Source organism: Homalodisca vitripennis, chromosome 6 (genome assembly GCF_021130785.1).
Source record: "Homalodisca vitripennis isolate AUS2020 chromosome 6, UT_GWSS_2.1, whole genome shotgun sequence".
Taxonomy (NCBI): domain Eukaryota; kingdom Metazoa; phylum Arthropoda; class Insecta; order Hemiptera; family Cicadellidae; genus Homalodisca; species Homalodisca vitripennis.
The window spans coordinates 140,974,520-141,035,467 of record NC_060212.1 but is presented as its reverse complement, the minus strand read 5'-3'; the positions used below and the strand labels follow the sequence as shown (position 1 = coordinate 141,035,467).

At 33.8% G+C, this 60,948-nt stretch overlaps 1 protein-coding gene across 1 annotated transcript; it reads right to left on the bottom strand.

The window, feature by feature from the left end:
* Nucleotides 1-877: 877 nt before the first annotated feature.
* On the bottom strand, nt 878-15,560 carry LOC124365275 ((3R)-3-hydroxyacyl-CoA dehydrogenase-like). The gene is made up of 6 exons (XM_046821237.1): nt 15,476-15,560; nt 9,888-10,004; nt 7,675-7,865; nt 5,577-5,755; nt 3,135-3,253; nt 878-1,074 (listed from the first exon to the last, which is right to left on the bottom strand). Exons 1-6 carry the CDS (start codon nt 15,516-15,518, stop codon nt 986-988), a joined length of 738 nt encoding a protein of 245 aa, XP_046677193.1. The 5' UTR covers nt 15,519-15,560; the 3' UTR covers nt 878-985.
* Between the last annotated feature and the right edge of the window lie 45,388 nt (nt 15,561-60,948).

The following is a 60,948-nucleotide window of genomic DNA, read 5'->3' as shown; positions in this document are numbered from 1 at the left end:
ATATAAAATTTGATCGAGGCAATATGGCAAGCTAAACTGTGACATAGTAGGTAAGTAAATTTAAATGGTCTTAATTAGGCACTATTTAACCGAAGTAGGCATCTCGGTCCTACTTAAGTATATATATATATATATATATATATATATATATATATATATATATATATATATATATATATATATGTGTATATTTCTTCTTCGTCAGAACAACAAGGCAAACTCTAATATAGTACTGCAAATATCTTAGACCTTAGAAATTATTATTATTATCTTAGACCTGAAATATATGACAAGGACTGGAAATATACGCTTTTTGATCGAAGTAAGTTTCCGAGACTTGTGTGATCTGAGATTTGTGTTTTCTTGATCGGGATGACAAGGCAGATTCAGCTGTGACGTTATGTACATAATTAATTAGAACCAGAAATGCTCATACACGTACCAAACATGATATAATAATTAAGTTAAAATCTGATACTATTTACCACGAACTTAAATAATATTTACCTGATGTATGCCTACTTACTACGTTTTTATAGGACTCCCATCATATTACACCATAATTGATTAAAGGACTTTGGTTCTAATATTGCGTGCGAAGCCACGGGTAACAGCTAGTATATATATATATATATATATATATATATATATATATATATATATATATATATATATAATATATTTGTTTCTTAAAATTCTTCAACGTCTTCAAAAATAGTGTAAAGTAGTATTAGCGTTTAGTGTTTGTTATATATATATATATTTATCAAACACTTTTCGAGGTTACATCTCTAATAAAGTAGTATTAGCTTTCATTTTATACAATAAAAATTATTTTGTAGTTTTCTGGGTTTTGAAGTCGGTCTATCCTAATTTTAAAATTATATTATTTTAAATAGAGTTGTACATATTATTTTTCGTATCGGTTTACATTTTTGTTAGTATGAAATTTAATTTTTATTAATAGTAAAGCGTAGCTTGGGTGTCATAGAACTCCTCCAGAAATGGAATAATCAGCTCCGCTTATATAAGAGGCTCGTTCTGATGCAAGAAATACAATTACTTCTGCTATCTCTGCAAACAAACACAATATTATTTAAAAATTGGGCCATAATCAAATTGACAGTAATAACTGAATAGATATAAACTATCTGTGCATACGGTCTATGAACTACCTGCTATAAATTGGGTTTCACTTCAGCAGGAAAGTCGGAACAAATCAATTTCGTACTCTACTCGCAATAATAACTTTCATTCCGTTAAGTGTGGCACATTATAAAAAGGGGTACGAAAAAGTGAGGTGTGAGGGTGGTTTGTTACAAACTGATATTACATCCGTGCACTAGTTAGAACAAGAATTTGTGGAATTGAAAAGTAAAGTTGTCATTTACCGCCATAAGGAATTAGAATAAGAGGGTGAGCGTGAAGTAAAGTAAGGTTTAGATGTGTTCGTTCGTACTTCAATAGGAAGCTTCAAGCCATAGACAGTGGGAGAAAAGTGAGGTTATATGAATATTTGAGCTAAATAATATAAATTACCAAGCACTATTGAATAAGTTTATCCATTCAAGAAAATCCATCGCAGTAAAATCAAAATCAAGCTGTGACGACGCCATCAAGAGCCTAAATTCTGTACATGGCCGACTTTTGACTAGTAAAACAATTAACGTCATCTACTGCGTACATATGCATTGTTTTTAAAACTAATATGCTGATAGTTGCCTATGAGGTATTAGAGGGTGGAGCCACACTCTCTTAGGGCCCACTCTCTCTTGACGTTGAAATTACCAGTTGTGTTTCCGGTTTTTAAAAACGAAGAAACAATGACCAATTAAATATTATACAAAGAAAAGTGTTATTCCAATTTAAAATAATGTATTCGCCTTTTGAAAGCCTGTCACATATCATACAAACATTGTTTTCGAAAACTTGTCTTCTAAATTGCTTTACCTATATTATAATGAATGTATTTAAAAATTTTAGAAAAATTTGGCAAATAGAGGTATATTTTGACTACCGACAAAATAATCGCCTGTCCAAAGTCTATAGTTACACGGTAGGGTAGATTGCGTGTTTTCTGAAACAAAAATAATACAATTACTTTGATATAATGTATGTATACAAAAACAGTAGTTAGAATTATTCAAAATACACATTTCTTATTATTAAAATTAACTAATGCAAGAACGTAAGAGACACAAGGAGCACGTAACAAAAGCAAAAGGAATTATAGACAGAAATCTTCGAGAATCACTGTAAAGAAAAAGACTAACATGTTTATTTACGATTCTGCTTATTTTCCTGGATTTCTCAATAAGAAAGTTATGAATGCAGAAGAAATTAACCTAAAAGCTTTCTTAATTTGAACAATATTTGAAGTAAAAATATAGATTTATCAATAATAAACAACAGAAGATTACGTAAAATTTTTAACATCATACCAGTTTTTTTTCATCCTTTAAAAAAGAGTAAGATGTAAATGAATATATAAGAAGCGCTCAGCGTATTCTGTCAATGCTGTGTATCGTGTTGGAAACAAACACCTGCCTAGCCCCTTCACAGCTTTAATTGATGCTGCAATCCCACCCTTTCCTCTTCAAAAGTTGTCTTATCAGGTCTGGAAAAAATTCCGAATAGCAATCTGGTGTACTGAAAAAACCGAGTTGAATCTTTTTTCAAACTAGAAAAAGATTATGATATTCATCAAACCGAATTGTAAGTCTGTTTGTAAAGTAAACACCGTACATTTTAGGTCTGTACAGTTTATCTAAAAAGTCTTTTCAATATGCTATTTTCACTTTCTGGAGACTCCATTTTGACGATTGTCTAAAAACAAAATACCCGCTTGTTCGTAGCCACTACCGCTCTGCCAATTTACTGTTTCAACCGTTTACTTTTCGTATCGTAGCCGTACTTCAGGGTGTGTAGATCAACGGTTTTATCACAACATGAACTAGCATAGCAACGTGAAATTTTATTTCTTAAAAAGTGATGTTATAACTGAAAACCACCCCTTGGCTCATTCAGCTTAGGGGTAAAAATAGGTACTGAATCGAGATAAAGAGAGTCTAGCAGCACTCTCTATCGACTTATACACTATCTACTTACTAAAATATAGTTTAAAAGCGGAATACCTTGAGGTTGTCCAATGCGTTTCATGGGACTTAGTTTGGCAAATGTAGCCCTAAAAGCCTCGGGCGGCATTGCGGTATCCACAACCCCAGGTTGGACGCTGTTGACTCTTATATTACGACTGAAAATATATATGTATGTATATATATATATATGTATATATATATATATATATATATATATATATATGTATGAGTCACTAGTAATATATATAAGACTACAATTTTTCTTTCACATTTAAGAAATATATATTATATTAATGTAATGAAAGTAACTAAAACCCTTTTAAAAATCTTTTTATTACATACACGTGTTTCGGTTTTTAACCATCATCAGTGTACATTAATCTCTAAATAAACAAATAAATAATAAAAAATTAGATATACACATGTGGACCTTTTAAACATATGTTAAATTTAAATGACACAGTTGTAGTTTTCTTATTAGTAATCTGTATTTAATATTTTAATTTTTTCAAAAATTGGATTTTTCAGATTACTATTTAAAATGTTATGAGGATCTTTATTATAATTTAGATAAATATGTAATTCTTCTTTTGTGTTTAATTTCTCTCCTTTCCTTTCGATATCTAAAATTTCCATGTTCTTTTCAATATTTGTGTAGTTATGGTCAGTCTCCAATAAGTGTTCAGCAAAATTGGATTTTATTTTAGACATGTTATTTTTTTTTTCAAAGCTTGTATGTGTTCTTTAAACCTTTTATTAAAATTTCTTCCAGTTTCCCAACTCAATAAGTGGAGTTAATAACATAACATATATGATATTATATATATATATATATATATATATATATATATATATATATAATATATATATATATATGTTAGTTTGCTTATTTAAACGCATACGTGACAGATACGGCCAAATACAAAATAATTGAATCGGAAAAAAGTAAGCGCTCTGTGGTGTAATGGTAGCACATTCACCCGGCAAGTGAGAGATTCCGGGTTCGACTCCCGGCGGAGCAAGTACTTTTTGTGATTCAATGTTTATTGAAATTAAATAAGGCTATTGCCATTTATACAATTTAACGTAAATAAAAAAGTCGTTTGACAGGTGTTTGGTCTTCCGATCATATGTTAGTTTGCTTATTTAAACGCATACGTGACAGATACGGCCAAATACAAAATAATTGAATCGGAAAAAGTAAGCGCTCTGTGGTGTAATGGTAGCACATTCACCCGGCAAGTGAGAGATCCGGGTTCGACTCCCGGCGGAGCAAGTACTTTTTGTGATTCAATGTTTATTGAAATTAAATAAGGCTATTGCCATTTATACAATTTAAACGTAAATAAAAAAGTCGTTTGACAGGTGTTTGGTCTTCCGATCATATGTTAGTTTGCTTATTTAAACGCATACGTGACAGATACGGCCAAATACAAAATAATTGAATCGGAAAAAAGTAAGCGCTCTGTGGTGTAATGGTAGCACATTCACCCGGCAAGTGAGAGATCCGGGTTCGACTCCCGGCGGAGGAAGTACTTTTTGTGATTCAATGTTTATTGAAATTAAATAAGGCTATTGCCATTTATACAATTTAACGTAAATATATATATATATATATATATATATATATATATATATATATATATATATATATATATATATATAATTATTCCCCTACATCTCATTTAATATAATAAAACCAACGAAATTTTTATATTTTTATTTCACAATATCTGGTTTAACCGATTGCATTAACAGCTGTCGCTGTATGAACGGGCAATGAGGGGTCGTGTCCAGGTTAGGTTATTCTGGTCGATTATTGTGTTGGAGGATGTTGAGGAGGAGGGCTATTGTTAGTATCGGCTTTTATTTAGTATTCGTATCAAAAAAATATTTTCCCCTCTGAACGATGTAAGTTTTGTATTATAATCACAAGTTATAATTATTTAATATATACATGTGTCTTTCTCTCGGTGACATATAGTCATTAAGCTCGAAATAGCTATATATAATAAGTTGTTAGGTTATATCTTTAGTATTAAATATTTCAATGTAGTCTAATAATTGTTAGAAAAGTGTTCTTACAGCTTAAGCAACCCAACACTGTGCCACCAATAATACTATTTAATTGCGTACAGTATGATAATATTTGGTCATCTGTAACCTTACAAATTAACAAGACATCGATGATAAGTTCTCATGCAGCGCAAAAATCAACATTTTTCATTATATGACTACCCCCCAAAGGACATTGGTTTGTTTAATTCCGTTCAAAGGTTAGAAGGGGAGGGGGTGGCACTTTTGGAACACCCGGGTATATAATATGTGTATATGATAAGTCAATAAGACTTACGGGTTGAGGCAGAAATCTTATCTTTAACCTTTAAGACAGAAACGTAATATAAAAACTGCTAAGGAGTATTAACCTTTAGGAACTATTTTGCATACTCGTAATATTGATACCAGAAAATAACTTACTGTCCCAATTCCCTGTTTATACATTTTGTAATTGCATCTACCCCTCCTTTGCTGGAAATGTAGGCACTCAATCCTACTGATCCGTAGTGTACACTCAAACTGGATATGTTCACCACAGACCCTGCCATATTGGCGGTTACCAGCTCTCTGCACACTGCCTGACTCGTGAAGAATGTTCCCTGTAAAAGTGGACGATTCCTTAAGAGTTGCTCTGTTACCAACATGGGTATTGAGGAAGAAAATATCTACGTTGAGTCAGTTAACAATTGTATAACGATATTGTAGCTAAACGATGACTGCCGCAAGGAAATTGAAATTGGGAAAAATATAATCTGTAAATTTAAAATTTTGAATGAAAATTATTTTTTTCCATTGACAAGAATGAGCTCTAATATGTTACGGAAAAATCTTACTATGTGTGATGCAAATAAGTTAATTGTTCTATTTAAATAAAACCTAGTGAAAACGTTTTATACTATATGAGTTCGTTGTTAATACCCTTTCTGTATGATATTTCAAAGTTGTATTGCTGAATTTCAAGAAACCAACGGCCAAGCCGTCTCAATGGTTCTTTAATTCATAGTAGTCAGCGTAACGCTTGATGATCCGTGAAGGCTTTAAAATGGTAGCCTTCTAGGGTGATTCACAAGGGCGCCGGGTTTAAGCGGATGGTAACATTTCGTTTATCGGTTGCAACAGTATGTCCTCTTTTGTCCTTGCATTCCGTGTCCAACCAGATGTGTAATTGTTTGCAACGAGTGTTAATCGCAAAAACATTTCATCAGATTGGAGAAAGTAATGGTGTTATATCAGTTAAGTGACTTCGCGTTACTATCGGGCATAATCACGAATGAATCAACAGTTTGCAACAGGTTCAAAAGACGACCTTAAAATTTCTGAACGTAATTTTTCCTGCCAAAACTAAGAAGAAAATTGCGTTGGTTTGTGACAGTGTGGCTGTTAGCCCAGAGGAATCAATACGTCACCGTTTTTATAAATTGAGTTCAAAATTTTCTTTTGTACGGAGAATCGTTCGGTACGTTCTCAAATATGAACCCTATAAAATTCAAGAGATGACAGTCGAGCTGAATGGGCAAGGGGAAAACGGCAGGAGGATGACAGCTTCTCAAACAAATTCATCTTCATTGATGAAGTTCACTTCTACTGAAATGGATTAAATGGATAAGCAGAACTGCCGTATCTGGAGTTCAGGAAACCCTCGCGTGATTAAAGAAAAGGAAATATATGCACGGTAAGTGACTGTTTGGTGCGGCTTTGGTCGGGTAGCGTCATCGACCCTTATTTTTTGAAGATCAAGAAATACAGGCCGTAAAGATAGTAAATCGATACGGATACCGTGCGATGGTTAGGGAGTCTTTGCAACATTATTTGGATAGAATGAACATTGAAAAGTTGTGGTTTCAGCCACCTAGAACCGTCCCTTGAAAAATTGTGTTGCTCCTTGAACAGTTCCGGATTGCGTCATTTCTAGGAACTCTAACCATCAATGCCCATCTAAGTAGTGTAACTTTGTGACGCTTTGTGACTATTATCTTTGGGTTATCTGAAGTCATTGGTGTATGCCAAAAGACACTGAAACATCATTGATTTGAAGGGAAAATTAGGCGTGTTGTCAGTGAAATGGAAGTGGAAACTTGTCGTGGAGTAATAGTGAATTTTATGGACAGAGATGTTGCGTGCCAGCTCAGAAGATGAGGTCACATGCACGAGCTCGAATTGTTCATTAACACTAATAACAGAAAAAATGTACTCTAAAACAATTGGTCACTGCTAAAGATCATACTTTTTCTAACTATTATGTATGATAATGTACAGACAATTCAAATTCCGATAAAATACGAAATTCTAACTAGAGGAAAGTTTTAGTAGTAGTTTTGATAACTGATGAGGCTGCGTTGAAGTTAATTTGTATCATTCTAAATATAAAAGTATTATAGAACCATTAAAGTATACAGTAGGGGGATATAAGGAGTTGTCTCCTTTCGATTGTATAGTTGCAGTAGTCAATAATAACTTAAATGAAATATTATTTTATCTCTTATAACAGATACATAATCATATGAATGTTATATTGTACCTTGAGATTGACGTCCAAATCCCTTTGGAAAGATTCCGGAGTTAAATCAAACAGATATTCTCTCCCACCAATACCAGCGCAGTTCACCAGAATATCGGGAGGCCTTCCAAATGTCTCCTTGATGGTTTTAACGAGTTCCGCTGCTGAATCAAACTTTGTCACGTCATACCAGAGGGCAATGTGATCTGTTCCTATCAAAACATTCAAATAAATGTGATTCTTAGTTGTCGTGATGCATGAGACTAATATTTTCTGTTATATATTTGTCTAATTAAGTTTAGTCAAATCGATCAACACAAATGATAACTTCTAGAGCAAATATACAATTTAATTTATTGATAATACAATAAATATGTATTTAACAAGAACAGATTTGTAAACATATTCATTAAATGGCTACAACATAACTATTCATATTTATTTAACGTCTCGTCTATAAAAATAACCACCAGTGTAGTACCCTCTCTGGCAGCACCATGTCTCCCTGCATATACCATGAATTAGTCCCATCCAACAGTACTTAATACTATCTGTAACCCACCCTCCAACTGTGGGACTGTCTTCGGAGCTCCTGCCTCGTCTACACAAGCGACCACCACAGTGGCGCCTTCCCTGGCCGGCACTTTACATGTTTCCCTTCCTATACCACTGTTGGCTCCTACCTAACAGTAATTATTACTGTCTGTAACTTACCTTCCAACTGTGTGACTGTCTCCTGAGCTCCTGCCTCGTCTACACAAGCGATCACCACAGTGGCGCCTTCCCTGGCCGGCACTTTACATGTTTCCCTTCCTATACCACTGTTGGCTCCTACCTAACAGTAATTATTACTGTCTGTAACTTACCTTCCAACTGTGTGACTGTCTCCTGAGCTCCTGCCTCGTCTACACAAGTGACCACGACAGTGGCGCCTTCCCTGGCCGGCACTTTACATGTTTCCCTTCCTATACCACTGTTGGCTCCTACCTAACAGTAATTATTACTGTCTGTAACTTACCTTCCAACTGTGTGACTGTCTCCTGAGCTCCTGCCTCGTCTACACAAGCGACCACCACAGTGGCGCCTTCCCTGGCCGGCACTTTACATGTTTCCCTTCCTATACCACTGTTGGATCCTACCTAACAGTAATTATTACTGTCTGTAACTTACCTTCCAACTGTGTGACTGTCTCCTGAGCTCCTGCCTCGTCTACACATGTGACCACCACAGTGGCGCCTTCCCTGGCCGGCACTTTACATGTTTCCCTTCCTATACCACTGTTGGCTCCTACCTAACAGTAATTATTACTGTCTGTAACTTACCTTCCAACTGTGTGACTGTCTCCTGAGCTCCTGCCTCGTCTACACATGTGACCACCACAGTGGCGCCTTCCCTGGCCAGCACTTTACATGTTTCCCTTCCTATACCACTGTTGGCTCCTACCTAACAGTAATTATTACTGTCTGTAACTTACCTTCCAACTGTGTGACTGTCTCCTGAGCTCCTGCCTCGTCTACACATGTGACCACCACAGTGGCGCCTTCCCTGGCCGGCACTTTACATGTTTCCCTTCCTATACCACTGTTGGCTCCTACCTAACAGTAATTATTACTGTCTGTAACTTACCTTCCAACTGTGTGACTGTCTCCTGAGCTCCTGCCTCGTCTACACATGTGACCACCACAGTGGCGCCTTCCCTGGCCGGCACTTTACATGTTTCCCTTCCTATACCACTGTTGGCTCCTACCTAACAATAATTATTACTGTCTGTAACTTACCTTCCAACTGTGTGACTGTCTCCTGAGCTCCTGCCTCGTCTACACAAGCGACCACCACAGTGGCGCCTTCCCTGGCCGGCACTTTACATGTTTCCCTTCCTATACCACTGTTGGATCCTACCTAACAGTAATTATTACTGTCTGTAACTTACCTTCCAACTGTGTGACTGTCTCCTGAGCTCCTGCCTCGTCTACACATGTGACCACCACAGTGGCGCCTTCCCTGGCCGGCACTTTACATGTTTCCCTTCCTATACCACTGTTGGCTCCTACCTAACAGTAATTATTACTGTCTGTAACTTACCTTCCAACTGTGTGACTGTCTCCTGAGCTCCTGCCTCGTCTACACATGTGACCACCACAGTGGCGCCTTCCCTGGCCGGCACTTTACATGTTTCCCTTCCTATACCACTGTTGGCTCCTACCTAACAGTAATTATTACTGTCTGTAACTTACCTTCCAACTGTGTGACTGTCTCCTGAGCTCCTGCCTCGTCTACACATGTGACCACCACAGTCGCACCCTCTCTGGCCAGCACTTTACATGTTTCCCTTCCTATACCACTACTGGCTCCTAAATAATAGAACAAAGCAATAATATTAAAACATGAATTTAAGAATTGAGAGTTATTTTATAGTAGATATAAATTGCGTTATTAATATACTAATAATATTTTTCATCTATATGATGATATGCTCCAAAAGGTGTCTTGAAACAATTCTTCATGATGGATGATGGTGGTATTGGATCCCCCAAAACTACTTAATATATAGGCGTTATTCCTACACGCGTTTCTTATAAGTGCTACATAAAAACTATTGTGTATGTAGTTTTGTGAATTGGATTAATAACCTATTTTGTTAATAGGTTAAATAATAGATATATTTAAATCCTATTTAATTAATTATTAATTTTATTATTAGTTAAGCGAGCAAATAATACTATTTTTAAATTTGAAATATAAATTATCTTGGAAACCAGTATAATATGAACTTTTAAACTATCCTCTATGGCATGTGAGCCTGTGATAAGTCTGACATACTGTTATACAGTAAACGGCTAGTAGCCAAAATGAAAAGCCAAAGTTAGGGCCACGCACATCCTATCATTTCTTTCCGGAAGCTCTTGTCAAACACAGCTATGTAAAAAATAAGACTAAGATCCTGTTTTGATAAGTACATTTCAATAACTCTACAATTTCATTTTAATTTTCGTTGATACAATAAGAATGAAAAAATATTTTGCTTGAAATAAGTGCTATAATGATCGTAAATATACGAATTAGAAAAATTAAAATATAATTGTTCTTCCTGAACGGAAGGTGGGCAGTATACAGGGTTATGCAACAGAATGTGATCAAACGGCCCTGTTATCAAACGGAATTTGATAATAGGGTAGTAGACGGTTAACCGACGCCTGAGCGCTGGTTTCTTATAACAATGAAATGAAGAATATGTGTAAAAATAAGTCATTGAAATCATTGAAAATCTATGAAAGTCGTGTTGAATTCTAAATGTCAAAACAATGGATTTTAAAAGTAAAGTATTAATATACAATGAATGAATGAATGAATAATTTTATTCAAGTAAAAATAGAGATAACACATAATTAGATGAATTTTTTTGCAAATAAAGGTTTGTAAAAGCAAAACAATAAGTACCTTACACATAATCGTAATATAACAAATTACTTACAATAATGCAAGAAAAGAATACAATTTTTAGCCTGAGGATTTCTTACCGTGGGCCTACATGGGCGGGTGCTTGAGCGTTATGCTATGTTCGAGTTATGTCGGGATCTGCCTAAATTAATAATCTATAATAATTTGTAGTAAGTTATAATCTAAAACCATAGATGAATATATTTTGTTTTGAAAATTAAAACTATGAGGTAATTGTGATGTAGCAACTAATTTACGAGGGATGGAATTAATAAAAAGAATGAAAATTAAAGAGAATACTGTTTTAGAAACGGAAGGTAAAAAAGTTAAAAAAGAAGAGGAAAATCAGTTAGTTGGCATCATTTTGGACTGTTGCGATATCTAGTGTAGTCACTAGTGTCTAGATATAGATTATTTAAAAAAAATGGCTTAGAGTTGGAGAGGGGAAGCGAGTGGAAGTCTCTTAACTGTGACAGGTCACGCTTCCTCTCCACCTATGACATTACTTTTTGAAATTGACATTGATGGTAACTGAAAGAGATTATAGTTATGAAAATGTTGGCGGAGATTTCAGTACAACGGGTTAGCTGTACTAAATGGATTTGTATGTGTTATTGATTTTATTAAACAGCTGCGTTGCACGCGTATCTGGTGTTGTGTTCATGAATAATTGTTTAAAATAATTGCTCAAATTTGTTATAAATATGAATCAAAAGACATTTTATTAATATTTTTGCAGACAGCAAATACTTCGGTAGCATTAAAAAGAGCTACTATTAAGAATCTTCTGCTATTATGAAACCATCTTCAAAATTTATTTTTATACAAGATTTAGAGGCTGGAATAGATAGGAAAACAAACCTCCCCCAGATTTTACATGAAATGATACAGCGATTAAATGTAGCCATTGTATGCGAATTTAATTTCTTCTTCTTTAAGAATGTATTTCAATTGCCTAAAAGCAAAAATACATTTTCGAATTTTGTTTTTTATTGAAGTGAAAACTTCTTTAGGCGCGTTGAGCGTTTTGGTAGAGGGTAAAATCCTCGGTCGCGTCACCGACATGCTAATGATACTAACCTGCATGAAAAAGTCAGTCTCGCTGTGTTTTTTAACCGTAGACTTGGCCGCGGACTACTAACCTGCATGAAAAAGTCAGTCTCGCTGTGTTAAAACTGTCCCGGCGGAGTATGAAAACAGACTGCGAAAATCAGTGACCTTTACGGCTTCCTCTCGCGATTTAAAAGTGAAGCCAATGTCGTACAATTCTGTAAGATGCGTCAAATTAAAGCTCTTAATATTGGCAATCTATTGGTTACATTTTTAAATATTAAAAAAATTTCGAAATAATTTTGATTATTGTTTACATTTTACATAGCGTTTACAATGACAAGAAAAAAGTAGTAAGCGAGGATTTTTTTTTTTTTTTTTGGTCAGACAAAATTTGTCAGCGAGAAAGTTGTGTGAAAATAGATGAATATTTTTTTTGTAATTTATCATTTTTTTTATTGGAAGTTTAGTTTAGCCTGTAGTAGCGTATGAAGTGATGAGTGAACGTTTCTGCCGGAACTGTAGTTGGCGCATTGGCTCACTGATACCGTATTAACTCAATAAATTAGTTTATTGTGCAATAAAAATATCTTTATGAAAGAACCAAGTTAATTTAACTAATTTATTAGTTTTAAAAATATTGTGGGTTTAATTGTTATTGCAATTATATACTTTATCCGTAGCAATAACTGTATTATTTACAACGGTGTTCAACTCACTGTTGTTCACTCGGTGTTTACTCACTTATAAGTGAATAATGAAAACAACGAATATATTTTTAAACATTTTTAATATTTGTATTTAAAATTTAGCATTATTCATTTTAATTATGTTTTTAATATTTAACCTCTTCATCATGAAATGAGTATTATTACGGTATAAGATTTATCTTACTAGCGTGGTAAAATATATTTCTAGTTATTTGATAATATTTTTTCGTGGATTTTAAAATTGGAAAATTAAAAACGCGTCACATTTACAATTACAGATGTACTGCTACTATAACGTATTGTTAATTACTCTCAACTTAATAGTTCCGTTTTCACTTCTATCGCAGTCCCACGACTGCTACTGTTTTTTAAATTAATATTATTAACCTATTTCATACAATGATAGAACATAACGCCCAGGTATTAATATATTTTAATGCATTTTCAGTGTTTTCACGAGTAAATAAATAAATAGCCAATTATTCAAAGACATAAAATCTCTTAGGGCTTTCAAGCGGACTTCACCACATGTTCTTTCCTTCAAGATTATCAGCCTATCGTTGGAAAATAGAAATAACTTACCATTCCAACTAATTTTAAAAATGTTACTTATGTACATAAAAAATAAAACCAAGCCTAGGGTGCTACCTTCAACCACCCCATAATCCACCACCAAAGGATCGCTGTTCACCCCCTCAAATCGATTCACTTTGCCTCCTGTTAATTAAAAAGTTTTTTAACCACTTAAGTATATATTCATAAAAACCAATGGCTTACATTTATGTAATAGTTTGGATCTATCACTGGAATGATAAGCCTTTTTGAGATCTAAAAAGATTAAAATCAAAACAAACTGCTCCTTTACAATTTTATCTATTATCATATAAGAACTCTAAGCAGAATGGTTGTAGCCATGTAATTACAGTTGTGCCTTCGATTATACTATTATAATACTATAACCAAAAATTGTATGCATAGTAATTCTCAGAGCATGTTTATATGACTCATTAATCTAGGCTGCGGTGGATTCATTGGAGCTGATTTTGATAAAGTGTATAAAGCGTAACTGACAGTGTTGCTATATGGACACAGTTTTAAGCGCAGTACTTACATATAGCATATTTATCTTGTGAGGTACTAAAATGTACAGTGTATTTTTTTATTATCTTGGGTCGTCCATTCAAGATTTATTGTGGGATTAGTTTTCCCGTCAACAATGATTAACGGGATCCAGATAAAACAAGTTCGCCTCAGCTATCGTGCCACGACATGTTCGACGCTTGACGGGTTACGACATGAACGATAACTCGCGCATGCGCTCCAACGCAGACTCGTCAGACGGACCGGCCAGCAGAGGAGCGAGAGGTCAGTCTATACAATCCTATCACCACGATAAGACCCACGGTGCGCTGAGATCTTAACCTCACTCCTTCCGACTTGTTCGTGAGATACGGACGTATCGAATACTTCTTGCTATCGGTAATATATTACTTTTATTAGTATACTTTCGATCATATTCTGTATCGTTTATATACATGTTGTGCCACACGAAAATTTACTTATAACGTATTATTCTTGGTATTCTTTTTACTTTACTTACTTTCTTACTTAATATATGTTCGTGCAATACGGACCTAACCTTTAAATTTGGTATTAGTGGTTCTTTACTTTACTTACTATCTTACTTAATCTATGTTCGTGCAATACGGACCTAACCTTTAAATTTGGTATTAGTGGTTCTTTACTTTAATTAATATCTTACATAATCTATGTTCGTGCAATACGGACCTAACAAATAGATTATTGCTCTGGGTATATTATTATTTCTCTTACACTCTTACTTAATCTTTGTTCATACGATACCGACCAAACACTATATATTATTCTTAGTGTTGATATTACTTTTGTTCATACTATTTTATATAACATACAGTGTGTTGCGGTTTGAGATAGCTTTGATTTACAGTAGATAGAGATCTAGGTAGTTACACTTTTATGTTTTTCGTTAATTGATGATAGTAAATATCTTACACATCGGCACCATTTTATTTCAAATTCTCTATTTTTTCAATGTCAGTTGGGTAATGATGATTTACTAAATGCTTAAACTTTACCACCACCTTAGGTGATAGCAATATATCTGAACCCAACTGACATACATAATCCATAAGAATAGAATTTAGACCCCTGGATCGAATCCCCGCTTGATTGGGCTTATCTAGGGTATGCGATACGTGTCATTCTTAACAGTAAATGTTTGTGTTGAGAAAAGACACGTCACAATCTGACTTATAAAATCTGGGATTTGATTGATTACTTTGAGTGAGAAATTGAATTTGTTAAAGTGAGAAAAATACTTTTGATTCACTTATTATATGGTTTTATATTTTATCTATATGTTATTATTTTCAATGCAATAAATAAATAGATGATATTAAATATTATCATTACAATGCAGTATAACTAATCATAACTAAACTAAAATTATAAATTTTAATCGATGGAAAGTTTATCATCACAAAGGCTTAAAATGACAGTATTAGTTATGAACTATTAAGATATTAAAGGTTTAACAAAAATGCTAATTAGCTTTAAACACAAAGTTAAAAACAAATACTTCTAACCTGTTACCAGAGCAAGTCGGCCTTCAACAAGTCGAGTACCCATATCTGCGAATCTACTGGCTGGCTGCTAGTGAGGGAACGATATCTACTAGACAATAAATTTTACTCTGATAATTTTGTCGTTTTTAGTGTAGCTTCACTATGTTTCATAAAGAGTCCGATTTCATATTCACATAAATTGATATTTAATTTAATTTTTAAAATGTACACACATTACAATCAGTCTGTCTTGTTACGGTAAAAGCTATTACTCCACTTAAAACTTCAAAAGCCTAAAATATTAGAGATGTAGCCTCGAAAAGTGTTTTGTAAATATGTATAACACAATATGAATAAACCTTTTAACACCTTCTTTAAACTTTTATTTTTCTTACGATATACATTTCGAAATCTGCGATTTCATCTTCAGGTACTAACTAAGGTTAAGTTAATTATGAAAATAAATAATTAAAACCAATTTTTCATGTGTTTTTTCACTACCTTGGTAGCTAAATTTATTGTCTTTAATTTTATGTGTGATCAATGTATATTGTTTAAAAGTCTATCGAATCATACATTTTTTGCTACAAAATCTTTGTCATTTAATAATATATTATGAGTAATTTTGGCACTTTTGTAAATTTCAAAATGTTCTATAGTAGATAATAAGTGACTTTTTTATATATATAGTACATGAAGATGAAATCGCAGGTTTCGAAATGTACATCGTAAGAAAAATAAAAGTTTAAAAAAGTGTTAAAAGCTTTATTCATATTGTGTTATACCTAAAATATTTTTTCTTCGTTCACTATTGGGTGATTGCAATATGTGTAAAAATTTTACACATATTTATTCTGCTATTTTCTCGTTCTCATCACACTTACACACAATACCACTCTAAGAACATTTCTTAATGCTCAGCGACATTTCCATGGACATATGACATGCACTATGATCGAAGTCTGTATTGTCTATATAAAAATTAAACTTCATGGAAGATTTGTAATATATAGGTAAGATTTTTTATAGGTATCCCGCTAGTTCAACTAACACTCAACTAATTATATGGCTATGAGAAAGTCGGTTGCCGAGCTGACTAGGTTGGCGAACGTGTGGTGAATTACAGACAGAGTTCAGGATAGCGCAGGTTCAAATCCTGTCTTTAACCGTTGCTGTATTTATCAGTAAAGTCGATCTTGTGTCGTACTTATTCCCCTCATTATTCTGTTAATAACATCAGCGGACAGCCCAGTGGCTCATGATGACCGGAGAGAATGATACTATAAAAGGGATAAAACGAATGAAGGAGCTGTGGTTTTAAATATATTCATAATTTTAAGAAGTTCATATTATTTTTATTCAACCAATTATACTAACGGCAAGATGGGAGTACCCCAAACCGTATTTTTACATAATGTTAAATTTATAGTTTATCACGTTCCTAAATATTAATACCTTTTTGTATTTAAGATTTACATCAGCAATTTCTTACAACAGTCCTATAATTACATTTTAATATCTTGTAACTAATATTCATATTAGTTTTTTAATAACCAGTTTTTGTCAGTAATACTGTCCATAATAACATTAGAGAACGTGTTTGAAACATCATTGTATTACGTATTCTTGTCTATAAAACTATATAGCTGCGATAATAGTAGTATATACGTACTATATTTGCCACTACTGATCCCTTCGCCAACGCCGCTTAAGGGGGAGAGTGAATTAAAATCTTTACAACAACAATCGACCTACACTTAGTGAATTACTGTATAATATCTCCAGTTTTAATATACATTACGTTAATATTAGTTAATTTTATTAGCTATTGTTTGCCATAATAATGTCTGTTTGGAAAGAAAAAAACTGGTATCAGAAGATTTATTCTCGTATTATGAAGACAATAACTTTTCAAAAACAACTTATGAAATTCTATTTTATTTAATTCGTAAGTATACTTATTCATAAAAGGCTCTTTAGTTTTGAGAATCTTATTTTTTATTGTTATTGATCGTTAAAAATAGATGATTTCAGCAGAACGCTGAGAAGTGGAAACTTTTATTGAATCCAGTTTAGAAAGGGAAGGCTGATTACATGATAAACTGGAAGACAGCAAAACAAAGTCAAAAACTTGAAGAATGCCATGTTTTACCAGGCGAAATTAGGGCTAATAAGCTCTCTCTAACACTTAAGACCAACGACGTAAGGTGACTTCCGAACTACGCAAGCAAGACTTCTGACTTCGATAGTCGATCCATGCAAATAAACGTACATCGGGAAACACCACTTAAATTATCTTCTAATGGTATTCTGGAAGAGAGTAATTGTAATCATGTGAATTTCTTTAAGAAAGTTTATTATGGTCTGTACTCCTTCTGCTTGTCGATATACTACACACTCTTTCACGTATTGTGTGCCTGTTCTGTCCGGTCACCCACATTGAAAAGTAAAATTACAAGATATAAATAATTTTTTAATTTATTTTACATTATTAAACATTTAGTCCACACTGAAAATAAATGAATATAATCTAGTTTGTGTATAAAAATTAACCAAAAGTAAATCCTTTCTTTTGTTAGTACACTACGTAATTTCTTTTATATACATGCACACTGATATTAAATTCAGCTTTTTCATATATCCTAGCAATTCATTATGAATTCATCACCAGAATAAAACTCATTGGGTACCAAAAGAGATGGTCTAGTGTGAGCGTTGCCAGAAGAAATGCCTTCAGTTAGTATTATTTGTTTAGTAAAAAATAGTTTAAAAAGCAATTTTTGTTTATTTTATGTACAATAGTAGACGAAAACATGCAACTTACGTCCCACAAAAATAGCTTGTTAAGACAAATCTTAGAACTAAGTCTTAAGTAATAAAATGGTGAAAATTAAGTACGTAGAAAACGATAAATTATATTTGTATCTAACGCTATTGTGTAGTAACATTGATTTTACTACTTAAAAAAATAGTTAACACAATCTAAGACACCAGTACGGCACAAATGCACTATCGACCACAAAGTAACGTGGCATTGCTATGAGTTGTTAATATTGCTATTAGTTATAAATATTTCAGCGGAGGACCGTTAATTTAAATCGACTTTCAATTGATTAAGTCCCAATTGACGTTGTTCGGTTGATTAGAGTTAGGGACCACAACTATCTAGGAATTATTGTTATTGGGTAATTATATTGTTACCCAATAACAATATAATTAACTATTAATTCATATTATTGAAAAGGCCACGCTGCCCTTTCTGGCATTATTAAGTTATACATCTTTATTCAGAACTTATACGTTGACTTAAATTAAAGTTTGGAATAAAACACTGCAATAACATTGCATACAAGCTTGTAAAATAAAAAAGTTTCATAATATTATTTAATATAAAGGGCAATATTTCTCCTATAAGATTTGCATTATCCTACAATTAATTTTTTTAAAGGTATTGCAAACGCCGTGCAATATTAAGGTTGAAGCTAAATTTTTCATCGACTTGGTTTTTACATCAACTTTCATATATAGGAATTCTGTTTATATTACAATATAATAAATCGAGAATTGAGGTGCGCATGAAAAAGTAAAACTTGCTATTGATATTTGTGGTACTCGTATGTATATAATATAATGTAAATATTCACTCGACTCCCAAGACAGTTAAATTAAATTTCCCCCATACCTTTTTCAACATTTACGTAAGAAAGATTATAGATCATTAAATCTCATTCAGATCCTAGCACAGAACAGTAATGTCGTCACCAAAACATAATCTTCGCATCATGCCTATCACTTTGTATGTCTCAGAGTGCTAGTTCTTGATAAGTTGTAGCCCAACATCAAACCACTAGGCTATTCTAGTGTTGTCTAGTCTATTTAGACTAGGCTTGACAGTGACGCACATGAACAATAGGATGAATATTAAACCGACAAGGCTGCGGGGGCTGCGTGGGTTCAGCTAAACTATTCAACTATCCAACTTGTGTCGGTTGGATAAATTACACATGTGTCAGCGGCTATTATTTATAATTTCATTTTATATTTATATTCATGATCCACATACGTTGCGGTTGATGTAAAAGAAAATCAGATTATACATTGTAAACCGAAACACGGAGTACCAAAGCCTTGAAAAGGTTACGAAGGAGTAATGAACAGACTGCAATTTTTTTTTTCTCGTCTATTACTAGCGCCTTTTATCTGGTGTCTGCAACACCACGTGTTTGGTGTACAGCGTGTATTGAATACCAACTAGGCGCTTAGTACGTTCGACTTTTTTAGTGAAAACGTTGCCACCATTTGGCATTTTGATTACAAAACAAATTGAGTTATTCAACCAATGAGGAGGAACCTATGTACCAAGTTTCAAGTCTACGTTTGTACCAAATTTATCCCATAGATGGATATGCAGAGGTGTGGACAGAGAGACAACAATACGCGTTATAAATTACCTGTCGGGCTCTTACATAATACATATTACCTCATAATTAATGCAATGACAGTTTAAAAATAGAAGAACCTAACTGAAGGCAGAAAGGTCCGCAATATCCAATTGTGTCAAATCACATAACTTGTCAGGATTATTTGCAAACATACCAGGAAACCCGTGTGGTGTGATAGTTACAAATAATCATATAAATACTTAGTTTACAACGGAAAAATATAGTTTATTGATTATTAGCTATGAGAGGAAGATGAAGCTCTCCTTACATTGGCATTCACCGTGAGCGATAACTGTCACTGACTAATTATTTTATAAATTAAATGGAACTAAAAGTAATAAAAGTGGTCTTTTTAATTACGTAAAAATATTTTGTGGTACAAAATGACGGTGTTAATTTATTGCTTCAGAAACTATTTGGACGCAAGAGATGATTTTGTGTATTGAAAATTTTGATTTTTATGGTGCAAAAGTTTTCACTAGCAGAAAGGTGTCCATATCTCGAGTAAATATCTTTAGAACTGACGCAGTATTCTGCAGTAGTGGTCTTGGTAAGCGTTCTGTACAAAACAGTAAATTGGTCAAATTAAGAGCCAAGTGTAGTGAAATGAACTTTTACTTCTTGAAAATAATATTACGTTTCAAATATATTTGTAGACCTGCAATTGTGGGAGATGTCTAATTTTAAAGGTAAAGGTAATACGCATTTTTTTTTTTTTTTTTTTTTCCTTTGTGGATATTGGGGTGGATTCATATAGATCCTCACACGTCAACCTGAGCTTATTGTGTGCCCCTTTGATTTAGAGGGGTCAGCCTATCTTTGTGCCCTTAATTAGGCTAAGAAGCTTTTCCCCGATACTAGCATCTGGTTCGTCGCCTGGTTGTTTTGTCACCGAAAAGAGCCCTTCTCCTTGCTCCCAGTCTCTCACAGTCCAGTATTATGTGTTTTTGCAGTCTCTTCAGACTTATTGCAGAGTCTACACTCCGAGGCCTCATTTCGTAAACCTAGAGTGTTTAGGTGTTTCCTGAAGTGGCCGTGTCCAGTGATCAAGCAATCACTTGCTTAACCCGATCCCTGCCCAGCCCCATCAGCCATCTGGTGAATCCGGAGCTAGAATCGGCAAGCAGTCTCTTTTGCCGAGTGCTTGTCCTTGGTGACTCTGCCACCGCACGCGGTGTGTCTTCCTGGACCATTTGTTTATACTTTGGTAAGCGGCTGACTTGCTTATACCACAACTCGGTTCTGGACCGGTGTATGGCATGCTTGCTCCGCTTTTTGGCAAGCCTGTCGGCGCATTCGTTGCCACCTATGCCTGTGTGGCCCGGTACCCCAACCAAGACGCACACAGTTGCGTGATCCAAGCTTGCAGAGAGTGTTAAAGCACTCCCACACAAGCCTGGATGAAATGCTGTTGGAGTCAAGAGCTTTAAGAGCTGCCTGACTGTCTGACATTATACAGATGTTCATTCCCTGGTACCTTCTGGTGAGGCCTAGGTTTGGCACAGGCTAGGATACCATAGATTTTCGGCTTGAAATATGGAGCAGTTCCGACCCAAACTGCCGCTAAGGGCAGTTTCTAGGGGATTGACTAAACACTCCATATCCAGTTCTACCCTTAATAAGCGAGCCATCCGTGTACCAGACAAAGCTCTTTCTTATTGTTGGGATGTTTATCCTTGCGATTTCCACTCATCTCTGGAGTAGAAGTCAACAGAGAATGGCTTATTGAATACGAACTCCGTTCTCATTGTGTCGGAGACCATTTCGAGAATAGCGCTTGGGTTTACAGCTTCAGTGATGGCGCCATGGCTCGCGTTAGACGCGCCATTCCTCCACAAGCCAGCAACCATCAGCCGATAAGCTGACTTACGCGCTTCAGCTTTTATATGGACATCAAGAGGTAGAAGTCCTAAAGCCACCTCGAGGGTCGCTGAGGGACTGCTCCTGAATGCTCCGGTTACAAGATGTGCCAAGCCTTTGTAAGCTTTCAAGCTTGGCTTTGGCAGTTACCTGATTCACCTTTGTCCACCAGACTAATGAACCATAAGTGATTTGAGGCCTTACAACTGCTTTGTAAAGCCATAGTGCTATGTGGGGTTTTACGCCCCATGAGAATCCTGCAAGTCTCCTGGACGTCATGAGCGCCCACTTTGCTTTGTGCAGGATATTATTAAGATGATCATTCCACGTAAGCTTATGATCTAGAGTCAGTCCCTAAATATTTGACTGTCTTTGACCACTCCAGCTGAGTTGGATGCGAGTTTCAGCCTAGAAAGAGACTCTAAGGTTCTTTTTTCCTAGTGAATGGTACAACTACTGTCTTAGAGGGATTTACTTTCAGTCCCTCTCTCCCTGACACCAGTTGTGTACATGTTGAAGGTTGGTATTCATGATATCAACAACAACATTTTGTATATTTTCCCTGTAACCATAAGGACTATGTCGTCTGCATATCCTTGGACATAGATTCCGTTGTTAGTAAGGTCCTCAAGTAGACCATCTACTACTAGGTTCCACAGTAGAGGTGACAGGATGCCTCCTTGAGGACATCACCTTGTGGGTGCGATCACAAGCGATACTTCATTAAGATCGGCCCTGATCCGTCTGGAGCACAGCATGGCCCTAAGCCAACCGGCACAGAGCTGGCTCGAGGCCACGTCGCTGTGCTCCACTTACCATTGCAGTGAATTTGGCATTGTCGAAAGCTCCTTCAATGTCTATGAAGGTGCACAATGCCAATTCCTTGGCGGACAGGCTATCCTCAATCCTACTGACTAGTTGGTGCAGTGCTGATTCACAGGATTTTGCCTTGCTGGTATGCATGTTGGTTGCGATGAAGGGGAGTGTCTGAGAGAACTCCCTTTCTCAGGTGCCTCTCCACCAGTCTTTCTAATGTTTTTCAGTAGAAACGAAGATAAACTGATGGGACGAAAAGATTTAGGGACAGAGTAGTCCGCTCTCTCCCCTTTTTTAGGGATGAAGACCACCCTGTTGAGACGCCAGACTTGTGGTATGTACCCATAGGCTAGGCTCGCCCTGAATAGTTCACATAGAAGGGTAAAGGAGATTCTCCGGCCCTTGTTGAAGCAGGGCCGGAAAGATTCCATCCCCTCCTGCAGATTTTGAAAGGGGCAAATTTAGAAATTGCCCATTTGGCTTTAGAGAGAGTGACAATCCTTCTGGCAATGGCCCAGCTACCACGACAAGCTCTTGGCCGTGAGCCTGCCTCGCGGTTACCAGACGTTCCAGTGTCGTCATTCTCAAAGATACAGTCAGGGAAGTGAGTCTCAAGGAGAAGTTTGAGGCTATCACTAGACCCGGAAGTGTGTTGACCTCCCTGGGACCTTAAAGATCCCAAGTGACCGGTTGGACTTGAGGCTAGTAAAGCGTTGCAGTCTAGCTGCCGCGCTTAACTCATTTACCTTCTGTGTAAACTGCCTCCAGGAACTTTGTTTTGCTTTTTTAATCGCTAGGCTGTATTCTGTAAGAGCTCTATGATAGGACTCCCAGATACGGCTCCTTTTGCATTGATTGTACAGCTTCCTGACATTAGCCCTTTTGCGAGCGAGGTCCGCAGTCCACCACTTAGTATTGGTTCGACTCTTCCCCCGTCGCAATGGGCAATTGTCGTGGAAGCTATTGATTATAGCATTCTGCAGGTCAGAAGCTATCTGATCTATGTCTGTGAAGCATCGCACCCTTCCGCCTACCGATCCCAACTGTGACTGAAGGTCAGACTTATATCCCAACCAGTCAGTCCTCCTGGATTGCGATAGAGGACCTCTGCAGCCTCATCTTGCAGGTTAAAGCGGATATACCTGTGATCCGATAATGAGGCCTCTTCGCTTACGTGCCACTTATCAACCATTCCAAGTATACCTTGTGTGCAGATTGTTATGTCAATAACTTCTTGTCTAATTCGTGTTGCGAACGTAGGGCGGTTACCTTTATTACATATAAATAGGTCCCTACTTAGAAAGAAATTGTAAAAGTGCCTCACCTCTGGGGTTAGTGTTTGTGCTGCCCCATCCAGCAGAGTGATGGGCGTTGGCGTCACAACCTAGAAGAAGTTTGTTGACGTCTGGCTTGTGCTTCTTCCACCAGGAGCTCTAGGTCTCTTGATGGAGGGAGTTCCCTGGCATCATATGGCAGGTATACGGAGCCTACAATTGTGCTCTGCAACTGTGCCTCCATTCTTCCAGGTCGTGTGCCCACAGTAAGATCTCTGGAGCAGAATTCGTTGAGGGGTTAGAAAATCCAAGCCTCTCCTCAACAGGGATGCAGGTTCTGACATTCCTTAGAGAGGTGCAGTAAATTAACTTACCTTTGGTTTCATTTAGGCCCGCCACTCTCCCTTGGTGAAGCCATGGTTCTTGTATCAATGCCAGATCAAATCCCTCTTGGAGGAAGAACTGGCAGAAGGCTGCCGAGGCAGCTCTACTGTGCTGAGGTTGATTTGTAGAACTCGTGGCATTGTCCTTGACTGTCGAGGAGACAATTGAGACCTGCCAGAGTCCTAAGTTGGCTCTACAGTTGGAAGCCTTCACAGCCTTGTAGCAGAACCTCGTCCAGGAAGCAGACGAATCCCGTAACCTTTCGGGTCTGGCTTGGATGGAAGGATTTTTCCACTCGTTTACATTCAGGTTGGGGTTCTGCTTATTAAACATCTCAAGTACCTTTTCAGGTGTCCTTCTTCAGAAGCTTCGGGTGAGCTCTGAAAAACACCCTAGTGGACCTCAAGATGTCCTTACGCAGTCCCCACTCTCAGAGAGATGTCATCTCCCAGAGGTTTTATCCTTTGAATAACTTCTTCCAGCCAACGTTTGGTGTGTTCGTTGATGCATGAAGCAATTAAAAACACCTTTCTCTAGGTAGGTGCCCGCAAACGATGGAACGGAACCATCCTCCAGGGGTTGGATTTCTTCCATAATTGCGTCCTCGATGGCTTCTCCTTGCTCTGCACTTAGCTTCGCTTCCGGGTAGCCTTCGAGGGCTATGGCCATTTTGATTGCTGCGACCTCTCTGTAGGTAAGCCTTGGGTGTGTGCTACCAGAGGCCTCGGGATCGTGGGCTTCGGGCTTTTGGGTTTCCCTCCTAGCCTTCTTTGCGGGTCCCTCCGCGGAGGGCGGGGTGACCAAAGTGCCTCTGGGGCGCTTGGCCGACCCCACCCCCGCCTTGGCACCCGCAGTTGGGCCCGGAGTTGAGACCTCCTGGCCGTTCTTGATTCTTTTTCCTCTTCTTTTTTCCCCCTCCTCCACTTGGAAGGGTCAAAAGCTTCACCCTTTTCGAGAAGTTTAGCCTTTAGTGCTTCTCTTCTTTGAGCAGTGGTGAGATTGGGCCTCTTCATTCTAAGGTTGCCGAGTTGCTCTGTGGCATCACCCAGCGTACCTGTAGACTTGGGAGTGCTTGGGCTGTTGAGGAGCTGATCTTCTATATCTTGAAGGGATTTTGCTTCCTCAGCGCTTGTGCTGCCTTCCTCAGATAAAGCCTTGCCATGTATGGGAGCTTCAGTGTGCAATGGAACCTCCTGTGTTCCTAAGGCACTTTGTTGAGGAGAAGGTAGGGATGTTGGCATAACAACCTCTTGAGTTGTGTTGCCAGTGGTGGTGTGTGCGAGTAGCTTCAGGAGCTACCTCAGCAGGAAGAGGTAGGTTTGAAACAGCTTCAGAACTGTTTCAAGGGTTGGTTTGTTTTTGATTTTTGTGTTTGTTTTTTTCCATGTTGTTCCCACGAGAAGCTAGGGAATGGAAGGTCCACCCAGACAGAGCCCCGCATGCCTGGGTAAGCTGCTTTTAAACTGGAGGTCGCCGGTGTCCAGAGTCCGCATAGTAAAAGACTGGTTTGCCACCAGCCATTCAGCCCTGGCCTACGCTGTTCCACCGTGGCTTGGCCCCTAGTGGGAGAAATGAAAGGGAAACTAGATCGAAGAGTTGAGGAACTTTACCTCAGATAGAAGAGAGTGAAGAAGAGAGATAGGCTGACACATAGAAAAGTGTGCCAGCCATAGGCCTCCAGAACAAGAAGAGAAGGGATCTGGAGCATTAGCTAGGGTACCTCGGGTCGCCATTACCCGTACGGCCATTGAAAGTAAGACCGCCCCTGAGGGCAAGGTAATACGCATAACACGTTCTTTAGCTTTTCTTGTAATATGTATAGTTTTGAATATTTAGACAATTGAATTAAAACACTTTCAAGATTGTTTCTCCATACCCATTTTAAAATCTTTGAAAACCTAATAAGTGTTTGGATGTGTGTTGACTATCTTTAAAATAATGTAGAAGTGAATAAGTTTAACATTGTTTTATGGGGCTAAAACCAATGGCCCCATGTACAGCCGAGTCGTAATGGTGTTCTGTAAACATGCTGTCTTAATTATGCTTTCAAAAGTATGTGCCATATGCTATAGCTGAAAAAATCGCATGGGTTATTATGAAATAAACGGTCCATAATAGTAGAAAGAAAGTTGTGTTTCATTATATTCTTTTTCTCTCTTCAAAAGTTGTAAAACCATATGAACGTCATTTAAATTAAGATTGTCTTCCGATTCCTCTAGTCTCATACAGTACTACTGAAGTCTAGAGTTTGAAATAAGAAGTTTGTCATTCCAGTTAAGTAGTTTATAATCGTAATAAAGTAGCTTGCATTGTATTTTATGCTGTACAAAGCTTAGCTTATATAAAGAAAATGGTAACAGATTATTAAATCATATAAAGACTTATTTCGCACTGCATATCCTGGTAATCAGAAAACATTCAACACTTTAGCAGACATTTCCAGAAATATTTTTTTGAGATCAGGTTTGGTGTATCGTGTATAATAAAAAAACGTTTATTTTAATGAAATTACGCTCTTATTCAACATTTTATTCTGACTTCATGGTAACTGTCATCCAAAAGTAAAAATGTTTATACTCGCGTAAAACAGCAGATTTTAGGTTCAATATCAATGTGTCAAGTATTATATTTTTATCTGAAATTGTTGTAAAATACGAAACCATCCTGGTACTTTAAAAATGTCTGTAGGCGTTTATATTCAGTATTTGGCTTTAAATGATACGAAAAACAACACCTTATATTAAGTTTGTTTAATAAAAAACTACGTTTGTATTTATCCTGTGTACCGATGATTATGTACCGATCCTTACCACAAGAATCGATTGGAAAATATAGAATTCTCATTATCGGCATAATACCAATTGGCATCGGTTACCCTGTCAGTGCAATCTGGGTAAAGATTTTTGGTTGAAGTAACGAAATATAGCTATTAGGTGAGGATACTGCGGTGAAACTCTAATTTTATTTATTTATTCTTCTATATCCATAAAAATAATCCGCCCAATTGTTTACCTGTAATTAAATCCTGTACGTGATTTACAATGACTTGGGAATGTTCATAAATCATAAAATTTATTATAGGAGGTTAATCAGCACAAAACAACCCAAAATTTCCCAATCAACTCAATTTTAAACCATTATTACGTTATTTTGATTAACCATATTATGTTGTCATAAACATTAATGGAGTCAAACCGGATCAGAAATAGCACAGGAAAAGAGTAACACAAGTGCGCGGGTTCACTCAGTTTATTTTTAATTCTAATAAACCTTTGACAAGATTAAAAAAAATAGCTGAATTAATCGCTCACATGTAAAATTGTTTGACGGGATGGTTAAATTTTTACCGCGTTTACAGCCTGAGAACGTCGTCCAGATTGGCCCAGGAACAACACATGTGGCCTGAGATCCTTGTAAAGTCAAAAGATCACCCGTTTAATTGCCTGCGATCCCATGTTTTATGGTAAAATCGATTTAATGATGAGTTTTTACAATTATTGCCACTCATAGTCAATTCATATAATCCAATCAACTTTTTATATAACAAGATGCCTGGAATTAGATTATTTCAAGACAAAGTCATATGATCTACGTTATGCTTACGCGGTCGGTTTCATAATTAACATTAAAGTATTCTGATGTACACGTCGTCGACACATAGACTAAACAACAAGGAAGGAGTACGCCAGACCACCTTTCTCGTAAGCTTTGTTGAACTTTCTTAAACAAAATTTAGTGATAATTTCCTATGAAGTTCACTAATGGTTTGCTAGTAGGGTTGAATCGTTGTTTCGTCGTTATACAGTGTAATATAGTGCATAATATATGAAATTCCTCAAATAGTCATTATGTAATTGTATACAGCTTCAAGCAATACTTTAAAAATATTAAATATCTAAGGAATCACTTATAAGTAAATTTAATATAAGTAGCTCATAAAACAGTAAACTGTCTTACCCTAATGACTGGAGAACCTCACTAATGACCGAGCAAATGAGTCATTCCCCACCGAAAACACTGCAGCAGGTCGTTACCTGAGAGCTATGATTACCTTTTCAACTAAAATGTTAGAATAAAAGTTATAATTATTATAAAATTATAATCCCTACCTTACGTATAAGTATTCCTGTAGATTAAACCATGAAATTATGAATATATCTGATATTATAGTTGCCTAATTATATTTTTTTGTTTAAAATAAATGGGCATTTTCAATCCAAAACGTAAATTAGTTTAAAGGTAAACGTAAAAATAAAACAATCAAGTAAAATATTGCTAATTTAAAGGCGATTAATGTCTTTAAACAGTATCCTGTCATATAGAGTGTATACTTGTAGGTTTTCCAAAATTCATTTTATTATTATAATAAAAGGTATTTAATTCAAGAAGTTGTATTGATTTTACAATCATTGTTAACAGACAAACATTGAATTTTGTAACTATTCAGAAAAACGTAAAAAAGTTAATTCACATACCTTCAATCCAAATGTTCAGGTATATAAGCAAAATAATTGTCCGAAAAAAATATTCGTATTGTAAAATATGTGGCCCAGAAACATAGAAATACAGCAAAATGCATGCAATCCTCCCATTGTGTCATAACTTATCAACCAGTTAAAACGTCATATACATTTATTTATACCTAAATATATTGTGCTTTAATTTGCCACTTTCTAATATATTGTGTTTTAAATTTCTCTGCTTTGTTGTATTGCCATACTATACTCTAGTTTTATCCGTTTACAATGGTATTGGATAACACGTTCTATTTTACTGGAAGTAGTTTACTGCGTTCTAGTTTCCATGCTTTAATTAATTTAAATGTAGCTGGCTGTGTTGTAATTTATTATTTCTACCTTACTATGTTCTACTCGTTGTATACTCGTTCTAATTTACTGTTATTTAGTTCAAGGAGTTGTACGCTTCTAAGCTCTAGTCTATGTTCTGTAGTTCAAAATGCGTTAGTTGACGTTTGCTCTTTGTCATTGTTTCTAGTTTATTTATCTGAAATATACTGCACTCTGATTTAATGAACACCGTTGTACTCGTTTCTAATTTTCTCTCCAATATTATTTTACTATGTTTAAGTTATTGTGCTCGTGTGGAAAAAATATTCCAATGTTAAATTGGAAATAAGTTTTTCTTATAGATCAAGCGTTAACATTTTAATGATACAGATTTAGCTGTAGTGTCTTGGGTTTATTTACAATTGTTGTAAATATTATTTAAGACAGGTACCAATGTGTTGGGGTACAATACTTTCAAATCGTACTTATATATGTTAAAAAGTTAATAATTATATTAAATAATTTATTTATTCCAACTCGTCTTTTAGGCATTTAAAACAAAGAAATGCGCCAATAAGTGTTAGACTATACCAATACAATGGAACTAATAATGTAAGAATGAATAGTGCTACTAAATAAATATTACACAGAGAATTGTTTTATTAATATAATGTTTGATATACAAATTGTCCACCAAAAATGTAGCTTTGAACTAAAACAATCAGTGCCTATGAACTCACTGACCGCCATTTGCTATATAAATGAAATTACATTTATTGATGACCGTTGACTTTGTTAAAATAATCTTAACAGCATTTTCATCTAATTTAATACAAATTAATTGTCTATAATAAGTGTTATTACATAAATAATTTAAAATTGAATGACTTTGTTTTTATCACAACTATTATTAAATAGGTATAATTAATGTGTTATAGGTATATTATATTCGATAATTGACGCACTAACAAGTCGGTAACACAAATCCTTGTTTGCATAAGTTTATCCAAATTTTTTTATAAAATAACCACATTATCTATGTGCTGCAAGCATATTAAATGAATTTAATTTATTATTATAAATGATAAAAATGTAATAGTACCACCTTCCTTAAACAATTTATCATATTTTCTAATAATTTATTATAACTAAAAGTACCTTTTTTTTTTATAACTGTTATCACATATTCTGAAACAAGTACTACTCTATACTATGCATTAATATATGGAATTATTCAATAAAATAAGTGTAACTTACATTTAATTTATTTTACTTTTAGTTTTAGAAAACATTAGATTCAACCAAGAAAAAAAATAAAAAAGGTAATTTAATTATTCCTTAGTTATAAATGGCAAAATTAAATCACCATATTTATTAAATTATTAATAAACCTGTATTAATTCATACAGGGTTATAGTTATTCTTCTATTATATTCTGAGTTTCTCTTGTATTAACTCGTACCTTACTTATATCCAAGTATTAAAATCTAACAACAACGAACAAGGTCGCCTTGAATCCTTGCACGTATCTACAAGATGGAGTACGGATCAGAAGTCAGAAGTTACCTTACTCTTATTAGCGTTGCTTTTACTGTTTTATATATATATATATATATATATATATATATATATATATATATATGTATATATATATATCTTATATGATCTTATATTATATATTACATATACACACCTCTTTTCTTTTATAAGAACGTCCAAATGCCATACGTATATTCTTAAGATTAAATTTGCCTATAAAAAGAATCACTGAGTGTTAGTAAAATCCATGCACGAAGCTTCATTTATTTAAAGGCATGTTGAGTTGAGTTATGGTGGGTATCACTCCACTGGATTTGGCTAAGCGTCACTGAAATATGTTAAATTGGTTTTAAAGGTAATCGTCAAGGCAACGAGAAAATCCCTGTGTAAATAAACATGTTAACACTATTATTACAATCATAAGAAATATTTACATGTGGCATAATAAAATAAATAAGATATATTAAAAATTATATTTTTTGTGGACTTTGATTTTTGCGTGTCAATTAATTTCTAACATACAAGAGTAAGTCCTATGATGGCGCATGCATAACCATGGAATTCAACTTAGCTTCATTAAAACCTGTAGCAAAGAAGGATGACACACTTTGTCCATAAAAAATTGATTTATTCTAATTATAATACAGATGTATTCTCCACGACAATTCCACGTTTTTTATTATTCAATGATGAGCACTCCTCACTCGAAAGCTAGTGTGAGAACAATGCAGATGTGGCGCACTGCATCAACCTCAATACAGAATACCAAAGCTGGCGACAGTTTAGTTACAGGTAAATCTGCTGAATTTGATGTGTTTGTTATCTTCGTGTTGGCCAATTTAATGGCAGTTTTATAAATCAGATAACGTATAAACGTTAGTAACTGAATTATATCTGCTGGTAAGACAATTTTTGAGTTACTGAATAATTGGCAACTGAACAGCAATAGCCACATGAATTATTTCATTACATTCAGTTACCTGAAATAGTTTTTTATATACATAATTATTTATTATATATACTTAATAAATATTTTTATACTTGTTTATGAATCATCCCTTAGTTATTTAAACTATTTCATCGTTATTTTTTATTTAAATTTTATTCCCTTACTTTACTAGATGTTACCAGCGGTTTTGTTAGTGTTTTCCTGCTGATAACAAGGTAATCATAGAAACATCCTTTTTTAATAGCATAAAAAGCGATCGTGACATAAAGAAGGTAATTGAAAGATACTTCCATCTCCTGATCTACTTAAAACAATATTTTGGACTTTAGGTTTAAAGGACAATCGATGCTCGAGAGCCTAAAGTCAAAGAGTTTAGCATTTTAAATAAAATTGTAGACTATTGTAGACAATACTAAATTCTGAGTCCATAGTGTGAAAAAGCATAGGTTATTATGGTAAGTACCAAAGTTTTGAATAGATGCGTATTTTATGCGTATAGACGCAAACCTCAAAACACCACTCAAGTTACTATTAAGCTGGTTACCTAAAAGGACTCATACGCCAGCTCACAGACCATTCTATGGTGACAGAGCGAGCACTTTGTCTTCATCAATCTTTATAGATGTTGAACTAGGCTGTTACCCATAAATTTATTTATTTGCGTATTTAAAATTATATAATTGTAAAAAGGCGACAAAAATTTTAACATTTCTAACTGTTTATTCAATTATGAAACCTTTAAATCTGTAGTTTGACATTTGAGTAAAATAAAGAATTTATTTTAGTACACACGAAAAGCACAGGTTGTATCTTGTTTGGGATTCTTAAGAAGGTCAATAATTTTTTAAATGCAATTTTAACGAGTTGGTCACTTGAATATCACAAGAACACGAACGCTTTAAAGTTTTTTTTTAGGATTCGGAGTAATGGCTATCAAAACGTTTCTACTAGCCAAGGCTTTCACACCCCATTTTAATGGCAGGTTTTGGTTTCAATGACATTATTTAACCTGCTTACGAAAATAATATTTAAAAGTATGTTTATGAGCAGTTTATTTTCGGTGGAATTTAAGCCCTCCATAAATGTTTGCTGTTTGATTAAAAAAGGAATCCCATGTTAACAGTATACGTATTTAAAAATTTCACTTACGTCGGCAATATAAGTTACGTTAAAAAATTCTATGTTGGGCGATGTATTAAATACTAAAAAGAATGAATATTTACTGAATGATAACAAAACAAGCGTATTTGAAAGGTAGAAAACTGATTATATAAAATTATACTCTTGAAATACTATGCATCACTAATATCACAACAGATTTAATCTAACAAATTGTGCTTTTACTTGCAACAACGGCTCTTTAACAAAATAAACAAAGGGTATTTAAAAAATAATTGAGCACATACAGTAATGAACAATCATGTAGTACAGTAACAATAGTAGAGTGCCGGGGCGAATGAAAAACACAATGCACATTTACATAACGCCCTTCACTAACTCTCTGTACAGCAGTGTACTAATTGATGACTCTTTACTACCATTAATGACGTCCAATAACTCTAATGAATGATGTCTACTCATAAAGCACTATTGTCAATCATGTTACATGAACCACATAGAGCAGGAATCAAATGTACTTAGCTTTCCATTTGTCCGTAGAGTAGTGTGAGTAATTTCCTAATATCAAAATTACGACTTTCAATTATAACTACACACATAGAAATTCCTGCATATTTTCAGCCAGGAAGTCGTTGTTTAAATAATTTAGGATATTGAATCTTCGTACAAACTTTAAGTTTAATCTAACAGGATACTAAAAACCCGCAGTTTCAACAACTTCCAAAAAAGTTGCTTTAGGAATGAAGACAAGTTTAAATTGTCGCAAAGCTGTAAGCCAGTGCTGAAGAAGCTATATTGATTAGTGATATTCATAATTGTCGTTGCTTGGTTAAGCGTTAGCCAATCACGATAAAGCACCGCCCCTTTCAAGTCACATGTACAGTCGGACATGTGTTATTGTCAGTTTCGGTTTAAGAACTGTTGAATGAGTATGACTCTTCAAAAAAAAAAAAAAAATATATATATATATATATATACATATATATTTTTCTAGAATTTAATTTTATAAGTAACGTTTCGGCAATGAATCCTAGATCTTTGTTACAATATAATATTTCAGAATTGCTTTTATCTCATTATATTTAACTCTTTAAACTCAAATGAGATTATAAATGTAAAGTTTTAGATTATATATGTAGTTTCTTAAGTAAACGGGAACCTTTTTCAAATCTGTAACACATATTTAAGTATTTATATCTAAGAAAACCATTTACCTAATTTTATCACTTCTAAACGTAACTAAAATATCAAGAACATTTCTCATTGTTTGAAAACCTTTAAAAATACATTTGATCCATCACTGAAGAACATAAGATGTTGGTAAAAATCTGCAGCTCCCAGTATTAGTAACCTTTTTCATCGTAATAAAAACACATTTATTAAGACTGTTTTGCGTTACCAGTATAATCTTTACAGATAAGAAAAACAAATGTTTCAAGCTACACATTATTCGAAGCCATTCTTTATCAAATAAATATCAAACAATCTATTTTGATTTTTCTAACTAATTCAGTTTAACAGAAAATATCTTGGTACGTTTTGTCTTGCTCTGTACTTGATAGAAGTGGTATTATTTTATAATTGAAGTTATTTTTTATACTTCCGCAAAAGTTTATAATTAAATTATAATATATAAAAATTATAACAACTTACACAAGTTACACATATGGAAGACATAAACCAAAATTTAAAACTTTTATTTTTGTAAGGCCTTCAAAAATTCGCAAAAGATGTGCCTGACGAAGATAGAATTGTTTTTTTGATTAAGTAAAAAAAATTAAGTCAAAGTGATCTTCAACTTACATAATGCAAAAAAAACCTTTTTTTTGTAACAGAGGGCCAGGTTTCCTATGCCTGGTAGTTGCCTCTCAGCCTTCCAAGGCCTTTACAAAACCATGAGATCTTCTGAACAATGCTTTCCTGTTCCAACCCCTCTTCCGTATTCATAAGAACACCTAGGGATCTTGAGCGTTTGCTTTGTAATGCCGTATAAACCCTTTTGGTCAAAATTCAAATGTGTGGAAAAACAAAAAGATAAAGGTATCTAAAATGCTACAATTTTTAATTGCTGGTTGTCAAGTCATGTTGTCCAGCAATTATAATCATTTACAAACTTCTGTTAGGAAATAAATGAACTCATAATATAGAGTCAAAAAATATTACTGTATATTAGTATCGCATATTAAAATAGTTGTATTTTTATATATGTAAATACAGCCATGTGAGGTACATGGTGCTACTGCAGCCCATAGTGATAGCCTTATTAATTTATGATCAAACACACTTAATTTTGGTTTATTAGTTAAAAACTACTACGTACGTTGATGAATATTTTAGTTATTCGTTCAAGGAGAAAGCCAGGTGGGTTTTCTAAAGAATTATTCAACGTTCCTATTTATTTTATTCTGCAAACCACTCTATGTTTTGTGAGTTGTTCAGTATCAATAGAATAAAGCTGAAGAAGTTTCATTTTCCGGCAAAACTTGACCATTTCCCGTGTTTTCATCCTGTGCCAATAGTGCTTTCTTGGTCGTTTGCCAAATAAAGTTCTATTCTATTGTCTACCAGAAATTCGACGTCTTATCTAAAAATAAGAGAACTATTATCCAGAAGTGGAACAAAACAAGCCTACTATAACGGACTATACAATTCAGTGCAGAGGAAATTGTCAGTTTCATTCAGACCATTGACGATCGCAACTTGACCTTAATAGTTCTAATTTTAACTGTTGTTGCGGTTTCGCTATATTTTTAATGAATGGTCAATAGGGTAGTTATTTTATATGGTGGTAAGGGGTTTTTCCAATACACTACATAGAACAGGGTTGTTTATTAATATTGGCCTTATATTAACTAATAGACAGAAAATATATTCATTATAAACTTCTATAATCATAGTTTGAGTAATGTAATTATCGAGTGGAATATTTTCTTCATATATGTCATATTTATTTTCAGAGAAGGAGATTTTTGGTTTGCTGGTGAACTATTCAGAGGAGTTTTAACAACAGGAAATCATATTTTGTCTAATAGCGCAATGCAGAGTCTTAACTCTTATATGTGAAAGTTTGCACTAACCAGTAAGGCACTACGCAAATATAAAAGTTGACCACGAATTAAATATTTCATTTGGATAAATAATGTAGCTAGTAGTAGTTGACACGACGTATGTTGGTCTGACGTATACAGATAGTAAAATGGAGTACTGTAAAAGATGACTGTGGATAAAAATCATAAATAACTCCAACGTGCCCAAAGGTTGGCTTTGCAACATTTTGATTTTCATTGCGAATGCCAATAAAAGGAAATTGAACATTGGTTTCAATTTACACATCTATGGGGATCACAGGATAACGATGCACCAGTTATATTTCTTTTTGTTACAGTTATAAGCAGTACATTTTAACCCTAAAACAAAATTTACAATAGTATAACTTATACGCCAGTTATTGTAATTTAAATTTAAATTCACTTTATTTTAGTTTCGTATTTTTCATTATTTATCAAGTGCGTTATGGTTATACTGTTGGAAAATGCAATAAAGTCGTTTTTTTGTAGCATGTAAGTTGTTATAATTTGTTTATATATATTTCAAGTTTATTCATACAATTTTGCGGAAGTACAAAAAATACAAGTAACTTCGATTATAAAATAATACCACTTCTAAGACATGGAAGATATTTTCTGTTAAACTGAATTGGTTAGAAAAATCAAAATAATGTTTTTAATATTTATTTTATAAAGAATGGCCTCTAATAATGTGTAGTCTGAAATATTTGTTTTTATTATCTGTGAAGATTGTACTTGTAACTCAAAACAATGTTAAAAATGTGTTTTTATTACGATGGATAAGGTTACTAATACTGGGAGATGCAGATTTGTACCAACATTTTATGTTCTTCAGTGATAAATCAAATATATTTTGAAAGGTTTTCAAACAATGAGACATTTTCTTGACATTGCAGAAACGATTAGAAGTGAAAAAAATTAGGTAAATGGTTTTCATACATATACATACTTTAAGATGTGTTACATATTTGAAACAAAGTTTCTGTTTACTTAAAAATCCCACATATATAACGTAAAACTTTACATTTAAAATCTCAGTTGGGTTTAGACAGTAAAATATAAAATGATAAAAGCATTTTTAAAAGCGTTTCCGTGCCGAAACGTTGCTTATAACATTAAATTCTAGAAATATTTATATATTCTTTGAAGAATCATACTCAGTCAACAGTTGTTAAACCGAAACTGACAATAACACATATCCGGCTGTACATGTGAGTTGAAAGGGGCGGTGCTTTCTCGTGATTGGCTAACGCTTAACCAACCAACGGCAATTATGAATATCACTAATAAATATGGGGTCATCAACACTGGCTTACAGCTTTTCGACAATTTACATTAACTTTTTTGGATGTTGTTGAAACTGGGGATTTTCAACATTCCAGTGAATTTAAACTTAAAGTTTGTACCTACGAAGTGTCCATATCCCAAATTATTTTAAACAGCAAGGGAGAAAATATTGAGGAATCCCTGTGTGTGAAATTTTAATGAAAGTCGTAATTTTGATAGTAATAAATTATATCACACTACTCTGCGGACAAATGGAAAGCTCAGTACATATGTGATTTCTGCTCTGTATGGTTCATGTAATATGATTGATGATAGTACTTTATGAGCAGACATCATTCATTAGAGTTATTGGACATCATTAATGGTAGTAAAGAGTCATCAATTAGTACACTGCTGTACAGAGAATTAGTGAAGGGCGTTATGTAAATGTGCATCTGTGTTTTTCATTCGCCCCGTTACTCAACTACTGGGACTGTACTACATGATTGTTCATTACTGTATCTGCTCAATTCGTTTTTAAATACCCTTTGTTTATTTTGTGAAAGAGCCGTTGTTGCAAGTAAAAGCACAATTTGTTAGATTAAATCTGTTGTGATATTAGTGATGCATAGTATTTCAAGAGTATAATTTTATATAATCAGTTTTCTACCTTTCAAATACGCTTGTTTTGTTATCATTCAGTAAATATTCATTCTTTTTAGTATTTAATACATCGCCCAACATAGAATTTTTTAACGTAACTTATATGGCCGACGTATGTGAAATTTTTAAATACGTATACTGTTAACATGGGGATTCCTTTTTAATCAAACAGCAAACATTTATGGAGGGCTTAAATTCTACCGAAAATAAACTGCTCATAAACATACTTTTAAATATTATTCTCGTAAGCAGGTTAAATAATGTCATTGAAACCAAAACCTGCCATTAAAATGGGGTGAGAAAGCCTTGGCTAGTAGAAACTTTTTGATAGCCATTACTCCGAATCCTAACAAAAACTTTAAAGCGTTCGTGTTCTTGTGATATTCAAGTGACCAACTCGTTATAATTGCATTTAAAATATTATTGACCTTCTTAAGAATCCAAAACAAGATACAACCTGTGCTTTTCGTGTGTACTAAAATAAATTCTTTATTTTACTCAAATGTCAAACTACAGATTTAAAGGTTTCATAATTGAATAAACAGTTAGAAATGTTAACATTTTTGTCGCCTTTTTACAATTATATAATTTTAAATACGCAAATAAATAAATTTATGGGTAACAGCCTAGTTCAACATCTATAAAGATTGATGAAGACAAAGTGCTCGCTCTGTCACCATAGAATGGTCTGTGAGCTGGCGTATGAGTCCTTTTAGGTAACCAGCTTAATAGTAACTTGAGTGGTGTTTTAGAGGTTTGCGTCTCTTTCACGCAAAAACGTCTATGTACTATATTTATGAAGTAATGCGGGTACTATAACAAGATACGTATCTATTCAAAACGTTGGTACTTACGTTTAAAAATAATAATAGGGATTAAAATAAGCTAGGCCATTTCACACAAAAAACACTATGGACTCAGAATTTAGTATTTCTCCCAATATTCTGCAATTTTATTATAAAATGCTACACTCTCTGCCTTTAGGCTCTCGAGCATTTATAATCTTTTAAACCTATGGTCAAAAATGTTGTTTTAAGTAGATCAGAAGTATCTGCCAATGACCTTCGTTATTACAGGATCGCTTTTTATGCAACTGAAAAATTATGTTACTATGATTATCTTGTTATCAGCAGGAAATCACTAACGAAGCCGCGGGTAACATCTAGTAGAGGAAGGGAAAAAATTTAAATGACAAATAATGATGAAATAGTTTAAATAACTGGATTGATTCAGAAAAAAGACTTATTAGTTTTAAAAGTATTTATTATATATATATATATATATATATTTATATATATATATATATATATATTTATATATATATATATTTATATATATATATTTATATATATATATATATGTGTGTGTGTGTGTGTGTGTGTGTGTGTGTGTGTGTGTGTGTGTGTGTGTGTGTGTGTGTGTGTGTGTGTGTGTGTGTGTGTGTGTGTGTGTGTGTGTGTGTGTGTGCGTAAACAAAAAATTGAGGTAACAGAATGTAATAAAATAATTCATTGATTATTGTTATTCAGTAGCCCAAAAATTGTCTTACCAACTGATATGATTCCATTACTGACGTTTATAAGTTGTCACATTGATATCATCACCATTAAAGTACGCTTAAATTGGCCAACACGAAGATGGAAAACACGTCAAAGTCAGCAGGTGTACCTGTAAACCGACTTTCGCCAGAGCTTTGGTATTCTGTAACGAGTTTGAAGCAGTGCGCCACATCTGCATTGTTCTCACACTACCTTTTGAGTGAAGAGTGCTCGTCATTGAATTAATAATGATCTTCTTCAATGAATAAGAACTTCTCGTGAACTTCACATGGAGAATACAACCATATGATAATTATAATAAAACCATAGACAAATTGTGTAAGCCTTCTTTGGGATAGGTAAAGCTGAGTTGAATGCCATGGTTAGGTATGCGCCATCACAGGACTTATGCTTGTATGTTACAAATTTATTTACATGCAAACACTAAAGTCCACAGAAAATATAATTCTTAATATATCTTATTTGGTTTATTATGTCAGATGTAAATATTTCATATGATTGTAATAATAGTGTTTACAAGTTTATATATTCAATGATTTTCTAGTTTCCATGAAGATTACACTTGAAACAATTTTTCAGTAACGCTATGCCAAATCCTATTGGTGATATGCACCATACTTTATTTATTTATTTTCACCGGACACACTCCTCCATTTTTATATTCAAGATTCATATTATAAACTTATAACAACTTAACCTAAACAAGAATTTCAACAACAAAACATGTGAAAGGCTGAAAAATGATATTAACATAATAAACTATGGCAAGGCGTGATATATAACAATAATATATATATATATATATATATATATATATATATATATATATATGTATATAAATGTTTAAAATTGTAACAATAAAAACATGAGAACAGCAACAATAAATAAATTAGAACAATAGAAATAACATAATAAACTATAACATAATATAACAAGAATATTCATAACAATGTTTCAGAAACAGCAACAGTAAAAATAACAATAATGACAAGATAACTATGGCGTGCAATAACAAAGAATATGAATAATTATACGAGACAGCAAGTTAGCAGCGAAGATAACAAAAACTGATGGTGTAATATGTGGGAAATTGAGTGGAGGCATTTAAGTTGGTAGCACTGCACCTTTCAATTTCCACTTCAATGTTCTCACACCATCGTGGAACAGGTCGACAGTAGAAGGTAGGTTGTTGCCGGCCCTCTGCAGGCGTGCCACCGTGCTGTTTGCTGCATAGTTTATCCCATAGTGTTGTCTGATGAAGAGGCCATTGGAACGAGTGTTGGATGGTGTCTTGAAATGGAGGAGTTGAAGGACGTCTGGGCAAACCATCTCACCGTTTACCAACTTGTGTAGAACTACTAAGTCAGCTACAGTCCTGCGAGTCTCAAGATGTTCTAGTTGAAGTTTGGAGTACAGATCATCAATTGGTACTTGTTGATATTGGTATCCATTTCTGACACCCACCAAACGAATGAAATGACGCTGGATTCGTTCAAGATCGTCACAAAGGTATTTTTGGTGTGGATTCCAAACAGTCGATCCATATTCCAGAATCTGGCGTACTAGGGCACAGTATATAGTCCTCAGGGTAACCATATTTGTTATAGGTTTAGAAAAACGGGAGATAAAGCCAAGCATTCTGTTTGCCTTTGAACAGATATTATGAACGTGAGCCTCAGGGCTAAATTTCTGTGTCAGAGTAATTCCCAGATCTCTCACTTCACTCACTCTAGCGATGGTTTATCCTTGTAACAAATAATTGTATATTATTGGCTAAGTGCAACGGTAAAATGATATGGCTTGACATTTCTTGGCGTTTAGTGACATTTTGTTTGTTAAGCACCATTCATATACCCTATGAAGACTATTTTGAAGTGATTCACAGTCCGCAAAATGAGTAATTTGTGAGAATAACTTGACATCATCCGCAAACATTAGGCAGTCACTGTTGATATTCAGAGGAAGATCGTTTATGAAGAGTGCGAAGAGATAAGGTCCAATGATAGAGCCCTGGGGAACACCAGAAAGTGAGATAAACTTAGAGGATATTGAGCCAGCAAACTTAAGTTTGCAGTAACATTAAGTTTGATAAAGTCGACCTTCCTGGTGAGAAACCGTGTTGCTGAGGACAGGTTAACTGAGCAATCCTAAATCTTATTCGATCAAGAAATAGATCCTCAAAAACTTTCGATAAAGCTGTGATGATAGAAATGGGCCTGTAGTTAGAGGCGATATCAGTAGGTCCTGATTTATAAATGGGGACCACGTAGGCTACTTTGAACGCCTCAGGAAAAATTCCCATCGCAAGTGAAGTATTAAATATGTGGCAAACTGGAGTAGCCAAGATGCTTCTGCTGCACTTAAGTACACCTGGTGGAATCCCATCAGGACCCCAGCCCTTTTTGTCATCAAGGTTTCTAAGTTTCTCCAATACTTCTTTAGGGGTGAACTCATAAGCAACTCCATCGCCGAGATGGTCATATCCGCTTGGAACAAAGACCCCCGTGGGCTTCGTGAAAACCGAGTCTTTGAATTCTTCACACATCGCAAGAGGCTCCTCAGCAACGACTCCATTGTGAATAATCTAAGAGGGCACAGACGAAGATTTTCTTGTGGAATTGACATGACTAAAAAAAAAAAAACAAAAAAAAAACGGAAGTTGTTGGGAATTCCAGCTTCAACCCTTTGTATATGCTGGCGATAATCCCAGGCACCTAAGATCCTACACCTTGCTCTTATGTTAGCAAAACTGGAATAATTAGATGCAGACGGAAAGAGCTTGAATTTTTTATGTAAACATTTTTTTTATTATTAAGTTTTTTAAAAAAGGTGAAATCCATTTAGGAAACGGAGAGTAGCCAATTCTTCTTACTGGCGAGTTAGCCTTCACTATGTTGGAAATTTTAGAGATAAAGGAATTTGTCTCTACTTTAACTGAACATGCCTTTAAATTAATGAAGCTTCCTTCAGTCTATACGTCCGTTCGGTCTTGAGATATTGTGTGGATAGTCGGACTGATTGACAGACAGCTGAAATTTTCAACTCCTGGAGTAATGGGCTGGACTAATACTCAATGATTTTTGATAGCCAAATTTAATCTAAAGAATATATATATATATATATATATATATATATATATATATATACGATACTATTTGAAGATGTAATACTTTAATGGTTTAAGCTAACTTCCGAACCCCATATTGTAGCTACGTGCAAGGGTTCAATTCGCACTTACACGTTGTTATTAGATTAAAATACTTGGATGCAACCAATATACGGGTTAATATAAAACAAATTCATTACAAGAAGAAGTATTAGCCTATGTCAAGTTAAAGAGGTTTATTAAAAATAAAATCAATATGGAGCTTTTATTAAAGCATTCATAACTTTGAAATATTTAAATAACTTTTTTTCTTTGATTATCTCTGTTTAATGGCATGTTTTCTAAAAGTTAAATTGAAATAAATTACATCTAAATCATATTTACTTTCTTGAATCATTTAGTACATTAATGCATAACATAAAAAGCAGTATACAATATAAACAATAACAGTAATATAAATAATGCAGAATCTGGTATTTTTAATATAGTATTCAAAATAAATGTTTTTGCAATATTAAAAATTATTTTTGAAAAGTGGTCATATTAAATGTTTATTATTTACCAATAACTATACATAATTTATATTCCTAATGCTTATCTATGTAGTCATTTTACAAATAAATTAGGTTAAAAAGAGGCAAAAAAGATTAGTATTACTGCTAACTTTATGGCGTCAATCATCGAGAATAATCCACCTCCAACAAAATAGTTATATCTAAATATCACAGGTGTGATAAAAATGCCCATCAATGTTAAATTATTTACACTAATAAACACATTAGTATAGAAAATGTGTATATCAAATTATATGAAAATGCTGTAAAGAGTGTTTTAAAAAAGTCAACAGACATCAATAAATGTAATTTAATTTATATGCAAATGTTTTTGTTAAAAGCTAATTTTGTCTAGGTGAATGTGAATATCAAACATATGTTTTGTTTTTACGCCGTAATTAATTCACACCAAGATAACATTTTGCTATTTAATATTAGTTTAGTGGTATTATTTATATTTTCATTATTATTGCGATTGTATTAGTATAGTCTAACACTAATCTGTGGATTACTTTGTTACTTTGTAAGTATTATAACACATTGTTACCTGTCTTAAATAATATTTACAACAATTGTAAATACATTCAAAACATTACGGTTACATCTTTAACACTAATACTTTAACTCTTATAAGAAAAACTAATCTCCAAATTAACATTCGAACATTTCTTTTTTCCACACGAGCACAATAACTTAAACATAGTAAAATAATATTGGAGAGAAAATTAGAAACGAGTACGCTTGTGTTCAGTAAATCAGAGTGCAGTATATTTGAGATAAATAAACTAAAAACAATGACAAAGAGCAAACGTTAACTAACGCATTTTGAACTAGAGAACATAGACTAGAGCTTAGAAGCGTACAACTCATTAAACTAGAAAACCGGAAATTAGAACGAGTATACAAGAACAATGTAGGGTAGAAATAATAAACTATAACACATCCAACTACAGTTAACTTAATTAGAGCATAGAAACTAGAGCGTAGTAACTATGCCAGTACAATAGAACATGCTATCTAATACCGTAGTAAAAGGAAAAAGAAACTAGAGTATAGTATGTGAAAAAGGCAAAAGCAGAGATTTAAGATAAAATACTTGTTATAAACTAGAGCACAGTATACCAAAATATTGAGTTATAAAGAAATGTTGTCAGATATTAAGTTTTAACTGATTGATGAGTTACGAAGCAATGGTAGGATTACATGCCTTTTGCTGTATGTCTTAAAAAACTATACCTCAGTAGAAGTAAATTTTAAAATTTTGCACTAAATTTGTGACTATCAAAAATAGTTAAAGGCTATCACATACATATATAGTTCTCAGATGCTGTGGTATTTAGTTCTTTTACCCAATGTATTTCAACTTTGCGTCACCTTTATCAACTTTGTATGTTTCTGGGCCACATATTTAATAACACGAATATTTTTAGGACAATTATTTTGTTTATATACTTGAAAATTCGAATTGATGGTATGTGAATGAACTTTGTTTTTCTGAATAATTACACAATTTAATGTTTGTCTGTTAACAAAAATTGTTGAATCAATACAACTTCTTCAATTAAATACCCTTTATTAAATAATAAAAGGATTGTTGGAATACCCCAAGTATACGTACACTATATATGATCAAATAAAGTATAGAAATATTAATCACCATTATATTAGCAATATGTTACTTGATTTTATATTTTTACCTTTACCTTTAAAGTAAGTTTTATTAAAAGAAATATACTTAAGCGACTACAATATCAGATATAATATCAGAATATAATATCAGATATATATTTATTAGTTAGTGTTTTAATATAGATGAATACTTATGCGTAAGGTAGAGATTATAATTTTATAAATGTAAAATATTCTAATAATTATATTTTTTACCCTAAAATTTTTGTTGAAAAGGCAATCATAGCTCTAAGTTAACGACCTGCTGCAGTGTTTACGGTGGGGAATGACTCATTTGCCCGGTCATTAGTGAGGCTCTGCAGTCATTAGAGTAAGGCCGTTAACTTATTTATGAGCTACTTATATAAAGTTTACTTAAAAGCGATTCCTTAGATATTTAATATTTTTAAAGTATTGCCTGAAGTTATATATAATTATATAATGATTTTTTGAGTGATTTCATATATTAAACATTTTATTACATTGTATAACGACGAAACAACGATTCAACCCTACTAGCAAATTGTTAGTGAACTTCATAGGAAATTATCAATAAATTTCGTTTAAGAAAGTTCAACAAACCCCTTCCTTGATGTTTAGTCCCTGTGTCAACGACGTGTACTTAAGAAGACATTGATGTTAATTATGAAACCGACTGCATAAGCATAAAGTCGAAGATTATATGACATTGTCCAGAAATAATCTACTTCCAGGCAATTTTATTTTGTTAAAAATATAAAATGTATTGGATTATACGAGCTGAATAGAATTTTAATAATTCATCATTAAATCCATTGTAACATAAAAACCAATAAAAGCTGAGAGCTTGGGAGCTGCCGACGACTAGGACCTACCGAAGGCTGCAACAGAGAATGGTAGCTGTCATAGACCAGAAGCTGACAGACCGGTAGATGTCATGGACTAGAAGCTAACGGGGACTGTTAATGTTATGGACTGGAAACGGACAGAGACCAGTTGCTGTCATGGACTGGAAACTGACGGAGGTTGGTAGCTGTCATGGACTACAAGCTAACGGGGACTGGTGACTGTCATGGACTGGAAACTGACAGAGGCTGGTAGCTGTCATGTGCTAGAATCTAACAGAGACCAGTATCTTTCAAGGACAGGAACATGACAGAGACTAGTAGCTGTCGTGAACTGGAAGCTGACAGACACTGGTAGCTGTCATGGACTGGAAGCCGAAAGAGACCGGTAGCTGTCATTAACTGGAAACCGACAGAGCCCAGTAGCTGTCATAGGCTGGAAGCTGATAGAGACTGGTAGCTGTGATGGACTGGAAATTGACAGAGACCACTATCTGTCATGGATTGGAAAGTGATGGAGACTGGGATGTCATGGACTGGAAAATTACAGAGGGCAGTAGCTGTCATGTACTGGAAACTGATAGATACTAGTAGCTGTCATTAACTGGAAACTAACAAAAACCAGTAGATGTCATGGGCTGGAAGCTGGCAGAGACTGGTAGCTGTGATTGACTGGTAGCTGTCATTAACAGAGACAGATGTGCACCATTAATACAATTTTTACTCATTTTCTTCCAAGCTATATTACCTTGACAATACGAAACAAATGTTACAGCATACTTTGACAAATGCAACGAACGGGAGTGTACTGAGTTTACCATTTTTAACACATATTTTTTTACTGCTCTTTTTAAGACGTTTATACTTTTTCTCATAATAATACTGAATATGAAATAAATAGAAAATAAAAAACCTTAGAACAAAAATTCTTTTCAGTTCTATACCTTTTATATACTTTTACTCATGAAAGCATTTTCTTGAAAAAGAATCGTCATAATTTGTTCAGAATCTTTGCAATTTTAACAATGTAACACTTGTTGAAGCTTATAACCCGTTAGTATCAAGCTAGCTATTACTTGATAAGCTATGGAGAATAAACGTTTAGGCCACTGTCATACACACTAGCCGAAAAAAGCTCGTGGACTCATTTTATGAAAAGAAATACAATCTTAAGCAGTTAGGGAACGATCGAGTGACCTCAAGTTCCTCAGGTGTTGCACTGGACACGGGAGTGTAAAAATTACATTTAAGTGATAACTATCAATATTAAAATATGCTTTACCTACATATCACGTAAAAATGGTTTTTAATTGATACTTAGTGAAAGATAATTATATTTTACGAGAAAATATATTCTGGTTCAGTTATCTACAGATTTGTAAATTAGTGTTTAGAAATGGCTGTATGGGGCTTTGCAATCATAAAAGTTTTATACAATGATAATAATTAAATATTAAGGTATATAATTTATTATTGTCACTATTTTTTGCATATCTGTAAACACACAATCACAGAGGAAGTTGAAATTAAATTATCGTTTGGCTGCTTCAGTAAATGACTTTTTTCCTAATGATTGCCTAATGAAACATGCCTAAAACCCCACTCGATACTTTTAGGAATATATAGTACACAAATAAGCCTATTCAAATTGTCATCCAATTGTCCAAACCACTCCCCATTCCTAAGTTTACTCATATAAGTCTTTGGTCAAAAGTACTGCTGGTAGCAAAAGAATACAGAATTAAACAATGTTATGAAAAAAATAGTTTACGGTCAAACTCATCAAATCAATAGCAAGAGATACCTTTCAATCATCATATGAAAATGTTGCAAAGTTGGGAATACACTAACATAAAAGATACATGAAAGAGGAGGGGATGATCAAATTTTGGTTCTTTGTAAGGCATTAACAAGAATATGGACTTCGTGTTTTTGAAAATGTTCACCTTGTAATCTTATATTGCATTTTCAATAGGGTTATGTAAATCATAAGCTGAAAGCCGCCGCTTACCTCACGGTTATCGCCAAGTTAGAAAGAATTTCTTAATGTGAAATTATTTTTATTATAAGCAAACAGAAGAAATATATAAACCAAAATATGAACAGAAATATCTAAACTATTATTGACGTTAATTAAGATATGATGTTTGACACCTGTCGAAGGGGCCAGATGCCAGTCCTCGAAACCTGTTATTTTTTATGATGTTGATGCAGAGAGTCTTGTTAATAATCTTTAACCACCTCTAAACCCTTTAAACTTAGCGGTTACGTGAATGGGAAAACAAAAATACTATTTATATAATTTCTTAACTCAAAACCACAATAAATAGAAACTCAAATATAAATGAGGCATTCCAAATTTTGTGTTGGCCAATTTGTGAGTAGTGCCATACAATCTAATTAGATGTACCGTATTAATATGTGCTTTATTTAAAATGAAGGCCATTCCATGTCAGTTTGGATTTTAAATAATGTATTACCGTAATATTTTATTGTTAACAAGTAAGTGAACATAAATGTTTTGGTTTGCTTTGTAATAAAGCCTTGGAATAACTCAATTATCAATACGTATTTAATTTCTTCTTATGTTGCAGTTATTTTGTAATAAATATGTTTTTACCATAATAATTTTTAAGTAAATACAATGAGCATTGTAATCGCATTATATCAAAAATTATATAAGTTATAATTTATTCTACTAAAGTATTAAAAAAGAGAAGCAAGTTATTACCAGGGCGAAAAGTCTTCCAACACCTAATTACTTAAGAAAAGTTTGCAAATGTTGATGTTGGGAGCTCGCAACTCTCATCTGTTCAGGTAAAATTGCAAACTTGCAAATAATTGATTAACAAAGATATTACCAACAATTACTTTTATACCATTTGTGGTTACGTTTATCTTATATAATCTTATGTTATTTTTATGTTATGTTATAAGTCTACTGTAAATCGTTATGATTTAGCATTGCACGTTACCCATCATTGTCAATTTCTGATTATTGATAATTATTCAAGCTGTAGTACGCAGAAATGAACGTCAAATAATTTGGATCCAAGAATTTATTAATCCAGCGAGGTGGAAGCAAGAAATTGTATGTACAAATACATTAAATGTGTTCTTTTTACCCTGGAACTGTAGTCTGAATAGTTAAAAAAGTGTATGTTAAAGGTGTTTGAGTGAGAAAATTATCTTAGAAAAGTTGTTTAAATTATAGACTAAGTATACAAACATCAAGGTACAATAATGGAATAATATTTTTTTAATCATGAAAACGTATTGACATATGTTACTCCGGTAAAAGCTTTGATATTTTTACCTTTATTCTGCCAGCAATATATAGTTTGAAAGTCACCATTTTCAAATAGATAGTCGGTATTTGTATGATTGGTTGACGTTTATTTAAATTTTATTTGTCAAAACTATTAATCAAAAAAATTATCAATAAAACTAAAACTCTGAAAAAACATTCTTTGAAATTGTTAACCCTTTTGATACATTTCCATTTCTACCCTCTTTCAATAACGCAGTATACGATTGATTTCTTTTCTAACGGATAGAGATAAAGATAACTAAATCTATCGATTGCAAGAAAAAATAAGGCTGTATGCTGCTGGACTAATTATGTGTTATACATGTTTATATAAATATACGAAAGTTAAACGTAGGGAGATGGGCAAGCTACGTTTGCATGAACTTTTAATTTTGTTTTGCACAGAAACGAATTCCTAAAAGTTTTTTATACTACTTAAGAACGTCCAGCACACTTTGCAAGCTACAATCTATGTGTAAAGTAAATATCTAAGTTGGATTCCGAAAAAATACAAATATTGTTATTAAATGAATTTGAATTAAATGTTTAAAACGAAGAAAATATAGAAAAGTTCCTAAAAAGAGAACCCTACTTCGGTTAAATAAATCAACCCCATCCGTTTCATTCGGTACTACAGTACAGTTTGTCTATCTTGCTCTGATAAAAAAAAACTATGTACGTAACTCTTGGAAATCTACTTCGCCCAAAAAGCGTCTGCTTCCGACTCTTGTAATTTACTTTCAGTTTAAAATATCTCCAATCATATAGTTGAGGTTTTCTTGTTATCCCGAAAACAAAATATACATAACTACGAGCTATGAGACCTATTACGGCCTAGGTGTATTCCTACCTACTTCCTATCTAATATACTTCCGGAATAAGGAGGAAATACTTATTAATTTCATGCAATATACGTGATAATAGGTTTTGAGTTATTGAAGTTCTGCTACTTTTCAGAATATAGTATGGGGAAGATTAGATCGTTTAGGAATGTTAGTGTTCATTTCTCTATTTCCAAAAGCTAAAGTTAAATTGCAATATGACAATGGCAAGGAAGCAAATAAGTTTGTGAGTGCATTATACTCACTCACAGCTGTTTTTATTAAGATTATTTTTATAAAATTTAGATTCATCACTGACGCATTCTGGAGCAAAATCAAGATATTACCTTTTTATTCGCAATCTGCATTTCAGTAAGTATCAAGCACCGTACAATTAATATTTGGTAATTCTAAGCAATATATGGGTCAACCTCGATTTTTCTCATATTACAATATAATGTTCCAATAGTCAATTAGAAAAGGAAATGACTAGAATTTCTTGCCGGAAAGCAGTTATAGGGAGCAGGCAACCGCCAGACGGTCATATATTGCTTAGAGTTACCTATTAGTGATCAGGGGCACTGACGTGATCTGGGCTTCAAATTTGGAACTACTCGAGTTAATTTTTTTTCTAAAAGAGCAAGCAGCGCGAAGCGCTGCGCAGCGGGCAGGCATCGTGCGTGATCCTTTGTTTTATTAAAAATTTCTGATAAATTGTTATTACATATTACAATATAATGTAGGTAATGTATGTAAAATAATTTTAAACACATAATTACATGCTGGAAAGCAAAGTAAACCAATATAATCCGCCCAATACAAAATATCCGTAAAAATCTGGTAAAGGAATCTGTGTCATTCCTTTGGCCTGAATCAATTCAGTATATACGAAGATCACGCACGATGCTTGCCCGCTGCGCAGCGCTTCGCGCTGCTTGCTCTTTTAGAAAAAAAAATTAACTCGAGTAGTTCCAAATTTGAAGCCCAGATCACGTCAGTGCCCCTGATCACTAATAGGTAATTCTCGCGGTTGCCTGCTCCCTATAACTGCTTTCCAGCAAGAAATTCTAGTCATTCCTTTTTCTAATTGACTATTGGAACATTATATTGTAATATGAGTTGCCTGCTCCCTATAACTGCTTTCCGGCAAGAAATTCTAGTCATTTCCTTTTCTAATTGACTATTGGAACATTATATTGTAATATGAGAAAAATCGAGGTTGACCCATATATTGCTTAGAATTACCAAATATTTTATAAAATTTAAATCCAGACACACGTTTTCGTTAATTTTAGCTGAAAGTGTTAATTCAGAAATATGAATAGGTAACTTTTCTAATCTTTCTATTCCTATAAAACTTCCTCCGATTTTTATTAAAGGATATCTTATAAAAAGAATTAGCCGAATTGTTTCAGCCGTATTCAAGATAGCGCTTAGCTACATATTTTTCGATTCATTGTATTGAATGGGTCATTACTATTCAGAATCTTGTTTATTTTGCCCTCAAGAAATTCTATCCTTATAACTAACATTTTCTCCTACCCAATAATAGGGAAGATTAAGATAAAAAAGTTATTTTTCCACTTAAAATGATAGTATCTACCCTCGAGAGTAACTATATCGAGAGTTAATGGAAAAATCCAGTTAACTAACCGAGTGTGCATTTGTAAAAAAAATCTATTGTTGCATGTTGTAAAATATACTCAGTTGGTTGCAATGACTAAGAATATTTATTCCATACGTCGTTTCATTAAGTAACAGGAAAAAATTACGATTAGTATTAACAACTTAACGTAGAATATAGAGAAGTGAATAGAATAGGTAAATAGCATATCTTTGATACTAAATCATATCAAAACATCGAGTAATCAGTGTGACTATATCAAATGACATGTTATAATATATATGTTACACTCAAACACCGAATTCGGACAATGTCCGAAATTTTTTACTCACTCCTCCGCGATGTGGACAACGTGAATTACCCACGTCGCGTATTGAGCATTTTTTTCGGACATTGGCCCGAAGCGAAAATACCCAAGAACGCGTTGTGGGTAAGCGAAAGTACTCAAGAGACGAAATAAACACGTTCATCGGAGATTGAGCAAAACCATAATACCCATAACCCGACGTGGGTAATCTAATTTGCCCACGTCGGGTTGTGGGTATTTGTAATTTGCGCAAACGCCGAAAAGCCTCCAAACACAACCATACCATACCCTACACTAATTCCATTATAACAAGGTAAAATAAAATCAAATTTTCCTTGAAATTCCATTTATTTCAATCAAAACAAAAACTAAACAGTAAAATACAAGTATCTTATTATTGAAAATAGAAAAAAAAAGTTATTTTTCACACATGTACCACTTTCAATGTTTATTAAAGTTCTTTTCAGAAAGTATTCACTTTACTTGTTAGCACAAGAAGTGCTACCGTGACATTTAGAATTGCATTTTAAATTTGATTTTACACATTTGCAAGATCTGCCCGAACACTTCTTCTTGCATCCACATCTGATGAAACCTTGTTTGGACCCGGATGACTTCATTGCTTCTTTACGGACAATGAGCTGTTCATCAGGTACATCGATGTTATTAATAAATTTATTAGGAGCTACCTGGAACTGGTTTCTGGAAAACTGTTTGTCAAGAACTCCATGCTTTGTACCAAGGGTATAGGAATCATCGTTCTTATTTATTACAACAGCCATTACATTTCTTGGAGCTAGTCGGCCCCGGTCGACATCAGGAATGTTTACCAAAACGTTATCGCCGACTGAGACTGGAGTTAATTTTCTTTCAGTACGCTTTAACATTTTGGCTGCCTGACTTTTCAATGCAGTTACACAGTTTTCTCGTATTGTGTCTATGGCAGAGTTTCTTGAGCAAAGAGTGCACAAAGGTAAGCCTAGGTCTTCGTTATTTAAAACTTCATAATGTATGTGCTGACCACATTCAAAACAGCTGTTTGCTTTGTCACAATCTATTGCTTTGTCACAATCTATTGCTTTGTCACAATCTATATTACAGAGTGTTAAGTTATCGCTGGACATAGTTTTCTTTTTCTACGTGTTCATTGTTTTCTACAGTCCTTGTCAAAATCTCCGAAGCATCTTCATCCACAGCATTTATTTCTTCGTTGTCTTCTTCATTAAAACTTTTTTCAAGCTTAGAGAACTCTCCTTCTAGTTCTTCCTCAGTAGTTATTTTTTTTACGACGTCGGCTGTCAAAGGGGAATCTAATAATCCATTTTTCTGTGGTGAACCAAACATTGCCTCATAAGGGGTTCTCTTGATCCCACTGTGGTAACTGTTGTTCTTAGTATTCTGAATGATCCTGAGACCATTTGCCCATCCTGAGGTGTTGTTATCAGTCATCCAAGCCAACAAGACTATCTCGACTCGAACGTCTTGATTGGGCCCGTTTCGACAGACCCTTGACTCTGCGAGTGTCTTGGTTTTCCATGTACTAGTTTTATGGCACTCCATTTACTGGGCTAGGTTCTCGATAACCTGAAAACCGTACCATTACCATTACAAAAATACTAAATTGTAGGGTTGGAATCTTTTCACTACAGTAATTTGTTTTTACACTTACCCGGTTACAAAATTCCCGTCCATTATCACTGTGAAGTATGTATGGAGCCCCAAATAAGCAAAATATATCCAAAAGGATGTCGATACTTCATCAGCAGTTTTAGTTTTCAAGGGACGTAGAACAACAAACTTGGTGAGATGATCTTTGATAATTAAGGATAAACTTGTATTCGCCGTCAGGCTCTGATTGCATATCAATTAGATCCACCTAAAATACAATAAAAATACATAAATCGACTCAACATAAATGTTATGTCAACTATACCATATACCTCATTATAACAACTGCCAGTGCGTAATACGCTTAGGTATTTGTCAGCAAAGGAGAAACTGTCTTATTTAGAGAAATGCTATGATATCTTACCTGGCAGCGTGAATTTAATGCTGTCATAATGATGGGTTTAACAACCAGCCCTTTACTTTTTGACTTTTTCTTAAGTGCGCAAGGTTCGCAAAGATCCAAATATATTTTAATTACCTCCCTGGTAATGTTACAAAATTTCTTTTTTAGCTCGGCTTCCATAGCTTTTTTCTTTTTTATGACCAACTCGTAAGTGAGCTGAATGAATTGTGTCATACATTTGATCAATGCGACAGAAATATTTTATATCTGTCATTTCTTCAGTTGTTTTTTTCAATCAACATTTCTTTATCGCCAATGTTTTATGACATCAAACCGATTGATTCGGCGATAATCTTTAGACATCAAGGACTGACCATTTTTCCTCTTCTGTTTTTGCCTCCTTTACCTTCGCTGATAATTTCTTCATAGCGTGGCTCCTCGATAATAAAATTTCGACTTGTGAGACCATTCTTCTTGGGACATCAGATCTTCCAATTTACTGTGAAATGATTCCTTCATTTCAAAACAAAATCACAAAACACAACAGCACTTTAAAATAAGTCAACACACGCCACTTACGCACAGAACAAAGAAAAAACTGCTTGTGTATAACGACAGTGCACTAATGTCAATGAAAATAGACAGTAGGCCTATTTGTTGCTAACAGTGACGATAGTGGGGGGGGGCGCATGTCTCGACCTGCACGTCTGGACTGTGGGGAAACGGATTTCGGCGTTTGCGCAAATTACAAATACCCACAACCCGACGTGGGCAAATTAGATTACCCACGTCGGGTTATGGGTATTATGGTTTTGCTCAATCTCCGATGAACGTGTTTATTTCGTCTCTTGAGTACTTTCGCTTACCCACAACGCGTTCTGGGTATTTCGCTTCGGCCAATGTCCGAAAAAAATGCTCAATCCGCGACGTGGGTAATTCACGTTTGTCCACATCGCGGAGTGAGTAAAAATTTCGGACATTGTCCGAATTCGGTGTTTGAGTGTAACATATACATGGTCAGTCAGATCTTAAATAATTGTTTAATTATACTTTTTATATTATATGTTAACTATAAAACCATATATTAATACTTATTTTTTAATACTAACAACGCATTATTATTCTGCATTATGTTATATTACATTAGATTAATAACAAATAGTAGTTACTTTCAACGATGTCAACGGGCAAGAATATAAGTAATGTGATTTATATGCAAATTGTCATCAGTGTGTTGATGGGCACTCACTGTTTTTGCGGCGATTTAACTTTTTCAAACTGAATTTGAATATCAAACATACAGATTGTAATTACGCTTTAATTTACATCAACGAAATTTCTGATGGAATATGTAACAGCCAACACTTGTTTAATGATACTGTTCACCACTTCTTCATTTACAGCCTTTCATAAGTTTAATCGAACATTGTAGTTTAATTCGTCTCTTTCTCTGATATTATTTCTTTAAAAAGTACTCATTGACAAATATGTACTCATTATTTGAATACATTTTTTTCCTTTCTAACATATTAAGGAGCACTGAAATTCGACTTTAAATATTGTTTTAATGAATTTTGGTTAATTTCCATTCTTTTTTAGCACACCAAAATTAGTAATAAATCTGTTTGTGCGCGCGAGTGTGTGCATGTTTGTGAATAGTAGTGAATTTGAAGTATTACATTTTTTTAAATTTCTTGATTATAAAAATTAAGACACTTTTACATACATTTTACTGCGTCATTATGTTGTGTTTTTATTAGAGAAAAGTTGATTTTTAGAAGCAATTATAAAAATTGAAATACGTTTGCTGTAATATAAGCTTTTTTTATGTATCCTTCATAAAATTTGTATTACATATTCATAATTTTTATTATGTTTTAGTGTCGTTATAAGTTGCTTTTCAGCTTAAAATGTAATGTTACAAAAACATTACTATTTTTAACTCTTCTTCGTTACTGTTGAATTTATCTATCTATTTCTGTATGTTTTAATTCAAATAATGACGATACTGTTCCACCTACATGTAATACCTTTCTCTCATTTTAAGCGTTATGCTTCTGCCTCGTAAGAACCATTGAATATTGTTATGTAGAACAGTGGCATAAAAAAATTAACACTCAAGTGAATCGACATCTTTTTCCTTATTTTGAAACAGTCTTAATTCCGTGTACGTTTCCAAAAAAAATATTATTACATAAGTGTAGAGATGTTTAAGCCAATATGGCAGAAAGTAATTCTGGGAATACTGTATGCATGACCTACATAAATTATCTAGCTAAAATATTGTTACTGTTTCCTGCACGATGCAGTATGTTTGCAGTAGAATTAATCAGAGCTTGAATGTCAATTAGCGGCCATCGTGCGTTGCTAATTGATATCGACACATTCATTATCATTTAAAACTCATAATTGAGGTTGAAAGTAACACTTTGTGTCAGTAATTAAATGACACATCAATCTGTCAGTATTTGCATTTCACTGCTACTCACATACATAGAGTTCGTCAATAGTAGGAACTTTAAATGTTTGAAATACATTTCCCTTTAGAAATAAAACAAGAAACGTTACTGCATACATTTTCAGTATTTCATTCAAAACTGATTAGCATTATGGCAGTAATATAAACGATAGTTCCTAATTTGCTTAAATATCAAGATATATGATAGACTGGATACGATAAACATATAAAAACACGTTTATTTAGATTCACATTGTGAAATTACTTCAGCTTGATGTTATAAATTTACTGATCGAGAGCTCGAAGTAGTATAGGTCTAACCTTTTAATTATTTTACAATTATGTTTTTATTTAATAAAGGTATTTCTAGTTTTTAGTGATTATGCAAATAGGATTAATTTGAATTATAAATTAAGCGTCTTATTTTTATTTGAAAACATTCTTCAGTTCATGTTATGTACCTTTATAATGTACTAGCTGACCCGGCGAACTTTGTCCCGCCTTAAAGGCAATATCATATGATCACATTTTTTACTTTTTAAATTAGGATAATTGTAAATAAAAAATATATAATTATACAATGATTCTTTATTTGCCATTTATTGTAGCCACCTTGTGATAAACTACATTTTTTTGTTTTTTTATTAGGCGCGAAAACAAATAACGCGTATGGTCTTCCGACCCGTGGACATGCCACATTTAATTGGCCATGGGAAAAACGTGGTTGTTTCAGATTAAGACCACAAACTTTCAACGATTGGCCTTGTGACTTATTTACAGTCATGACGGATCGGAAATTGAAACCGTTTAAACTCAAATGGCATGTCGGGTGGGATCATCGGGATCCTCGGAATGAGAATTTCCTCACCTTTGTGAGTATTGTGGTGTAAATCAAATTGTTTCATCAATTTACTTACCACCAAACTTGTTCCGTTGCACAGTTTTGGTTGGTATAAGTTTCGAAGCATGATTACTACAGAACCAATATTTAGTTGTAAATTGTGCCAGGTACAATCCAAGGAGTTTAAACATTAAATTGGATAGTTGGTGGCATCATCTTCATTTGTTACACAGTCAACAGATTTGAAAGAATGCAGTGCTCCAATGATCTCATTCTGAATTATGTAGTTTAAGTCATCTACATCTTTATTCTTAGCTGCCAAAATTGCTCGCTCACTCAACCATTCATTATTTTGAGGTTAGTATTGATGTTTGGGAATACTTTGTTGATGAGTTCGTCTTTCGATGAGACAAAGTTACAGATATTCCGAGGAAATGAAATCAATCCGTTCGATTCGTCGACAGGTACTCGACCATTACCGATAGTCAACAATTACTCAGAGAAATCTTCAGCAGATGTATCGTTCAGCAATGCAACTCTCATGTTTGTTGTCAGCTGAAGTTTCCTAACATAGCGCCATAGATTCGATGATTTGAGGCAAGCGTTTATTTTGTCGGCAGCAGTCGATCTGGGAATTACTGGCAATGTTTGGCGGAAATCGCCAGACAGTAAAATAGTTGCGCCTCCAAAACATTTTGTGTCATTGCCGTAGATCTTGCAATGTTAGGTTAACTGCTTCCAATGCACGTTTATGCGCTATTGTGCATTCGTCCCAGATGATGATCTTCGATTCTGATAAAACTTTCGCCATAGCGGAGCGCTTTGTAATGTTGCACGTTGGTTCTTCAATATATTGAAGATTTAACGGCAATTTTAAATGCAGAATGTGCCGTACGACATCCTTCTAGCAATATGGCTGCTATTCCAGAAGAAGCATCTGAAACTGCAATGTTGGATCTTGCACGAACAGTGGCTAAAACTACTGACATGAGGAATGTCTTACCAGTTCCACCATGTAAATATAAACCACCGTTTCCATCATCAATTGCCTTCATTAATGTATCATAAACTTCCTTTTGTTGGGGGGTTCATCAGGGGCACATTTGTTTGAACTACTAAATCTAATTCCTGGTGATCATATTCAAGTTCCCATTCCAATTCTCGATTAAATGCGTCATTCATTTTACTATTTGGCGCTGGCATTCCTAACCTGACTAATAAACTATCACACATGAGATAACGCATGTCTTCGATCAAGAGCAAGGCCCGATTATGTATCTCCTCATTCATTTCAAGATCGTAATTTATTGAACTGACACGAATTTGATGTAAAATATCTTCTTCCATATTATCCTTGTATTTGTGCCACAGGTTAGATGGGTTCGATGGAAAGCATGTCGAAATGATGATACATATATTTCTTTTGTTGCATTATATATGTTTACAAAGAACAGCTGATTCAATTTTGAACATGCCCTTTCACTTAATAACATATGTTTGCTGTAATGCATTTCTTACGGGTATTTCCGTAACGTTTAGAGACCAGTGGGGCGGAATCCTGAATCGGGAACGGGATAAAAAGTACCCTATGTGTTTCTCCCAGTTCTTAGCTACCTCCCTACCAATTTTCAGCCAAATCGGATCAGCCGTTCTTGACTTATAAATAGTGTAACTAACACGACTTTCTTTTATATATATATAGATTATGTTGGACATTTTTATTAGTGAACATACTGGATGCACATTTTAATTATTATTTAAAATAATTTATCTTTGTTTTTTTAGGGCAACAGTGACATCTTCTGTACGTTTTTATGGAAAATCATATTTAACCATAGATATATGTATGTTGTTTTATATATATATATATATAAGTAAAGTATTAAGTAAGTAAAGTGCTAAGTTAGTAAGATAAGTATTATTTGTTTTATAAACAAAGAAATGTTATCGGTTGTCTAAAACAAGAAACCTACCAGTATCATGTATACAATGAATACCATAAACTTTGTAGTAATGAAACTTCATAATAAAAAATAGAGGCAAATTCGGAACAAGTTTTTAAACGAATGTCTAGGTACAAATGACAAATAGGTAAGGCTCCCAAAGACGGAGAGTTTCATGACATGGAAGCTTTATAAATTAGGATATAAGATTTTACAATGTTTACAAAATTATATTGATTTTTGTTTTGTAAACTTATATAATTATGAAGCAGGAAATATTCATACTGCAGTAAATTACTGTTAGAGACGGAGGGGAGTCTCGTTAGACCTTAGCATGTCGTCTTGTCCTAGAGTAAGGGTGAAGGGAGCAGAACATACGGTCCCCCGCTGCCGCGTTATTTACGCAGTTCTCTTAATCCGCAATCCTGTAACAAAATCATACAAATCTCCAGAAATTCTTTAAGACGGAGTAAAAATACTCAAAAAGTATTTCCGGGATGTGGGTATTAGCTATAAAGACGTTATATTTTAAATTCACAAAAGAGATAAAACGTGTTTTCCAATTATGATTTGAAATCATACAAACATAAAAATTATACAAAAATTTAAAATATACATATAAGAGGACAGATAAAGTCAAAATTCGGTTAATGATTGGGCGTAGAGGATTATATACACTTATTGTTTTTTAAAAATGTCATCTTGCTCATTCAGTAGGCACTATACGCTGAAAACCATTCACATCAAGATATTGTCAAGTTAGAAAGAGTTTTTACCAATGTAAATTTATTTTCATTCTAAAAACAAGCATTGAACTTTAAACGGGTAAATTATGTAAATAACAGATATAATTTTAGACTCCTGAAAAAGGGTTCAGACACCAGTCCTCGAAAAATAGCGTTTTCGTTTAAGTAAATGACATAGGGAGTCTTTAAAATCCTTAACCGGGTCTATACCCGTCAACGTATGCGGTTAACGTAATGGTTAAAAGAAAATAATTAATTAGAGACTTTGCAGATTATTGTTTAAAACGCATTAAATTTAAAAATAAAAAAATAAATGCTTTTTGACAAAAATAGGCAACCCAAATCTAAAATGTGGCGTTGAAAATAAAACTAATTCGAACGAAAAATGCTCCTCCACGTGCAAAACATGTTATAAGAGTCAGGTTAAACTCTGATCCCCTTAACCATGAATACTGCAGTAATAATTATGTACCTGAGGTCTGCCTACGTATGTTTGAATAACTGTATATGACTCAATCATATTACATCATAAGCAAATTTACTAAATAGCATAAGGATATCAATTTGTAAATAATATGCTATTATATAAAGAAGACTTGGTTTAATCAATAAATATATGTAAAAAAGATTTAATTCACATTTAATCTCTTTTTACATTGTGGTAATTTTGCAATGTGTGTGTGTGTGTGTGTGTGTGTGTGTGTGTGTGTGTGTGTGTGTGTGTACGTACGTACGTACGTATGTACGATAAATACTGTGTAATAACTACAACGAGAAATATTAACTTACTGTAACACATAATACTGAACCAATCAGTTTGTCCTTTTAAATTACCTAAAAGAGAACCCAGTAGTCTTATCACTAGAGCTAAAAGTTAGCTCACACCTAATTGCTTAAGGAAAGTTTACCAATGTGGATGCTTGGAGCTCGCAACTACGAAATGACGAGGTAGATTAGGAAACTTGCAAAATATTTGACTACCAACCAAAATATTATAAGAATTAAGAAATTACTTGTTTGCCAATTGTAGTTAGGGTTATCTTATACAAAGTTTTAAACGTCAGTTCTAAATAATATGATTGCTATATTAATACATTTTAACCACGATGGTTACCAATTTTTTATCATTATTAATCTTGAATTGTAGCAAGAGACGTCAATAACAAAATATGCCATTTTGGTCCAAAGATGCAATAATCCCAATTAATGTGAATTAAAAAAATATTGTGAACCAAAACACTTCTAAATTATATAGATATAGTAAATAACACAATTTATCCAACACCCGTATGCAGAGGAAAACCTCATAGTTGGAAAATTACAAAATATTTTTTCAAATCTTTCTAGCATTATAATATTATAACAAGGAGGATTCTTAAAATATTCTAATGGATGTGCTTAAAATACTGTTATGGTTAGTTTAATAGAATTAATTAATTATAATTGGAGTGCTGAAAAGAAAGAACATAATCAATATCAACTTCATACATACAATAGTATAGTTGAAAATTAAATACTCGCGAACACTAATTGGCCATTACGTTCAATTATATGA

Bases quoted from the DNA above. Each gene is read 5' to 3' on its own strand.
- LOC124365275 (XM_046821237.1), bottom strand. From the start codon at position 15,518: ATGGGTACTCGACTTGTTGAAGGCCGACTTGCTCTGGTAACAG. The intron at 7,866-9,887 runs GTAAGTTACAGA...ATGTTTTGATAG, and splicing joins GACAGTCACACAGTTGGAAG to GAACAGATCACATTGCCCTC. The intron at 1,075-3,134 runs GTATTCCGCTTT...GTTTGTTTGCAG, and splicing joins ACGCATTGGACAACCTCAAG to AGATAGCAGAAGTAATTGTA.